Raw genomic sequence first — 61,446 nt, 5'->3', positions numbered from 1 at the left:
TTACGCAGACTCAACAGCCTTGGTTTCTCAAATGACTGCCTCGCCTGGTTCACCAACTACTTCTCAGACAGAGTTCAGTGTGTCAAATCGGGGCCTGTTGTCCGGACCTCTGGCAGTTTCTATGGGGGTGACACAGGGTTCAATTCTCAGGCCAACTCTTTTCTCTGTATACATCAATGATGTCGCTCTTTGCTGCTGGTGATTCTCTGATCCACCTCTATGCAGACGACACCATTCTGTATACTTCTGGCCCTTCTTGGACACCGTGTTAACTAACTTCAGACGAGCTTTAATGCATACAACTCTCGTTCCGTGGCCTCCAAATGCTCTTAAATGCAAGTAAAACTAAATGCATGCTCTTCAACCGATCGCTGCCACACCCTGCCCGCCCCAGCATCACTGCTCTGGGACGGTTCTAACTTAGAATATGTGGACAACTACAAATACCTTGTCTGGTTAGACTGTAAACTCTCCTTCCAGACTCTCATTAAGCATCTCCAATCCAAATTTAAATCTAGAATCGGCTTCCAATTTCGCAACAAAGCATCCTTCACTCATGCTGCCAAACATACCCTCGTAAAACTGACTATCCTACCGATCCTTGACTTCGGCGATGTCATTTACAAAATAGCCTCCAACACTCTACTCAGCAAATTGGATGCAGTCTATCATAGTGCCATCCGTTTTTTGACCAAAGCCCCATATACTACCCACCACTGCGCCCCGTATGCTCTTTTCACTTCCTATTCGTCGCCAAACCCACTGGCTCCATGTCATCTATGAGTCTTTGCTAGGTAAAGCCCCGCCTTATCTCAGCTCACTGGTCACCATAGCAGCACCCACCTGTAGCACGTGCTCCAGCAGGTATATTTCACTGGTCACCCCCAAAGCCAATTGCTCCTTCGGCCGCCTTTCCTTCCAGTTCTCTGCTGCCAATGACTGGAACAAACTGCAAAAATCACTGAAGCTGGAGACTCATATCTCCCTCACTAGCTTTAAGCATCAGCTGTCAGAGGAGCTCACAGATCACTGCACCTGTACATAGCCCATCTTCCAATAGCCTATCCAACTACCTCATCCCCATACTGTTATTTATTTTGCTCCTTTGCACCCCAGTATCTCTACTGGCACACTCATTTTCTGCACATCCATCACTCCAGTGTTTAATTTCTATATTGTAATTATTTCGCCACTATGGCCTATTTATTGCCTTACCTCCCTCATCCTACCTCATTTGCACACACTGTATATAGACTTTTTCTGTTGTATTATTGACTGTATGTTTGTTTATTTCATGTGTAACTCTGTGTTGTTGTTTGTGTCGCACTGCTTTGCTTTATCTTGGCCAGGTTGCAGTTGTAAATGAGAACTTGTTCTCAACTAGCCTACCTGGTTAAATAAAGGTTAAATAAGAAATAAATAAATAAATAAATAAAAGGGCCCTTAAATCAGCTGGCCCTGATTATCCCTGAAGTAAACAGGGACATCTTGTGGACAGAGGTGTGATTTATTAAGTTGTGCGTGCGCCTGCTTGCTAAATGATTTCCCCTGTAAATGTTTGCTTAGTATGGTTATTTTGTTTGAGCTCTCCATTAAAATTAATTTGAAAATGTTGTACCCACCTCATCCACATTTTAGAATCAAAGTCTTYTTGGAATAGGATCAGTCTTGTTGGAATAGGCTTGATGTTGAATGTCTTTGGCATAGTGGTCCAAACAGGATAACAACTTCGAAAACAYTTAAATTAATGTTTGGTTCTTCTTATCCAGCTAATTAGGCACAATAATAATCTGCACCACGCCTGACCAAAATAAATTACGAATCAATAATTACAAAATTATCAAAAGGATATAAATGTTATTTCTAACAAAGGTAGGGCAATCAATTAATCGATGGTCATGTGTAACTGCCTTCATTGTCAGGAGATAGGGTACTTAGGCCTAAATCAATCAAAATAACTAAAAATTGTCAGCTGCCCAARTAATTCCTTGTCTCGCGATATTCTGGAATTGCTCTCCAGCAGCAGATGCTGCCAGTGAGTGGAAGGAGAGAGGGGGWGAGAAACCTAACAAAACCGCAACCTTCTACCGTGGAAACTGCAGTTTTATTCGAAAACCCCACGATTGTTACATTATTTATATACACACAACGTGACTGGTTTGAAAAACATCGTAATTTAACCCAAGGTATCTGTGCCAAGTGTATTAGAGACCCATATCTAATTAAACTAGCAATGGCGTTGAAAAGAATTCAAAAGGTGAGTTTTTGTTTGCTTATTTCTTCCTGCCAGCCTGCGTTGCAACTAGTCCGCTAAATTGTTAGCTATGTTTACAATAAGTATGGTTCTCCAAAATCGTTTGCCACATTTCATGTAACAAGCACTTGTTTGTGCTCCCCTTGAAAATACTTGGCAGATAGACAGACAAAGACGAGAAACCAATGGTGGCCTTTTGCAATTGACGCATTTCATGCTGCCTATGCTAAGCTGTTAGCTTAACAGTACATTATTTCTTTGCTAGCTAGTTAGCTGTCCTCACTTAATGTTAGCAGCTAACTAAGGTAGGTACAGGCCCGTTACATAACGGCATTTGGTRGGGGTGCAAGTAATATGACCACATTGTGAGTGTAAGATAAATAAGCAAGTTAGTCATGTATTTGTGTCTGGCGACCCGGGTGAGAAAGTACAATTTAAGGCTAACGTTAGCTTGCTAATGGTACCTATCTTTTGCCATCTTGAATGAATGAGTGTGCTGGAAGGTAATGCGCACGCGTGACATATGACAGCTGTTTGCATGTTGCCAAATACTTAACCCCAATGTTGCCATATATGGAATAGCAAATGGGGCGCTGTGGCAAGCAATGTATTTATAACAGAATGGACAGRYTTTTCATAAAATGTTAGCGAACTAGATTATTGAGAAAGTGTACTTATTTATTTCCAACAATAAGTGATGTCATACCATTTTACCTCAAATGGTACACGGCTAGTGGACCATAACAGTTAAAATATGTCATTTTGGTGAACAGTTGAAACAATAGTGGTCTGTTTGTATTTTGTCTGTATTGTCAATGTATTAAAAGTTGAGTAGGGATACTTGGCATGGTGTAACAACTTCACAGTATGGCACAATTAAGTCAGGGCCTGTGTAGTAAAACCAACCTGGACTCGGTGATAGATATAAAATGAAGTCCGAKACTCCAATTAGTATATGTTACCGTTTGTATTGTATGTATTCATTTGTGGATGTCCATCCATTTTGTACAAATTTGCAAAACGTATGATATGTTAAGAATTCCAATTTGTTGTGGCTAGTGTTAGCTAGGGGTTAGGTTAAAGGGGAAGGATTACATAACATGTTAAGTAGTTGCAAAGTAGCCAAAAGGTAGTATTTAGTTGCTAATTAGTTATAATGCTAATGTTTTCCGTGATGAGATTTGAACACGCAACCTTTCGGTTGCTAGATGCTAGCGTTATATGCTCACCCAACCAATCTTATGTAGCCATACCAAACGTAACTTCGGAAAGTATTCAGACCCCTTGACTTTTTCCACATTTTGTTACATTACAGCCTTATTCTTAAAAAAAATAAAATGTTTTAATCCTCAGCAATCTAGACACAATACCCCATAATGACAAAGGGCCCAATTTTTTGCGTATTTATTAAAAATATAAAACGGAAATGCCTTATTTACGTAAGTATTAAGACCCTTCGCCATGAAACTCGAAATTGAGCTTAAGTGCATCCTGTTTCTATTGATCATCCTTGATGTTTCTACAACTTGATTGGAGTCCACCTGTGGTAAATTCAATTAATTGGACAAGATTTAGAAAGACACACACATCTGTCTATATAAGGTCCCACAGTTGACAGTGCATGTCAGTGCAAAAACCAAGCCATGAGGTCGAAGGAATTGTCCGTAGAGCTCAGACAGGATTGTGTTGAGGGACCGATGTGGGGAAGGYTACATTTACATTACATTACATTTAAGTCATTTAGCAGACGCTCTTATCCAGAGCGACTTACAAATTGGTGCATTCACCTTATGATATCCAGTGGAACAACCACTTTACAATAGTGCATCTAACTCTTTTAGGGGGGGGGGGTTAGAAGGATTACTTTATCCTATCCTAGGTATTCCTTAAAGAGGTGGGGTTTCAGGTGTCTCCAGAAGGTGGTGATTGACTCCGCTGACCTGGCGTCGTGAGGGAGTTTGTTCCACCATTGGGGTGCCAGAGCAGCGAACAGTTTTGACTGGGCTGAGCGGGAACTGTACTTCCTCAGAGGTAGGGAGGCGAGCAGGCCAGAGGTGGATGGGTACCAAAAAATGTCTGCATAGTGGCCTCCATCATTCTTAAATGGAAGAAGTTTGGAACCACCAAGACTCTTCCTAGAGCTGGCCGCCCAGCCAAACTGAGCAATTGGGGAGAAGGGCCTTGGTCGGGGAGGTGACCAAGAACCTGATGGTCACTCTGGAGCGCTGTCAGACTTCCTCTGTGGAGATGGGAGGACCTTCCAGAAYGACAACCGTCTCTGCAGCACTCCACCAATCAGGCCTTTATGTTAGTGGCCAGACAGAAGCCACTCCTCYGTAAAAGGCACATGAAATCCCARTTGAAGTTTTCCTAAAGGCACCTAAAGACTCTCAGACCATGAGAAACAAYATTCTCTGGTCTGATGAAACCAAGATTAAACTCTTTATCCTGAATACCAAGCGTCACGTCTAGAGGAAACCTGGCACCATCATTAGGGTGAAACATAGTGGTGGCAGCATCATGCCGTGAGGATGTTTTTCAGCGGAAGGGATTGGTAGACTAGTCAGGATCGAGGCAAAGATGAACGGAGTACASAGAACCTGCTCAGGACCTCAGACTGGGGTGAAGGTTCACCTTCCAACAGAACAACTACCCTAAGCACTCAGCCAAGACAACGTCAAGTCACTGAATGTCCTTGAMTGGCCCAGCTTGAACCCGATCGAACATCTCTGGAGAGACCAGAAAGTAGTTGTGCAGCAAGGCTCCCCATCCAACCTGACAGAGCTTGAGAGGATCTGCAGAGAAGAATGGGAGAAACTCCCCAAATACAGGTGTACCATGCTTGTAGCGTCATTCTCAAGGCTTTAATCGCTGCCAAAGGTGCTTCAACAAAGTGCTGAGTGAAGGGTCTGAGTACTGTAAATGTGATATTTCAGTTGTATTTTTTTGCACAKTTGTAAAAACCTGTTTTTGCTTTGTCGTTATGGGCTATGTGTAGATTGATGGGAGGGGTGGACACATACATTTTTAGAATAAGGCTGTAACGTGGAAAAAGTCAAGGGGTATGAATACTTTCAGAATGCGCTGTATCATACTAATTAGTGTCCCGGGATTACATTTACTATGTTACGTCTAGTCTATGAGACCAGTCTGYGTAAAGCTGGTCATGTAAGCCTAAATGTCAAAGTTGAGAAGAGGCTTTGGTAGTTAATTTGGCAGTGACACCCTTCACCCCAACTCTGTGCTCAACCAGACAACTGTCATCAAACTGTGATGTAAGCCTATTTATTTTTCCCTATCTGAATGTCAGTTTTGTCACATTGTTGCTCAGTGTCTGAATCACTAGAAATAGACGAACTGGGAGGGACTACCTGAACTTGTGCAATAAGAAATTTTAAATTTGTTGTAAAGCAACTGTGTGAATATGACCCAGATGTGACTACCTATGCAAAGATATATATAAATATATATATATTTAAAGCAATCTGTTTATAAAATATATAGCAATGACAGTTATATCCTCTTACGCTACTGCTACTCTGTTCATCTATGCATAGTCATTTTAACCATATCTACATGTACATACTACCTCAATCAGCCTGACTAAGCGGTGTCTGTATGTAGCCTCACTACTTTTAAAGCCTCGCTACTATATATAGCCTCGCTACTGTTTTTCACTGTCTTTTTACTGTTGTCTTTATTTCTTTACTTACCTATTGTTCACCTAATACCTTTTTTGCACTATTGGTTAGAGCCTGTAAGTAAGCATTTCACTGTAAGGTTGTTGTATTCTGCGCACGTGACAAATAAACTTTGATATCCATGACAGAATTTTCTACTTCCTGGCCACATCGGTTAGTAGTGGATACAAAGGTGAATTTTAGACACTGCCTGTATTTATTTATTGATTATTATTCTAATATKTCTTTAGGAACTGACAGATTTGCAGAGGGATCCACCTGCACAGTGCTCAGCGGGACCAGTTGGAGATGATTGTAAGTAGGGATGGGGAATAAATCCTTTATATTAATGTCATATTTGCCACGTCTGAATTTTTTTTACTACAGTTAGTTCCAGTCTGTCAGACATTCAGTATTGCGATTTGCACAGATACACAATACTTACATTTTAGGAAACTTTTGATGGGCAGCAACGCGATGGGTGAGGCTGTGACATTGCATTGTTRGGTATTAATTGTAACCCATTTGTAATTTTATTTAGTGTTTCACTGGCAGGCAACAATAATGGGTCCGGTATGTGATTTAACTTCCCTTTCTCTTATTAGCACATAGCTTAGCATCAATAAGCTTTAAGGGTATTCTTATCCTCTTTCTAAACATGTTTTTATTTTATTTTAGAATGACAGTCCTTATCAGGGAGGAGTGTTCTTCTTGACTATTCACTTCCCTACAGATTACCCCTTCAAACCACCAAAGGTGAGTAAAAAATCACATAAGATCAGTTGACATTAGGAAACACAATTCATAGTGCTAGAAGTAAGTGCTGGTTTATAAAATACTTAATTCAATTGCAGGTTGCGTTCACGACAAAGATCTACCACCCTAATATCAACAGCAATGGAAGTATTTGTCTGGATATATTGAGATCGCAATGGTCGCCTGCACTCACTGTATCAAAAGGTAAGCCCCTGTGAATATTGGTATAAGATCTGACATGGGGTTGGAATTTAATATTTCCTGGCGTTACATGCAGTATAACTATATAGTTGTATATTTAATGGACAATACATTTAAAAATAATGCAGAGGACAATTTGTTTTCATATGACAGCCAGACAGAATATTATCCCTCTGTCTTATTTTAAAACTGTAAGCATACAAATTTAGGTGGTTTGTTGAAAAGCAGTAATTTTATATTTTTAAGAGTTGGCCTAACATTTTAAAGAAACAATTGTTTGACCTAGTCAATGTCTCTCCTGGTAATAATGTAGAAGACAATTAGGGATCAAATTCAGCAATTCATTGTTTTATTTTCTACTTCAAATAGTTGTCAGAATAATAAATATTTCATTTTTGACTTGAAAAGGGCAGTCATCATCATGTGCCACTTTATGGCTCTCAGATAGAGGTGGTCAACAGTAACGGTTGTCATAGCAATATGSATGTGAGCTGTTGGTAGGTGTATTAAAGGCGTATCATTCCCCTTAAAGAACATGCATGGTTAATTGTTTTACTTTTTGGATAATAAAATATATTGGATATTTTTTGYTGTTGACTGTTGTCATGCGTGTCTGCAGCTGGAGGAGGTTTAGATGCAGCTATCCAAAGTTGATTATTTTTGTTTTCCATTCTTTATTAGTTCTCTTGTCAATCTGCTCTCTGCTTTGCGATCCGAACCCAGATGACCCGCTTGTACCAGAGATTGCACACACCTACAAAGCTGACAGGGAAAAGTGAGTGTGCCAAACAGTATTTGATTCCCTTGCTTTGAAACTCCAGCATACTGGTATTCTTGAATAGGGCCTAGTCCACAAACAATTAAATATCTTTAATTCCAACGTTTTGGTCAATAGACATTCATTTCTTCCCGACATTTCAGTCAACTCTGAAGGTCTTTTCACCATAACATTGGTATTAGTAGATGGGTTTCCATCCAACTTGTGACAGATTATCATATGAATATTTTAAAATCTGCATAAAAACAATATGTGCATTTTCCCACCAGGGATGTTTCCATCAAARTGACCTGTTGTGGATAGATAAAAATAACTTTTGTGGTTAAATTACCAGAATAATGTTTTGAATAAAAAACACAAGTTAAATGGGTTTCTATCGCATTTTCAACTCTACTGATGTTTTTGTCAGAAAATGTTGCGTTACATTGCGAGTGTGCCCACACTGGTCTTGGCACGTGCGCTCTAGCCAACAATTCGCAGATACAGTGTGGGTAGGATAGCCTTCATGATGAGATTATGGACAAAAGAGCAAGATTTGTATTTCTTTTGTTGTCAAACAGCAGCCAAGCATTGATCATCATGTCACCAGAATAAGACCCTCTATTTATTGGAAAGAAGCATCATCATTCATCACCGTGCTCTTTCACCACCCTGTGAAGTTCATCATAACTTATTTCATCTGTAGCGTCATAAACTGCATGCTTTTCCGAGTTGTAGTGGGAGGACCACACATATTGTGGCTCCAAGTTTACTTCAATATGATGGTTATTATTATATCAATATTTGCACATAAAGGCATTTCCATCGTCTTTTCTCGCATAATTAATTTTACAGACACTACGATCTCTCCTTGTCTTGTGTTTTGTTGACATTTGGAAAGTGTTTTATTTTTTTGGTCTGTTCCATCAAACATTTTTWTATCCGTACTTAACTTGCCAAAAAAGGTTGTATGGAAACCTGGTTAATGCTGCATTAAATTATTTGTGGAATATTCAAGAATACCAGTGTGCTAGTTTTTTCTGGTATCGTGCAAACCTTCCATTTTGTTTTACAGGTACAACAGACTAGCAAGAGAATGGACACAGAAGTATGCAATGTGAAAATGCCTGTTAAATTAAAACACTAAAAGAAGAAAATAAACATGTTTAATATTTACCCAAGGCAAACGAACAAGAGGGGAAACATAACTAGACACTCGGGTTGGAGAAGGAAGCGATAAAATAAGGGACAGTGCAACCTGGCTGCTAAGTGCTGAGCTGCTGCCATGTGCTGTTTTTCATGACTTGTATGGATCTGCTGAGGAACTCCTGAAAGCACTCCCTTATGGAATACTGGAACCTCATGGTCCAGACCACCACACCCAGACTTTAACTATTACTACTTCTATTGTGACTATTATTCTCAGTGTTACTATTCATACTCTTATTATTATGATCACTGTTATTATCATAATGATTGTGTTATTCTACTGAATGCTGAAACATTGGGTTTGAATTTGGAGGGGACTAGTTGGCGGCTTGGTTCTCCCTCCTTTCAAAGGTACTTTCTTTGTCCCTCTGGATGTCTTGTGTTCATGTATTCAGTGGCCTTGCTGTATTATTGTAATAACCTCTTCTCAGATGTTAGCTGWGAAATTGAGGTGGAGTGCTCAGCACAAAGGTGCATGTCTATATCCAGCAGCGGGGTTCTATTGCCCACAAAGTCTTGAAAGACAGTCTCTGGTTGGTCTCAAACCCAGACGTGATGTAAGACAAGTAATTTTGCTTCCRCCTGAGCCAATTTTGTTTTCACTCAATGCATTTGGAAATGTCCCAAATGCAGTGACAGATGGTCTTTGAAGAGCCTGGAGAGAGGTGCTATCAAGGTGAGCTGGACTGTATCTGTGCTCATGGGAAAGCGACCAGGGAAAAAGTTCTGAAACTGCCACTACTTTTCTCACTTGTCATCTATGTCCCCTTTTCTTGTCCTAGATCCATCCAGGGCTAGCATCTTGCCATTTAGCATCCAACTGTAAAGACACTMAAACTCTGGTAAAGCTAATCTCTGAGATTAACTCCTCCCAGCCATACAATGCCACTTTCTAAATACAGTAGCTCAGGTATATATCCAACTCACCTGTCTGTGAAAGGGCACTGTAGTGACCTGTGGTGTGAGAAATGATCAGACCTGTTTTGCACAGTGAGTTACTGCTTTAATCCAGAAGTTGTGTTTTGAAACATCTGACATGGGTCATTCATTAGCTTTCCCCTTCTCAATTTATCACATTGTTTTACTGTACAACACTATGATGTGAATGTTTTCAAACAGGTTTTGTTAATGCTTGGAGAAACACTGCACATGCTAATGCTTTGGATATGCCATTGGTTAAAACTGGAGTATTTTAATTATTTTTTTCTCTCCATTAGATGGGAGCTTAAAGACTTCCTTTAATGACAAACTGTGGCAGATTTATGAATAAACATTTAGTTTCGTTTTTTGTTTGACTAAATTCAGATGTATTTGTCATCATGGTTTATTGTGAAGTTTCACAAATGTTTCCTGTGCCTTTTACATCTTACATTGTAACATAAGCTGTAACATGAGCTCTAACCTGGATCTTGGCAGCTGCATATTTGTTTTAGCAGATGTCTTGAGATTTTGTTCTCATCATTGGAACTTTACTTTCGCTTTATTTTTCCAGTTGATCTGCAACAGTGTACATGTGTAATGCATTAGTAACCTAGTATTCTGCAAGCTTGATTGTAGTTATGCCATTAGTGATTAATCTGCCATTAGTAATATCAAATTTAACGTCAACATAATCCTGTGCAGGTGCTGGATTATTTAGACTGCATCTGTCTTGAGCCATAGATAATTTTTAACCAAAGTATAACTGTCTGATGTTGCCGTGGAAAGTGAATAAAAAGTATCGGGGGTAGGGAGTATAAGACATTTGGCCGTTGATATGTTAATAAATCGATTTCAAGAGAAGAGTTAAGATTCAGAAGACACTTCAGGAACTTCCATATATGGGCATTGTCTTCTGTATTGGAATGCAGACTTCGAGCAGGAACTCCATATATGGGCACAGAGCTCATATTGAAATGTGGCCCTGAACAGGAATGCCACACATCGGCACCAACTTTAATATTGCAATGCACCCCTGAAGCAGGAACACCGTATGGGCCCAGACACACATTGGAATGAGGCCATTACCAAATCTACATGTATGGACGTAGAGCTGTGACCATCCCAATTTGCATCCAATCTTCATTAGCCACAAGCCTGCATCACCTGAATCCCCTTGCTTAATCAACCACCCTCATAGTATTTAAATGGCATCCATTGTCAAGCCTTTGTACATTGGCCTAACAAACAGGCCATACTGCAAGTTTGTGATGAGCCATTGGCCCGCCACACTGTTGAGTCCCCCTCCTGGCTTRCTGCACAATGGTGGGCCAGCTCAACAKTMGTCCATGATGGGGTGCTGGCCCTGCCATCAGGCTCAGCACAACTAGGGGTTGACCCTGTCAGGAATCCAGGTACCAACAGTGATCACGACCAGGGGCTGGCCTCCCCGTCAACAATCCACAATCCGAGAAGCCAAACTTGTGAAATGCTTGATATTGTCGCAGTGACTGTCTTTCCATAGATTTAATGAAGGATCAGTTAGGTTGACTGGGCTGGAAAAACATGTTCTAGACTARAGACTGGTTTCACTTACTATGGAGCTCAATGCATACGTTCTCATTATGACATTTAGAATAGGTCATAAGGCTATGATTTTGGTACAAAATGCCTTTTCAAAATTGTTCTACAATTMAGCTGCAATGGATTGAATATCCACTCTGAATACACCAGAATCATCTGMCAGTAAGACCAATTCTTAAAAAGACAGGCAGTGAGTAATGCCACTGGACAAAACTTGGTTGCTGATTTCGCTCCTTATATTTGTTTGGTTATTTATTTGTAATCTGTCTTCCAGTTGTCATTTTTGAGTGCAATCAGCATCGATCCATCAAATGTTCCTTTCAGAATAACATCTTYGTTTGATCCAAAGAGATACTAACTAGAACGATATCAATGGAGGTCATGATAGGSWGCTTGGCATGCTTTGCAAAATGGAGAACCRTTTCACAGCCATTTGCCAGATATCAGGGATTTCTTTACAATTAATTTGCCTGATACCTTTGATTAAAATCTTAGCCTTTACCATAATTTTGTGTATAGATCATGTAAATTGCTATCAGGGCTTGTTTTCCCCAAAGGGACATTTATTTCATTTGATCAGTAGATACTTGCCATGTAAATTTAAATAAATATACTTTTTTTTTAAGTGTACAGACTTGCTAACTTGAAATTCAGGACCAGCCTTTTAAAATAGATGCATTTCAAATGTGATATCTGTATGTGATTTAAGACTTTCCAACACCATAACTCTTTTCTTGACTATAAAAATATTTAATCAAATCGAAGACCATTCTTGATACACAAACTGTTGACTGTGGAAAAACCCAGCAGCGTTGCAGTTCCTGACACAAACTGGTGGCCCTGGTATCTACTACCATACCCTGTTCAGAGGCACTTAAATATTTGGTTGTGCCCATTCCCCCTGTGAATGGCACACACAATCCATGTCTCAATTATCTCAAGGCTTAGAAATCCTTCTTTAACTTGTCTCCTCCCCTTCATCTACACTAGGTATTCCCAAACTGGGGTACGCCAAATAAAAATGTGATTCACATAAAAATAAAAATAAACGTAAAAAAAAAACATCCTTCACATTTTCAAACAGTCCATTTATATTTTTCCAATGGGGCTATACATTTTCCCTTTTTTTCTCACCTTTAGTAGCCTRGTTTCACTGCCAAAAATACAATTAAACCATCTAGTGTTCACCGAAGTAACAACACAATGTCAAATACAGGTAGCCTAGTCAAATAATTGGGGCGGCAGGTAGCCTAATAGTTAGAGCGTTGGACTAGTAAATTAAAGGTTGCAAGATCGAATCCCCGAGCTGACAAGGTAAAAATCTGTCATTCTGCCCCAGAACAAGGTGCAGAACCATCATTGAAAATAATAATTTGTTCTTAACTGACCTGCCTAGTTAAATAAATGTAAACATGTTTACATCCAATCACATTAACTGTTACTCTCTCACGGMAATTCCACTAACYGTCCGTATGTAGCCAAACGTAGCTGCTGCTCATGTTGGTATCTGTACTGATGGTGCAAAAGCCATGACAGGGAGACAGTGGAGTGGTAACGCGTGTGCAAGCAGTTGCTCCCGACGCCACTTGGGTACACTGCAGCATCCACCCGAGAGGCTCTTGCTGCCAAGCCTGACAGCTTGAAAGATGTTTTGGACACTACAGTAAATATGGTTAACTTTGTTAAAGCAAGGCCCCTGAACTCTCATGTATTTTCTGCACTATGCAATGATATGGGCAGCGACCATGTAACGCTTTTACAACATACAGAAGTGAGCTGGTTATCAAGGGGCAAAGTATTGACACGTTTTCTTTACTGACCATAATRTTCACTTGTCTGACCGGTGCACAACTGAGCAAGAGGAAAAGTACATTAGTGTCTAGTTTGAGAAACAGMCACCTCTTCACTGTTGYCGTTGAGACTGGTGTTTTGCGGGTACTATTTAATGAATGCTGCCAGTTGAGGATGTGTGAGGTGCTGACTCCYGGAGGCTGGCCTTCTAGGCAGAGTTCTTTTTCCCATCTTAATCTTTTCTTTTTATTGGCCAGTCTGAGATATGGCTTTTTCTTAACAACTCTGTCTAGAAGCCCAGCATCCCGGAGTTGCCTCTTCACTGTTAACGTTGAGACTGGTGTTTTGCGGGTTCTATTTAGTGAAGCTGCCAGTTGAGGACTTGTGAGGCATCCGTTTCTCAAACTTGACACTCTAATGTACTTGTCTTCTTGCTCAGTTGTGCACCGGGGCCTTCCACTCTTTCTTTACTGGTTAGAGACAGTTTGCGCTGTTCTGTGAAGGGAGTAGTATACAGCATTGTACAAGATCTTCAGATTCTTGGCAATTTCTCACATGGAATAGCCTTAATTTCTCAGAACAAGAATAGACTGACGAGTTTCAGAAGAAAGGTCTTTGTATCTGGACATTTTGAGCCTGTAATCGAACCCACAAATGCTGATGCTCCAGATACTCAACTAATCTAAAGAAGGCCAGTTTTATTGCTTCTTTAATCAGGACAACAGTTTTCAGCTGTGCTAACATAATTGCAAAAGGGTTTTCTAATGATCTATTAGCCTTTTTAAAATGATCAACTTGGATTAGCTAACACAACGTGTCATTGGAACACAGGAGTGATGGTTGCTGATAATGGGCCTCTGTATGCCTATGTAGATATTCCATTAAATCAGCAGATTCCAGCTACAATAGTCATTTACAACATTAACATTGTCTACACTGTATTTGACAAATTCTGTTATTTTAATGGACAACATGTGCTTTCTTTGAAAAACAAGGACATTTCTATGTGACCCCAAACTTTTGAACGGTAGTGTATGTATGTACAGTTGAAGTCGGAAGTTCACATACACCTTAGCAAAATACATTTAAACTCAGTTTTTCACAATTCCTGGCATTTAATCCTAGTAAAAATATCCTTGTCTTGGTCAGTTAAGATCACCACTTTATTTTAAGAATGTGAAATGTCAGAATAATAGAGTGATTTATTTCAACTTGTTCATCATGTTCCCACTGGTCAGAAGTTTACATAGATACACTCAATTAGTATTTGGTAGCATTGCTTTAAATTGTTTAACTTGGGTCAAACGTTTTCGGTTAGCCTTCCACAAGCTTCCCGCAATAAGTTGTGTGAATTTTGGCCCATTCCTCCTGACAGAGCTGGTGTAACTGAGTCAGGTTTTTAGCCTCCTTGTGTAACGGATGTGAAATGGCTAGCTAGTTAGCGGTACGCGCTAATAGCGTTTCAATCGGTTACGTCACTTGCTCTGAGACTTGAAGTAGGGTTTCCCCTCTGCAAGGGCCTCGGCTTTTGTGGAGCGATGGATAACGATGCTTCGTGGGCGACCGTTGTTGATGTGTGCAGAAGGTCCCTGGTTTGCGCCCGTGTCGGGGCGAGGGGACGGTTTAAAGTTATACTGTACACTTGCTCGCACATGCTTTTTTCAGTTCTGCCCACTATAGGGTTGAGTCAGGGCTTTGTGATGGCCACTCCAATACCTTGACTTTGTTGTCCTAAGCCATTTTGCTACAAACCTTGGAAGTATGCTTGGGGTCATTGTCCATTTGAAGACCCATTTGTGACCAAGCTTTAACTTCCTGACTGATGTCTTGAGATGTTGCTTTCAATATATCCACATAATTTTCATTCCTCATGATTCCATCTATTTTGTGAAGTGCACCAGTCCCTCCTCCAGCAACGCACCCCCACAACATGATGCTGCCACCCCCGTGCTTCATGGTTGGGAGGGTGTTCTTTGGCTTGCGAGCGTCCCCCTTTTTCTCAAACATAACCATGGTCATTATGGTCAAAAAGTTATATTTTTGTGTCATCAGACCAGAGGACATTTTTTTTGTCCCCATGTGCAGTTGCAAACCATTGTCTGGCTTTTTTTATGGCGGTTTTGGAGCAGTGGCTTCTTCCTTACTGAGCGGCCTTTCAGGTTATGTCGATATAGACTCGTTTTACTGTGGATATGTATACTTTTGTACCTGTTTCCTCCATCTTCACAAGGTCCTTTGCTGTTGTTCTGGGATTGAATTTGCACTTTTCGCACCAAAGTACATTAATTTCTAGGTGACAGAAACGCGTCTCCTTCCTGAGCGGTATGACGGCTGCGTGTCCCATGGTGTTTATACTTGCGTACTATGTTTGTACAGATGAACGTGGTACCTTCAGGCATTTGGAAATTGCTCCCAAGGATGAACCAGAACTTGTGGAGGTCTAAAAAAAAAAATCTGAGGTCTTGGCTGATTTCTTTTGATTTTCCCATGGTGTCAAGGAAGAGACACTGAGTTTGAAGGTAGGCCTTGAAATACATCCACAGGTACACCTCAAATTGACTCAAATGATGTCAATTAGCCTCAGAAGCTTCTAAAGCCATGACATCATTTTCTGGATTTTTCCAAGCTGTTTAAAGGTACAGTCAATTTAGTGTATGATAACTTTTGACCCGCTGGAATTGTGATACAGTGAAATAATCTGTCTGTAAACAATTGTTGGAAAAATTACTTGTGTCATGCACAAAAGTAATGTCCTAACCGACTTGCCAAAACTATAGTTTGTTAAGACATTTGGGGAGTGGTTGAAAATCAAATTTTAATGACTCCAACCTAAGTGTATGTAAACTTCAGATTTCAACTATATATATATATATAGACTGCTCAAAAAAATAAAGGGAACACTAAAATAACACATCCTAGATCTGAATGAATGAAATATTCTTATTAAATACCTTTTTCTTTACATAGTTGAATGTGCTGACAACAAAATCACACAAATTATCAATGGAAATCAAATTATTCAACCCATGGAGGTCTGGATTTGGAGTCACACTCAAAATTAAAGTGGAAAACCACACTACAGGCTGATCCAACTTTGATGTAATGTCCTTAAAACAAGTCAAAATGAGGCTCAGTAGTGTGTGTGGCCTCCACGTGCCTGTATGACCTCCCTACAACGCCTGGGCATGCTCCTGATGAGGTGGCGGATGGTCTCCTGAGGCATCTCCTCCCAGACCTGGACTAAAGCATCGCCAACTCCTGGACAGTCTGTGGTGGAACGTGGCGTTGGTGGATGGAGCGAGACATGATGTCCCAGATGTGCTCAATTGGATTCAGGTCTGGGGAACGGGCGGGCCAGTCCATAGCATCAATGCCTTCCTCTTGCAGGAACTGCTGACACACTCCAGCCACATGAGGTCTAGCATTGTCTTGCATTAGGAGGAACCCAGGCCAACCGCACCAGCATATGGTCTCACAAGGGGTCTGAGGATCTCATCTCGGTAACTAATGGCAGTCAGGCTACCTCTGGGGAGCACATGGAGGGCTGTGCGGCCCCCAAAGAAATGCCACCCCACACCATGACTGACCCACGCCAAACCGGTCATGCTGGAGGATGTTGCAGGCAGCAGAAGGTTCTCCACGGCGTCTCCAGCCTCTGTCACGGCTGTCACGTGCTCAGTGTGAACCTGCTTTCATCTGTGAAGAGCACAGGGCGCCAGTGGCGAATTTGCCAATCTTGGTGTTCTCTGGCAAATGCCAAACGTCCTGCACGGTGTTGGGCTGTAAGCACAACCCCCACCTGTGGACGTCGGGCCCTCATACCACCTCATGGAGTCTGTTTCTGACCGTTTGAGCGACACATGCACATTTGTGGCCTGCTGGAGGTCATTTTGCAGGGCTCTGGCAGTGCTCCTCCTGCTCAAAGGCGGAGTTAGCGGTCCTGCTGCTGGGTTGTTGCCCTCCTACGCCTCCTCCACGTCTCCTGATGTACTGGCCTGTCTCCTGGTAGCGCCTCCATGCTCTGGACACTACGCTGACAGACACAGCAAACCTTCTTGCCACAGCTCGCATTGATGTGCCATACTGCATGAGCTGCACTACCTGAGCCACTTGTGTGGGTTGTAGACTCCGTCTCATGCTACCACTAGAGTGAAAGCACCGCCAGCATTCAAAAGTGACCAAAACATCAGCCAGGAAGCATAGGAACTGAGAAGTGGTCTGTGGTCACCACCTGTAGAACCACTCCTTTATTGGGGGTGTCTTGCAATTGCCATAATTTCCACCTGTTGTCTATTCCATTTGCACAACAGCATGTGAAATTTATTGTCAATCAGTGTTGCTTCCTAAGTGGACAGTTTGATTTCACAGAAGTGTGATTGACTTGGAGTTACATTTGCTGTTGTTTAAGTGTTCCCTTTATTTTTTTGAGCAGTGTATATACTCCCTTGTCTCTGTAGTTTTCCATGTCTGGTCTAACAGGCTGGGTAACCAGGGGTAGATCAACTTTGTTACTAATATCAGAGATTAGGGATGTTTCTACTTTAGGTCTATAAAACCTTTTTTGGAACATAAACAATAATACATTTACATTACATTTAAGTCATTTAGCAGACGCTCTTATCCAGAGCGACTTACAAATTGGAAAGTTCATACATATTCATCCTGGTCCCCCCGTGGGAATTGAACCCACAACCCTGGCGTTGCAAGCGCCATGCTCTACCAACTGAGCCACACGTTCAAGATTATACGCTTATCTAGAACGCTTGGCCCCACTACATCCTGCTAACTGTAGCTGCCCCAGAGAACTCAACYTGTCAAGTTTATTTTACAAGCAGAAAAGTAAACAAAGTGTACTTTAAGACAAAAAGTGGGGTTGCATGTAGCCTAGTCAGTGTATGGAAAAMAAAAACAGTATATACATTACTTGCATACATGGTACAGAAATAGTACTGTAAAGATGACCAGTTTCACGTCAATGTTCCATCAGAGGGCGCCTAGTCAGAGTGGAAGAGGTGGAATGTTCTGTCAGAGATATCTCTGGTTCTGTTCATGATGTTATGAGACGAGTTTCCTGTGTGCCGAGCTCTCATTCAGTAGTGATTCGATTCTATTCTACTTCCTCCATAAAGTAGCTAGGACGGGCGTTTCACAGCTAGCACAAGTGTTTGCGCGAAAGAAAGATGGCAGTGAACTTAAGTAAAAACGGAATTTCCCTGACAAATGCTTACAAAGAGGTTGTAGATGAGAAATCCAACACCAACTGGTAAGGACGGTAGCTAGCTTTAATTGCCTCGCCATAACATGTTGCATCCGCTATGTTTAAGTAGCTAGCTAACATGTATTTCCTCTCGTACTTAGCTATCATATCAGTTAGCTAGCTCGCTAGTTGTGAAATGAAAATGAATTGTGTTACAACGAAGCAGTATGATGATTATTGCCATGTTTCTTCGAGGTAAATCTGATGACCTTGTTGTCTGGCAATTTCCTTAGCTTGTTAACTAGCTATCTAACGTTAGCTAACTAGTTAATGATGGTGCTATATAACATGACTGTTAGCCTATTTGAGTTACCTGTTTGCGMTTTTTTATTTTATTGGATTCATTCACATTGCAATGCCTAAACTTGTATGCAGCTAACTAATTTGGCTAATGTTAGTCAGAATTTGTACTAGAGAAWATACGTTTCTGGAGCATCAAGTTAATTTTCTGTGTCACTGTTCAAATAAAACCTGTTGGTGTCSGTGTTTAAACATGACCCTAATTAACCTGCTTTAGTTGACAAGACTGGGTTTATCAAACCCAGAGGGTTTTAGTCGTAGCACACATCCTGTTGCTGAATTAAAAGTTCTTTAGGTCAACCATGGCATGGGGACCAGACTTGGCTAACTAAAAGAGGAAGCTCTCATACGTGTTTTTAGACATTTCTCACCATATAATTACACCGAACAAAAATAAACGCAACATGCAACAATTTCAAAGATTTTACGGAGTTACAGTTCAAAAAGAAAATCGGTCAATTGAAATTAACTCATTCGGCCCTAAGCTATGAATTTCACATGACTGGGAATATAGGTATGCATCTGTTAGTCACAGATACCTTTAAAAAAAAATGTAGGGGCATGGATCAGAACCAGGTGTGACCACCATTTGCCTCATGCAGCGTGACACATCCTTTGCATAGAGTTGATAAGGCTGTTGATTGTGGAATGTTGTTCCACTCCTCTTCAATGGCTGTGCGAAGTTGCTGATATTGGCGGGAACTGGAACATGCTGTTGTACACGTCGATACAGAGCATGCCAAACATGCTCAATGGTTGACATGTCTAGTGAGTATGCAGACTATGAAAGAATGGGGACATTTTCAGCTTCCAGGAATTGTGTACAGGGCTGTGCATTATCATGCTGAAACATGAGCGGATGACTGGCACGACAATGMGCTTCAGGATCTCATCATGGTATCTCTATGCATTTAAGTTTCCATCGATTTTAAAATGCAATTGTGTTCATTGTCCATAGCTTATGCCTGCCCATACTATAACGCCACCATGGGGCACTCTGTTCACAACGTTGACATCAGCAAACCGCTTGCCCACATGTCGCCATACATGCTGTCTGCCATCTGCCCGGTACAGTTGACACCGGGATTCATCTGTAAAGAGCACACTTCTCCAGCGTGTCAGTGGCCATCGAAGGTGAGCATTTGCCCACTGAAGTCGGTTATGTCACCAAACTTCAGTCAGGTCAAGACCCTGGTGAGGACGACGAGCACGCAGATGAGCTTCCCTGAGACGGTTTGACAGTTTGGGCAGAAATAATTTGGTTGTGCAAACCCACAGTTTCATCAGCTGTCCGGATGGTTGGTCTCAGATGATCCCGCAGGTGAAGAAGCTGGATGTGGAGGTCCTGAGCTGGCGTGGTTACACGTGAGGCCGGTTGGATGTATGCCAAATTCTCTAAAACGACATTGGAGGTGAATTATGGTAGAGAAATGAACATTCAATTCTCTGGCAACAGCTCTGGTGGACATTCCTGCAGTCAGCATGCCAATTGCARGCTCCCTCAGCTTGAGGCATCTGGTATTGTGATACAACTGCACATTTTTTTTTTGTGATATTTTATTGTCCCCAGCACAAAGTGCACTTGTAAGGATCATGCTATTTAATCAGTTTCTTGAAATGCTACAACTGTTAGGTGGATGGATTATCCTGGCAAAGGAGAAATGCTCACTAACAGGGATGTWAACAAATGTGTGCACAATTTTTAAAGCAATAAGCTTTTTGTGAGTATGGAACATTTCTGGGATATTTCACCTCATAAAACATGGGACCAACGCTTTACATATTTTTGTTCCGTATACATAGTAATGCACTATTACAAAAGCTCTACATTTTGCACACTTTAAGTTGCACTATGCTGAAATCGCCATTTCCTGTTTGTTCAAATTCTAATAGTTTGCCTAATTTCAGTATATGTGACAATACAAGCAAGTATAGTGTACCATCTAAACCCGAAAAGATAGTATTTTCAGCTCTTTGAAGCTGATGTACAAAACCGAAAGTAAAAGATGCAAAAATGAAACTTAAGAACGGGAAGCATAGAAATAGCTCACATAGACTCCCGAGTGGCGCAGTGGTCTAAGGCACTGCATTGCGGTGCTTGAGGCTTCTTTAAAGACCCGGGTTTGATCCCGGGCTGTGTCGCGACCGGGAGACCAATGAGGCGGTGCACAATTGGCCCAGCGTCTTCCGGGTTAGGGGAGGGTTTGGCTGGCTGGGATGTACTTGTCCCATTGCGCTCTAGCAACTCCTGTGGRGGGCATGGCACATGCGCGCTGATTTTGGTTGCCAGTTGTATGTTGTTTCCTCTTGACACATTGGTGCGGCTGGCTTCCGGGTTAAGCGATCAGTGTCAAGAAGCAGTGCGGCTTGGCAGGGTTGTGTTTCGGAGGATGCATGGCTCTCGACCTTCGCCTCCGTACGGGAGTTGCCGCGATGGAACAAGGCTGTAACTACCAATTTGGCTATCATGAAATGGAACAGATCTACCGCTTCTTTGACTTGCTTTCGATGAGGATGATAGATCTATATCTCACTTTTCAATGTGAATTTGGTGGGTCACCCAAAAAGTTACATATTGCAGCTTTAATGGTTCCGATCCGAAGTTATGCAGTTCAATCAAGTGTCATGTTTTGAGTAAGGCACATCACTTAGCCAGGTTGCTTCAGGATGCTATTCTGCAATAGCTTGCTAAGTGTGGTTGTGAATACTGATGCTGACAGTCTGTTTAAACTGCTTATTAGGCTASCAATCTACAATTTTGCAATGGTTGTGTGATCCTGTAACCTGGTGTTCTTCTCTGCAGGGCCTTGTTCACCTACGAGGGGAACACTAATGATATACGATTGGCAGAGAAGGGAGGTGAGTGTGGTAGACAGAATCCAAGAAAGGCTCCAACATGTAAATATATTCTGTTTGGTTTTGAGTCTGCAATGTTGTCTGAGATCATCACCCTCACTTATGGTGTGCAACTGAATTGCTCTCAAAGCACTGTAAGGCAATTTAAAAGATGCAAGTAAAGGTAAATGTTAATCTTTTGCAGTAGTGGCACATTTTTATTGTTTGGGTAAGTCTCCCAGACAGGTTTCTTTCAGAAGATAACTATTTGCATATGTGAAAAGAAAGATAACCAAGCATGTGTAATGTAGTAGAGGAAAATATTTACATTTTAGTCATTTAGCAGACGCTCTTATCCAGAGCGACTTAGGMTAGAGTTAGTGCYTTCATTTTAAGGTAGCAAGGTGAGACGACCACATGTCAGTCATAGTAAGTTGGCAAAAAATGTCCTCAAAGTAGCTATCATTAAGTAGAAAGTGTACCCAAACGCGCTTTAGCCAAGATTGAAAAATAAGAGAATCAGGTGCTTGACTGAGGGACATGAAAATCCCKAAAAGAATCCTTGCCCCKGGACACTTCAACAGGTGACTATCCAGGAATAAAAAGAAAATGAGCACTCTGTTTCTGCATAGATCTGATAATTAATTGACGTGGTATACAAAAAGGCTTACGCTGGTSTATTCGCCTTTTCGGGGGGCAGGGCGATTAATCAAGATACTTACAACTAGGGTTGGAAACTTTGCAGTAAAATTCCAGAATGTTTCCAAAAATTTTCCAATGGAAATTAGGCCCTGGAATTTGGGGGATTTTGCTAAAAATTCATCAAAAAAAGTTTGCTTATACCAGTGAACTTTTTTTTGTGAGATACACAAGGCAATTCTAGGTCTTGTGGCATATTTTGGTTAAACTATCCCCAATTCAATGGAATTGCAACCTTCTGCATGCACAGTGRATTCTTCCATCACATGTACAGCTGATTCTCAAGATCTTGCACACTGAGATGCTATTGAGCCCACACTACTACACTGTCTGAGCTAAGGACTACATGCTTTCTGGTAAGTTTTGATTACAATACTGGGTGGGGTGAATATATTTTATATGACATMAATGATTTTTTGTTAACTAGTAAATAGTAGCCTACAGCAAAGTGTGTTTAAATAATTTCTAACTTGTTAACAATTTCTGATGGTTKGTTTTTGCTACCATGTAGGTTTTAGATTGCTTGAGCCTGCTAACTGAGGAGTGTTAATTRACCTGTTTCCATACATGTTTCATTTTAAAACATTTATCATGCAAAGGAGTTGTTTAATCTAACTGCTTAACTATTTATCTGCATATGGAATTGTATTTGGGGTTTTCTCACTCATTTTTTTCCTAATCTTTACAGGGAAATGCTACGGCACCATCTGATGTGTGGAGACATTTCACTGCAGCTAATGTAGAAGGAAAAGCTGTGTACATTTGCAAATACTGTGCCAACTCATATGTGAAGAATGCAACAAAYATGCTGAATCATCTGGCCAAGTGCATAAAGTTCCCTCAGTTTTCACAACAAGCGACCTCTGACAAAAGTCCCTCTACTTCTATTCGAGGTGAAAYGGATGAATCAGACACTTTATCGATAGCAACAGCTCATGGTTCTCCTAGAATCAGAAGMTTTTTTTTCACTCAATGGAGGAACATAGTCAGAAATGSTGATGAATGTCTTGCTCGAGCTGTGTATGCAACTGGTTCACCTTTGATGCTCACAGGCATGGTGTATTGGAAGAGATTTCTGAATGTTCTTTGCCCAGCATGCACCCCTCCAACCAGACATYCGTTATCTACTCATTTTCTGGATGCAGAGTTCAACAGAGTTCAAGTGAAGGTCAAGCAAATCATAGAGAAAGCAGACTGTATTGCAATAATCTCTGGTGGGTGGTCGAATGTTCGTGGACAAGGAATAATTAACTACATCTCCACACCTAACCAGTATTCTACAAGCGCACAGACACAAGGGACAACAGACACACCGGTCTCTACATTGCAGATGAGCTGAAGGCAGTCATCAATAACCTTGGACCACAGAAGGTATTTCCACTGGTGACAGACAATGCTGCGAACATGAAGGCTGCTTGGTCTAAAGTGGAGGAGTCCTACCGTCACATCACACCSATTGGCTGTGCTGCTCATGCATTGAATCTGCTCCTCAAGGCCATCATGGCACTGAAAACAATGGATACAGTACAAGAGAGCCAAGGAAATGGTTAGGTATGTGAAGGGTCATCAAGTTATAGAAGCAATCTACCTCACCAAGCAAAGTGAGAAGAATAAGAGCACCACATTGAAGCTGCCCAGCGACACCCATTAGGGTGGTGTTGTCATCATGTTTGACAGTCCTGGGGGGGAAGGCGTCTCTCCAAGAAATGGTCATATCATAGRCTGCCGATATGGACAATCCCATCAAGAGGATCCTCCTGGATGATGTATTTTGGGAGAGAGTGGTATGCAGCCTGAAACTCCTGAAACCTAAAGCAGTAGCCATTGCACGGATTGAGGGAGACAATGCCATCCTGTCTGATGTTCAGACTCTGCTTGCAGATGTAAGAGAAGAAATCCGTACTGCCCTGCCCACTTCACTGTTGCTCCAAGCAGAGGAAACTGTAGTTCTGAAATACATCAAAAAGCGTGAAGACTTCTGCCTGAAGCCCATACACGCCGCAGCGTACAWGTTGGACCCCAAGTATGCAGAAAAGAGCATCCTGTCGTGTGCAGAGATTAACAAGGCCTATGGTGTCATTTCATTTCACCTATGGTGTCACTTCATTTCATGAAGCTGCCAGTTGAGGACTTGAGGTGTCTGTTTCTCAAACTAGACACTAATGTACTTGTTCTCTTGCTCAGTTGTGCACCGGGGCCTCCCACTCCTCTTTCCATTCTGGTTGGAGCCAGTTAGCGCTGTTCTGTGACGGGAATAGTACACAGCGTTGTACGAGATCTTCAGTTTCTTGGTAATTTCTTGCATGGAATAGCCTTCATTTCTCAGAACAAGAATAGACTGATGAGTTTCAGGAGAAAGGTCTTTGTTTCTGGCCATTTTGAGCCTGTAATCGAACCCATAAATGCTGATGCTCCAGATACTCAACTAGTCTAAAGAAGGCCCGTTTTATTGCTTCTTTAATAAAAACAGTTTTCAGCTTTGCTAACATAATTGCAAAAGTGTTTTCTAATGATCAATTAGCCTATTAAAATGATCAACTTGGATTAGCTAATACAACGTGCCATTGGAACACAGGAGTGATGGTCGCTGATAATGGGCCTCTGTACGCCTATGTCGATATTCCATTAAAAACCTGCAGTTTCCAGGTACAATAGTCATTTACAACACTAACAATGTCTACATCGTATTTCTGATTAATTTTGTTATTTTAATGGACAACATGTGCTTTTCTTTAAACTTGAATTTCTAAGTGACCCCAAACTTTTGAACGGTAGTGTATGTTGAAAATGTTTTTGGGAGATGCGACGGATCATTCAATATTCCCTTTCTTTTGTTGTTCAGTGAAATCATCCCATGTGAAGAGTCAACTCATTTAATTAAAAGTTAAATTTGTTTAAAAAAAAATCTATTGGAAGGATTTAATAATTTGCAATTATGTCTACTTATGATCAGGTCAAATGTTTATGTTTCTGTCGCCATATGATATGGTAAATGTATCCAATGCAAAAAAACATCTACATTTAATTCCCACGGAAAGTTTCCACCTCTGAATATTCCCCAAAATCTGCAACCCTACTTACAACACACARACACTGTCAAAAATAGAGCATGTTGAAAAAGGGAGTCATTTGCCATATATTGTGTACATAATGTAGGCTATACACAGTAATGTACATGACAGACTTTGCATAGAACATAAATTCTACAATGTTCCCGATACTGGTGTGTTCAGATGGTGGACTGGAGGAACTYGTGGAGGAACTTAGCAGCGGTAAAATAATGTACGCTTTCTGCCGTGTCGAGGACCCAAACTCTGGCCTGTGCAAATACGTCCTGATCAACTGGGTGAGTGCTGCACTACACTCCCTTTTCTTCCAAAGGTGGCACTCCTCTGTATTTTGTAAATCAGGTTGTCAYGTTGAATGAATCTTATGAGTATTTGTGTTTCAGACTGGAGAAGGTGTGAAAGACGCCAGGAAAGGACTATGTGCCAATCATGTCAGCTCCATAGCTAATTTTCTCAAGGTAATATAATTTGGCATGGTTTAGACCCCTCCAACTCTGGACCTCSAAGCCAGTTCCACTGCATTTTTAAAAATTGTTCCCTTCAAATTAGGGACTGATTTAGACCTGGGACACCAGGTGTGTGCAATTCATTATCAGGTAGAACCGAACCAGCAGGCTCCGGACCTCGTAGGCTAATAGTTGAGTACCCCTGGTCTAGGCATTTTCTCCATACAGACTGCTTATGTTTAGTTAATGATCAAATCAACTACTTTTGGTCATGTAGTGTAATTGCGTAGTATGTGGACACCTGCTCATTGAACGTCTRATTCCAAAATCATGGACATGAATGGAGTTGGTCTCCCCTTTCATGCTATAGCCTCCACCCTTCTCGGAAGGCTTTCCACTAGATGTTGGAACATTGCMGAGGGAACTTGCTTCCATTCATCCACGAGCATTAGTGATGCCGGTTACTGATGTTGGACGATTGGGCCTAGCTCACAGTCGGCGTTCCAATTCATCCCAAAGGTGTTCAATCGGGTTGAGGTCAGGGCTCTGTGCAGGCCAGTCAAGTTCTTCCACACTYACCTCGACAAATCATTTCTGTATGGACCTCGCTTTGTGCATGGATTGTCATGCTGAAACAGGAAAGGGCCTTCCCCAAACTGTTGCCACAAAGTTGGAAGCACAGAATCATCTAGAATGTCATTGTCATGCTCGGCCAGGAGGAAACCCATTTCATGAAGCTCCCAACGAACAGTTATTTTGCTGACGTTGCTCCCAGAGGCAGTTTGGAACTCGGTAGTGAGTGTTTCCACCGAGGACAGATTATTTTTACGAGCTTCAGCACTTGGCTGTCACTTTTTGTCAGATTGTGTGGCCTACCACTTTGTGGATGAACCGTTGTTGCGCCAAGACGTTTCCACTTCACAATAACAGCACTTACAGTTGAGTGGGGCAGCTCTAGCAGGGCAGAAATTTGACGAATTTGACTAGTTGGAAAGGTGGCATCCTATGATGGTGCCACGTAGAAAGTCTGAGCTCTRCAGTAAGACCATTCTACTGCCAATGTTTGACTATGAAGTTTTCATGGCTATGTCCTCGATTTTATACACCTGTCAGCAACGGGTGTGGCTTAAAAAGTCGAATCCACTAATTTGAAGGGGCGTCAACATARATTTGTGCATATACACTTGCAACACTAACCTCAACAGAACATGAAATTAAGAACAATTGCAGGAAAGACTGACACCCCTGTTAGTGCCAGTAATAGCTTTTGAGTGTTAGAGTTAAGCAGAAGTTGGATGCTACTTATGGTGAATTATTGGTTGTGGTTTCTGAATCAGCTCTTGAAGTGATCTGTTATCAGTTGTTATCATGAAAGTCACCTTGCTAACTGCATGTCAACAAATCCTATGGGTGGTGGCTGTCATATCAAATATCCCTCCTGTTGACAGCCCTTTCATGGCCTTATCTGGCTGAAATGTGTGACGTGTGTTGTTTGTAGCTAAAATGTCTGCTGTAATTCCAGGGAGCCCATGTCACAATAAACGCCCGTGCAGAGGAGGATGTGGAACCTGAGGCTATTATGCAAAAGGTGGCCAATGCATCAGGGGCCAACTACAGCTTCCACAAAGAGTCCAACAAGTTCCGAGACGCTGGTCCCCAGGGACCTGTGGTACGTACCAAATATATCATCTTATCCTTTTAGAAATTAAAATCAGAACATTTTAGTTATGCATTGAGTTTGTTTCATCAGATGTTAAGTGTCTGTAGACATGTTTTGTACWGGCAGGTTGCACTGTTAGGCAAGTTGCTTTGTGGTCAGATAAATTCTCATATCTAATTTGTTTCGGTTAATCACTTGTCTGCCTGTGGACATTTTTGGTAAGATTCYTTGCACAAGGCTGCGGATGAGAGATTCTCAGTGTGGGTTTGTTTCCAACATGTTGGATGTTGTGACTTGCAGAGCTGGTTGTTTACAATGACTCWTGTGCAGTAGAATCCAGGGGCTTAGTTGAGCTCATGATTGTTGGCCAGGGCTGGAGCCAGAGAGGCCAGGCCAGGACAGGCTGTTTAAAGCCTGTTAACTCGGCATAATAAACCGACATGCTGTGTCAGTACTGGATCTAGGTGGGGGGTTGGTGTCTATGAGTGCCAATTTGTTTTTTGTTGTGTTTAACTAACGCTTGTATTTTGTTGTGACAGGGCTCTGTGTATCAGAAGACCAACGCCATGTCTGAAATCAAACGGACCAATAAAGACAACTTCTGGGCGCAGGCAGAGGTGAGTCAGCCCCAACACCTTACTGCCACTACAGGGACTCCATGGTGTCCCCCTCCCAGAGTGCAAAGAACCTTGGCGTGGCTCCAGCAGGTTAATGCTCTACAACATCCGTAGAGTATGACCCTACCTCACACAGGAATGGCGCAGGTCCTAATCCAGGCACTTGTCCTATCCCATGTAGAATACTGCACYTAACTCYCTGTTGGCTGGGCTCCCCGCTTGTGCCATCAACCTTCCTAAGTTCTCCATGTCGCCACGCTCCTCCGCACACGCCACTGGCGTCCAGTCGAAGCTTACATCATCTTCCAGACCCTGGTACTTACCTACAGAGCAGCAATGTGAAGCCCCTCCTTACCTTCAAGCTATGCTCAAACACTATATCCCAAACCAAGCARGCCACCTCTGGTCTCTTGGCCCTCCCACCCCTACAGGAGGGCAGCTCCCACTCAGCCAGTCAAAACTATTCTGTCCTGGCATRCCAATGGTGGAACAAGCTTCCCCCTAAAGTCAGGACAGCGGAGTCCCTGCCCATCTTCTGAAAACGTTTGAAAACCTACCTCTGAAGAGTATCTTAAATAACTCTCACATGCTTTTCTTATTAGCACTGACTTTGCTCATGAGGGAAAATGTACTTGATACGATTGTGATGTTGTCTCACCTGGTTATCTTAAGATMAATGAACTAATTGTGAGTCGCTCTGGATAAGAGCATCTGCTGAATGACAAATACTGGTTAGATTTGCTTGTGTTGCTCAGCTTGTTCTGATTAAATAGTCCTTTATGACAGTGCATACCCTAACCTGGTCTCGTGTTCTGTGTGTCTCAGAAAGATGAGGAGAAGCGGCAGCGGGAGGAGCGCAGCAAGGCAGACGAAGAGCGCCAGAAGCTGGAGAAAGATCGGAAGGATCGAGAGGTCAAGGAGGCAACTCTCAGAGAGAATAGAGACAAGGAGAGGGCCTCTATGATTGACCAGCAGAAGTGAGTAAAATGGTGGTTAGTAAACTTAGCTGGAGGTGGTTATCTTATCGAGTTGACCTTATTAAGACAGCCAGGTTTCCATTAAGTCTGCTTTTCCCATTTGTTTAACAGGAAGTTCCAGCAGCAGCAGGAAGCTGAGAGCAGAGACAATGAAAAACAACAATGGGTGAGTTGTCTGCTGACTCACAGCATGACAGGCCGGCTGACTGAGGTGAATTCAAATCAAATCCGCTATGTTTAACTGGTGTTTCATTCTCATGTAGGGGGCAGCAGATCCGTTTATGCAACATGCATCCTGCCAGAACTMGGTTCAAATACATGTGTATTTGTTATTTAAATAGGCCTACATATTTTCAAATAATGTAGCCTGACTCAGTTACTTCTATTGGAAGTATTTTCAAATAYTTTCCTATAAATAGRCTACTATTTAAATGTATTTTCAAATACTATTTAAATACCTGGGTTAAATGCATGGGAGTGTATTTGAGTCAGTATATTTTAAAATACATGTCAATACTTTCCAAGTTTATTTCCAAATGCATTCCAATATTCAACTATTAGGTTTTTTTCCCCAAAAAATTATCTGAGCACTTTCTTTGAAATGTATATAAAAGTAATTGAGATATTTGAACCCAGGTTTGCACCCCACCTAAATTATCTGTTTTAAATGTGAAGGCACACATTTAGGATGTAAATATAACACAAGAACAAACTATACAGAACCGGTAGGTGTAGCCTCGTGGGTAGTGTTGAATTATGTGTGGTGCATCATCAGGAGGAGCAGGAGAAGGACTTCCAGGCAGCTCAGAAGAAAGGGATGAAGCGTGGTGAATCTGTGGAGAAAGCCAATGTGAGTTAACTGTGGCCCCCTGTAGGTTTAATAATTGTTTAAAGGTTCCCTATACCCTGTGACTCAGAACCCTCTGTTTCCTGCTTCCCTTTCCATTGACACAACCAAATCTGTTTCTTGCTTGAATCTAAACTCGCCATAGCTTCACTTACCTTCATTTTCTTGTTTGTACATTCTTTCTGCTCTACTACCATCTACTGTGGTCATGACTTCTCATCTTTGAACATCATTCAGAACACCTTTATGCATACAGTAGATGGTATTGTGTTCTTTATTAAAGAGAACATCTGGAACGTTGCTATGGCTATACAATACCCAGTGTGTCTGTCTGACCACATGGTGTGTTTCAGGAGGCGGCCTCCCTGATCTCCCAGCGCTCTATGAACCCCAGAGAGATGTTCAAGCAGAGAGAGAAGGGCATGGCCCCCAGCGCTGCAGACACCGACACCCCTGCTGCTGCCCACACCCCTGCCAGCCCCCAGCCAGGTAAGCCACCAATGTATATAAACAGCAAACAGTTGTATTGAATAGTGTAGTTCTTAAAATTGTTTTTTCCATGAGTGTTTCCTAGCTGGGCTTTCTAGCTCTGTCAGGTGGGGGATGTGGTCGTGCAGTGAGATCAGGGGATTGTCTGGGCCATGTTGAAACATGCAGGAGGAGAATCTTGTCGCATTACTCTGCCTTCATCAACTTTAACTCATTGTCTCGTATCACATCTTGTCTCTAGTCCACATCTGCTTTGTGTTGTCTCTGCTCTGCTTGGTAACCTTCCCGGCCAACCTGTCTGTCTGCTCTGGTGTGTGTTTCTCAGGGCGTTTGAACAGCCCTTTTCTCTCTAAGCAACCATGCGAGCCTGAGCCGTCCCGCTTGCCCCTGCGCCAAGCCTCCCCTCTGCCAGCAGGCTCCGCCTCTCCTGTCCCTGCTGCAGGTCTGAGCTCACTCATACTGCTGACACAAACTGACCCTTTCCCAACACACACACACACACATACTTCACACGTAGGTGACTGAGTGACATACAATTGCTATGTTTGTGTTTTGGTCAAATATCTACCTGATGCTACTCGCTTTAAATCCATCAATCTAAATGATTAACCTGATGCTACTCCCTTTCATCTCTTGTTAATTCAATTTAACATCACCCTCATGGCTCATAGGCCATGTCCATCATTAGATCACTGTACATCATCAATCTCATCCAGTGTCTTGTTGTTTTCCATGAGACTTGACAGATGGTTTTGTAATTATTCAGTGTCTGAATATTTGAGTGCATGCTTTAGTATGTTTGTACACTGTGTGTATCTGTGCTCGTATATCATTTGTGTACGTTGTCATAATAAGAACCCAATGTGGATGAGCCCGTTGTGGATGAATCCACTCCCAGTGTGGGTGAGCCATGCCAGTCTGAGTGCTTGGATGAGCAGGATGCAACCCCTGAGGATCAGTGGCAAGATGAAGGTGGGCCCTGCTCCCCACACACCTCAGTCTAAACACACAACAGTCCGATTCATCTCATCTATGTTTCATCATGACCCTTTCTCTGGACACATTTCATAATTACTTTGTACTCTGGATCCCTGGTGCTGCTGCTGCCACCTGTTGGTAGAGAGGTATTCCTTTTCGGATAAAGACKATGTACTTTTTCTGTTTCAGTAAAGGCAACGGCAGCTCCCACTGAGCACAACCATGCCACAGAGCCAGCCCAAAACAACCTCTATGAGGAGCCCCCAGAGGTAAATATTTGTCAGCACATGAGCAGTGAGATTCATTATTTGTAAACAGCAGTAGTATACTTTTTAATCAGAAAATCCCATATCACAATCATTATTGAAATGCCATTCAAGTCAAGAGAACTTTGGTAAATATTTGTGCTTGGACTTAAATGTGAAGATCATTCTCAGAGGTATAGCACCCCTTGTTGTTTGCTCAGGTGGAAGAGAACACGAATGAGGTGGCTGCAAAGAAGACCGACCGAGGCGTCTGTGCCAGAGCTCTATACGACTACCAAGCTGGTAAGCATTGTTAGTCACAGCCTACTGACAATTTACAGTAGACACTCGGCCCACTGAACTGGMTCTCTGTGTGAACAACGTGTAACCGTGATGTTTTTCCCATATGGAGAATGTGGGTGAAACTGCTAGATGGAAAKTGGCAGTCAGTGAGCAGTGGTTACCCTAGAATTTTTTTCAGCAACTGTGGCAAATTTGTGGGGGAGGCATGGTTTTAGAGGCACTCTTCTTGGCCGCATAGACAATGTTTCTGTTTTAAAGCTAATTTCCTGAAATTCTACACATTTTGCCATGGSGCTGAGAGAAACTGCAGTTTCAAAGCTAATTTCCTGCAATTCTACACTTTGCAATGTCTTATGCCTTGTTTTTATGCTATCTGGGTGATTCAAACATAACAAAATCAATGGGAACCACATGCCATGACATTTTGGGAATTTCTGATTCTCTCGTTTTTATTTTGGTGAMTGTTAGTTCTCAAATATTATCTTATAAAAGAATATGTAGGTCCATTATCCTTTCTACATACTTTCTGTTTTTTTTAAGTGGGGTTCACGAAATCAGGGAAACAAACATTGGCGACGGAATAGACACCTTACAATAATACAGCAACAGATTTCCGAATGGACATGGTGATCTGAGGTATTACTCTTTTCATTTCACAGCTGATGAGACAGAGATTTCCTTCGATCCTGATGACATCCTCAATGGCATCGAGATGATTGACGAGGGCTGGTGGCGGGGCTATGGCCCAGATGGTCATTTTGGAATGTTCCCAGCCAATTACGTGGAGCTGGTCTAAGTCCATACCTTGCCCGCTCACTAGATCAGCATATAGGAGGCAGAAGAGAACACCCCCCCCCCAGAAGAATTTGGCAGTAGGAAAACTGCTAGCTCCAGAACACAGCATGTCAGAAGTAACTCAACAGTGAACTTTTCAGAGTCAATTGCTGAACTGTATCCTTCACATMATGGACCAATGTATGAACAGTGACCAGGGGGTGCTCAAATCTATCCCTGTTGAAGAGAGAAATTCCATTATTTCATTTATGTTGTGAGAACTTAGGTGGCATTGTTTAGGTTTTGATGAAAACCCATATACTGGCCAATCCCAAACTGAATCTCTTACCTTCTGTGATGCAGTAAATTGTCAGCCTTTTTTTAATGTTTCAATTCAAGATTCCATTGTGAACATTAATAGCACTTGTACATCACTTATCTTAAAGTGAAGCCAGTTTTGTTCCAGGTGTACTTTTTTTTTGTTATTTGTATCATTCACTCATGTCATGTTCAGGATAATAACATTTCATAGCTCACATAACGGTACCAAATATCATTTTTTTGCCTTTTCCTTAGACTGACGTTTTATGTGAGTTTGCTTAAATAATCCTGCMTGAATTTCAAACCATAGTTTGGTATTGCAGTTGAATATTTGAAAACCAAAATGTCCTATATTTGCTGTGCTCTCCTGTGTGGCTGAATTCAAGAAAAGATGGGGGTGAAAATGACACATTCATCATATCCTTGTGCAAAAGTATTATTATTTTTTAAATATGTAATGATTATGCTACAGAGCTTGTCCACATACCCTCCCTCCCTGCCCTCTTTAGTCCCTAGAGAATTTTAATGACTGACTGTTTCAGGGACCAGTTACACGAAACAAGGCAAGAGTAATCTTTCCTCTCGTGTTGTTGAATCGTCTTGTCATTATCTGTGTCTTGGGTACAATTTGTCTCTGCTTAACCTGTCTTTCACAGTCCAGCTTCCATCAAAATGCAGGTCTGTGAATGGCTTAATTTAGCAGGCTTAAGAGAGCCATGATCAGATGCTGTTATCATGTGAGACTGCCAAATGAGGGTAAAGGAGTGGGGTGATGATGCTGTCCTCTGGAAAGTGCTTTCTCTAATTCTAATCTGTGTGGAAACTTCATAACTGTTATGCAACTTCCCTGCTTTTTAACTTATAATGAAATCATTGCAATAAAAAGTTTGTGGGACATTGTCACTTTAAATAAAGATTAAGAAATTTAAAAAGGGTCACTGTAATTTCAAGGTGCATGATGTATCCGTTGGCCTTGTTTTTCAAGAGTATATTGTAATGCAAATACTTTCGTCATAATTAAAGAGTTCAAGTAAAATGTGTACAAGTCTTACGGCATCTTTTGTAAATGTTGGTTGTGGCGGCAGTAAGTTGATTTAAACATGGGAGGGCAGTAGAAGCTAGCTGAGAATTGAATGGTGTGCAAGGAGTGAACGCATTGGGGACATTCAAGGAGCAGGTACTGTTTGATACTGTTGCTACAGTTAGGAGTATCACTTTTAGTCTCATACATAATAAACCTTAGTTGTGATATATATATATATTCATTCTATGAGCAGTTTCCTGGAATGAGATCATAAAGGTAACGGCCGGGGATTTTTGTTATTACTTCAGTTTCAGTTTCACAAGAACGGCAAGTTTTAAGTTAACGTTTTTTCCCATCGTTTAAGATAAGATCTCACTTTTTTTCCCTCAACTGAAAAGACATGCCTAAAAGCCTCCCAAAGTGCACTTTCTAAAATGATTAGTTCATCATATTACTGAAAATGGCTGAAACTTACAAGACACCTAAAGTCACACAAAAAATGAAGAACTGAAAGTATAGGCCTATATTTGTTTTCTAACGGTGGAATACAAAGTGTAACTAGAAAGGCCATTTGATGATGGGTTCCAAAACCTAGAGACTGTTCTGTGAATCAAACCTTGAGACTGTTCTGTGATCAAACCTGAGACTGTTCTGTGAGTCAAACCCAGAGACTGTTCTGTGAGTCAAACCCAGAGACTGTTCTGTGAATCAAACCTTGAGACTGTTCTGTGAGTCAAACCCAGAGACTGTTCTGTGAGTCAAACCAGAGACTGTTCTGTGAATCAAACCTTGAGACTGTTCTGTGAGTCAACCCAGAGACTGTTCTGTGAGTCAAACCTAGAGCACGTTCTGTGAGTCAAACCCAGAGACTGTTCTGTGAGTCAAACCCAGAGACTGTTCTGTGAGTCAAACCCAGAGACTGTTCTGTGACGTCACCCAGAGACTGTCTGTGAGTCAAACCAGAGACTGTTTTGTCACCATTTCTGTGAGTCAAACCCAGAGACTGTTCTGTGAGTCAAACCCAGAGACTGTTCTGTGAGTCAAACCCAGAGACTGTTCTGTGAGTCAAACCCAGAGACCGTTCTGTGAGTCAAACCCAGAGACCGTTCTGTGAGTCAAACCCAGAGACCGTTCTGATAGGAATGGCAAAAAAAAAATCTGAACTGTTTCTGTTAAGTCTGCTGACCCTCTTCACTGAAAGGCTGAGATAAATGTCATGGGATCTTTTACATCGAATTTCTCACTGTAAACGCTCAGTTTAACTTGGTATTAACGTGAATATGTCATGTGGCATGCATTATGTCTCTAAGATTTACATGTACAGTGCATTCAGAAAGTATTCAGACCCCTTGACTTTTTCCACATTGTTACGTTACAGAATTATTCTAAAATGGATTAAACAATTTTTTTCCCTCATCAATCTACACACAATACCCTATAATGACAAAGCGAAGAACWTTTTTTTTTATTACATTTTTACAAATGTATGACTATGTAAATAAGGTATTTGGACAGTGACACAATTTGCATCATTTTAGCTCTGTACCCCACCACAATGGATTTGAAAGGAAACAATTAAGTTGTGCTTTAAGTGTAGACTTTCATCTTTAATTGAAGAGTTTTGCCAAAATTYTTGTATGAACCGTGTAGGAATTACAACCATTTTTATACATAGCCTGCCAATTTTAGGGGCTCAAAYGTAATTGMACAAACTAACAATCATAAATTAAATTGTGAGTTTTAYTATTTGGTTGCAAATCCTTTGCAGTCAAAGACTGCCAGAAGTCTGGAACCCATAGACATCACTAGATGCTGGGTTTCTTCCCCGGTGATGCTCTGRCAGGCCTTTACTGCAACTGTCTTCAGTACCTGCTTGTTCTTTCAGTTTTGCCATCAGCAAGTGAAATGTATGCTCAATTGGATTCAGGTCAGGTGAATGACTTGGCCATTGCAGAACATTCCACTTCTTTGCCTAAAAAAAAGGATTGGCCATCTGCACTGTGAAGTGCCGTCCAATGAGTTTTGAAGCATTTGGCTGAATCTGAGCAGATAATATAACCCTAAACACTTCAGAATTCACCCTGCTGCTTTTGTCAATAGTCCCCATCAATAAATACAAGGGAACCAGTTCCATTGGCAGCCATACATGCCCACGCCATAACACTACCTCCACCATGCTTCACAGATGGGTGGTATACTTCAGATCATAAGCAGTTCCCTTCTCAATACTCTTCCTTCCCATCATTCTGATACAAGTTGATCTTTGAATCACCTGTCCATGGATGTTTTTCCAGAACTGTACAGGCTTTTTAGATGTTTTTTGGCAAACTAATCTGGTATTACTCTTTTGAGGCTTATCTGGTTTACATCTAGTGGTAAACCCTCTGTATTTACTCTGTGTGAAGTCTCTTGATTGTTGACCTTGCCACCGATATGCCTACCTCCTGGAGGGTGTTCTTGATTGTCCAACTGTTGTTAAGGGGTTTTATTCACCAGGGAAATTTATTCTTCATCCACCACAGTTGTTTTCCGTGGTCTTCGGGCCTTTGGTGGCCTGAGCTACCAGTGTGTCTTTCTTTTTAAGAATGTACCAAATACAGTGGGGCAATATTAGTCAAAAAGCCACCCAATTGTGCAAGTTCTCCACTTAAAAAAGATGAGAGGCCTGTAATTTTCATCATAGGTACACTTCAACTATGACAGACAAAATGAGAAAGAAAAAAAATCCAGAAAATCACATTGTAGGATTTTTTATGAATTTATTTGCAATATTGATGGGAAAATAAGTATTTGGTCACCTACAAACAAGCAAAGATTTCTGGCTCTCACAGACCTAACTTCTTCTTTAAGAGCTCCTCTTGTCCTCCACTCGTTACCTGTATTAATGGCACCTGTTTGAACTTGTTATCAGATATAAAAGACACCTGTCCACAACCTCAAACAGTCACACTCCAAAACTCCACTATGGCCAAGACCAAAGAGCTGTCAAAGGACACCAGAAACAAAATTGTAGACCTGCACCAGGCTGGGAGAACTGAATCTGCAATAGGTAAGCAGCTTGGTTTTGAGAAAATCAACTGGGAGCAATTTTTAGGAAATGGAAGACATACAAGACCACTGATAATCTCCCTCGATCTGGGGCTCCACGCAAGATCTCACCCCGTGGTCAAAATGATCACAAGACGGTGAGCAAAAATCCCAGAACCACACGGGGACCTATGATGAGTGCAGAGAGCTGGGACCAAAGTAACAAAGCCTACCATCAGTAACACACTACGCCGCAGGGACTCAAATCCTTGCAGTGCCAGACGTGTCCCCTGCTTAAGCCAGTACATGTCCAGGCCTGTCTGAAGTGTTGCGTAGAGAGCATTTGGATGATCCAGAAGAAGATTGGGAGAATGTCATATGGTCAGATGAAACCAAAAATAATTTTTTGGGTAAAAATCAACTCGTCGTGTTTGGAGGACAAAGAATGCTGAGTTGCTCCAAAGAAACCATACTACTGTGAAGCATGGGGTGGAAAATCATGCTTTGGGGCTGTTTTTCTGCAAAGGGACCAGGACGACTGATCCGTGTAAAGGGAAGAATGAATGGGGCCATGTATCGTGAGATTTTGAGTGAAAACCTCCTTCCATCAGCAAGGGCATTGAAGATGAAACGTGGCTGGGTCTTTCAGCATGACAATGATCCCAAAACACACCGCCCGGGCAACGAAGGAGTGGCTTCGAAGAAGCATTTCAAGTCCTGGAGTGGCCTAGCCAGTCTCCAGATCTCAAACCCATAGAATTGGCTGTTGGAGAGTTGAAGTCCGTGTTGCCAGCAACAGCCCCAAAACATCACTGCTCCGAGGAGATCTGCATGGAGGAATGGCCAAAATACCAGGCAACAGTGTGTGAAACCTTGTTTGAAGACTTACAGAAAACGTTTGACCTCTGTCATTGCCACACAAAGGGTATATAACAAAGTATTGAGAACTTTTGTTATTGACCAAATACTTATTTTCCACCATAATTTGCAAATAAATTCATTAAAAATCCTACAATGTAATTTTCTGGATTTTCTTTTCTCATTTTGCTGTCATAGTTGAAGTGTACCTATGATGAAAATTACAGGCCTCTCATCTTTTTTAAGTGGGAGAACTTGCACAATGGTGGTGACTAAATACTTTTTTGCCCCACTGTAGTTGATTTGGCCACACCTAATGTTTTTGCTGTTTCTCTGATGGGTTTGTTTAGATTCAGCCTAAGTGATGGCTTGCATCACTGGCATGACAGTTTTTTGGACTTCATATATTGAGGGTTAACAGCAACAGATTCCAAATGACACACTTGAAATCAACTCTAGACCTTTATCTGCTTACTTTTAAATTAACTAATGAGGGAATAACACACACCTGGCCATGAAACAGCTAAGCAACCAAATGTCAATTTACTTTTGGTCCCTTAAAAAGGAGGGGACCACATTAAAAACGTGTTGTAATTCCTACGCTGTTCCGATTTGGATGTAAGTACCCTCAAATTAAAGCTGAAAGTCTGCACTTTCAGCTCATATTCATTCAACTCCAATATGCTTTTGGTATATGATGTTGTAGACAAGCTAAAAATAATAATAACTTGGTCAATGTCCAAAATATTTATGGACCTGACAGGAGTATTAGACTCTCTGCTATAAGACTCGAGAAAGAGCTCAAGTGCATTCTATTTCCATTGATCATCCTTGATCTTTCTACAAACTTAATTGCAGTCCACCTATGGTAAATTAAATTGATTGGACATGATTGGAAAGGCACACACCTGTTATATAAGTCCCTCAGTGACAGTGCATGTCAGAGCAAAAACCAATCCATGATGTCAAAGAATTGTTCGAGGCTCCGAGACAGTATTGTGTTCAGGACACAGATCTGGAAGGAGGGTACCAAAAAATGTCTGCAGCATGAATGTCCCCAAGAACACAATGGCCGCCATCATTCTTAAATGGAAGAAGTTTTAGAACCACCAAGACTCTTCCTAGAGCTGGCTGCCTGGCCAAACTGAGCAATCGGGGGAGAAGGGCCTTGGTCAGGGAGGTGACCAAGAACCACTCTGACAGAGCTCCAGTGTTTCCTCTTTGGAGATGGGAGAACCTTCCAGAAAGCAACACATCTCTGCGCACTTTCATCAATCAGGCCTTTATTGTGTAGAGTGGCCAGATGGAAGCCACTCCTCAGTAAAGGCACATGACAGCCCGCTTGGAGTTTGCCAAAAGGCACCTAAAGGACTCTCAGCCATGAAAGAATCAAAATTCTCTGGTCTGATGTAACCAAGATGGAACTCTTTGGCCTGAAATGCCAAGCGTCACGTCTGGAGGAAACCTTGCACCATTCCCTACGGTGAAGCGATGGTGATGGCAGCATCATACTTGTGGGGAGACTATCAGGATCGTGGGAAAGGATGAAACAGAGCAAAGTACAGAGAGATCCTTGATGAAAACCTGCTCCAGAGCGCTCATGAACCAGACTGGGGCGAAGTTTCACCATTCCAACAGGACAACGACCTTAGCACACACCAAGACAACGCAAGGAGTGGCTTCGGATTAGTCACTGAATGTCCTGAGGTGGCCCAGCCAGAGCCTGAATTGACCATTGAGAATGGGAGAAACTCCCCAAATACAGGTGTGCCAAGCTATGTAGTGTCATACCCAAGAAAGACTCGAGGCTGTTATCGCTGCCAAAGGTGCTTCAACAAAGTACTGACTAAAGGGTCTGAATTCTTATGTAAATGTGATATTTCAACAACAAAAAACTTATATACATTTGCAAAAAATTCTAAACCTGTTTTTTCTTTGTCATTATGGGGTATTATGTGTAGATGGATGAGGGAAAAATGATTTAATCAATTTTAGAATTAGGCTGTGACGTAACAAAATGTGGAAAAAGTCAAGGGGTATGAATACTTTCCCGAATGCATTGTATCTATTTGAATGCTATCATGTATGTACAGTTGAAGTCAGAAATTTACATACACCTTAGCCAAATACATTTAAACTTAGTTTTTCACAATTCCTGACATTTAATCCTAGTAGAAATTCCCTGTCTTAGATCAGTTAGGATCACAACTTTATTTTAAGAATGTGAAATGTCAGAATAATAGTAGAGAAGGTTTTATTTCAGCTTTTATTTCTTTCATCACATTCCCAGTGGGTCAGAAGTTTACATACACTCAATTAGTATTTGGTAGCATTGCCTTTTAAATTGTTTAACTTGGGTCAAACGTTTCGGTTAGCCTTCCACAAGCTTCCCGCAATAAGTTGTGTGAATCTTGGCCCATTCCTCCTGACAGAGCTGGTGTGACTGAGTCAGGTTTGTAGGCTTCCTTGCTCGCACACGCTTTTTCAGTTCTGCCCACAGATTTTCTATAGGATTGAAGTCAGGGCTTTGTGATGGCCACTCCAATACCTTGACGTTGTTGTCCTTAAGCCATTTTGCCACAACTTTGGAAGTCATTGTCCATTTGGAAGACCCATTTGCGACCAAGCTTTAACTTCCTGACTGATGTCTTGAGATGTTACTGTTACAATTTATCCACATAATTTTCCCCCTCATGATGCCATCTATTTGGTGAAGTGCACCAGTCCCTCCTGCAGCAAAGCACCCCCACAACATGATGCTGCCACCCCCGTGCTTCACGGTTGGGATGGTGTTCTTCGACTTGCAAGCATCCCCCTTTTTCTGCAAACATAACCATGGTCATTATGGCCAAACAGTTCTATTTTTGTTTCATCAGACCAGAGGACATTTCTCCAAAAAGTACGATCTTGTCCCCATGTGCAGTTGCAAACCGTAGTCTGGATTTTTTATGGCGGTTTTGGAGCAGTGGCTTCTTCCTTGCWGAGCTGCCTTTCAGGTTATGTTGATATAGGACTCGTTTTACAGTGGCTACAGATACTTTTGTACCTGTTTCCTCCAGCATCTTCACAAAGTCATTTCCTGTTGTTCTGGGATTGATTTGTACTTTTCGCGCCAAAGCACATTCATTTCTAGGAGACAGAACGTGTCTCCTTCCTGAGCGTTATGACYGCTGTGTGGTCTCATGGTGTTAATACTTGCGTACTATTGTTTGTACAGATGAACGTAGTACCTTCAGGCATTTGGAAATTGCTCRCAAGGATGAACCAGACTTGCGGAGGTCTTTTTTCTGAGGTCTTGGCTGATTTCTTTTGATTTCCCCATGATGTGAAGCAAAGAGGCACTGAGTTTGAAGGTAGGCCTTGAAATACATCCACAGGTACACCTCCAATTGACTCAAAGTAAGTAAATTAACTTATCAGAAGCTTCTAAAGCCATGACATCATTTTCTGGAATTTTCCATGCTGTTTYAAGGCACAGTCAAATCAGTGTATGTAAACTTCTGACCCACTAGAATTGTGATACAGTGAATTATAAATGAAGTAATCTGTCTGTAAACAATTGTTGGAAAAATGACTTGTGTCATGCACAAAATAGATGTCCTAACCGACTTGCCAAAACTATAGTTTGTTAACAAGAAATTTGTGGATTGMTTGAAAAACGAGTTTTAATGACTCTAACCTAAGTGTATTCAAATTTCTGACTTCAACTGTATATACACTGTGTACAATACATTAGGAACACCTTCTTAATATTGAGTTGCACCCCCTTTTGCCCTCAGAACAACCTCAATTTGTTGGGGCATGACACTACAYGGTGTCGAAAGCATTCCACAAGGATGCTGGCTCATGTTGACTCCAAGGATACCCACAATTGTCTAGTTGGCTGGATGTCCTTTGGGTGGTGGACCATTCTTGATACCATACCCTGTTCAAAGACACTTAAATACACTGTCTTGCCATTCACCTTTCTGAATGGCACACATACAAAAACCATGTGTCAATTGTCAAGGCTTAAAAATCCTTCTTTAACCTGTCTGCTCCCCTTAATCTACACTGATTTGAAGTGGATTTAAGTGACAAGTGACATCAGTAAGGGATCAAAGCGTTCACCTGGATTCACCTGGTCAGTCTATGTCATGAAAAGAGCAGGTGTTCCGAGTGATTTGTACACAATGTATTTTGTGTATAAAAAATGTCCATGTTTTCWTCAGCTTAATAAAAGTAAATTGTGAGTCAAATTGAATATTTAATAAACTGACATCAATAACACAATTGCACGAACCAGTAACAACAGTAATACAGTTATTACATATTACTTAACCATTTGATGTGACAAAAGCTAAGTTCTGTGAGAGTGCTCAGCACCTGCCCAAGTCATTAGTATATAAAATGGAAGAATTAATGTAGCGGGTTGAATCAAGGTCATTCTTTTTCACCCATCCTTATTTCAAACAGCAGTGAAACAAGTGTTTTGTCTCAAAAAACTCCCTGTGAGATCCGGCCAGCCAACTGATAGGTTTGTTATTTTGACATTTAAAGGTTAAACATATATCCAAATGTCATACTCTATCTGCAACAAGTGGAAGACTACGGCCTATGCATTTCACTGAGATTAAAAATGTCTCTAGAGCAAAGCTGGATAAATAGTATACTGCACCAATATTGACAGCTGTATTTGATTTGCTAGGTTTTTGTTGAATACCTCCTAAGGTTATGCATAGATAAATTATGATTCAGCAAACCATTCCCATAGGTGAAATGCACATTTCAGTGTGGTAGAGACAGTTTTGTTGAAAAGATCAGAATGTCAGATTTWGTTTAGGCTTATATGTAGGCCTAATCTTAGCTCATTTCAATGACTATCTAGACAAAATGTTTTTTTTATTGCTATTAGGTCAACATGTGCACTTATATAATGATCAAATATATAATCTGTTTTGGTTTTTCCATCTGTGTAGACTAGTCTAGTAAAACAATCAATTTGAGAAAGGCTACATGATAGTAAACAATTATTAAAACTGCTTCAATGTGCCTTGAGCCTACTATTGGGTGTTCAGAATGCTGCTATCAAAAACTCAAACTCCCAGACTCACTTGCTGTCCCCTTGAGACATGACGAACCAATGATGATCCACTGAAGACGCCTTATTTCGAGGTGTGCTGAATTAGAGGCGCTTCTTGAATAAGGTTGTGCTGAAACAAAGTAAACGATCTTCGGGATTCAACGTATTGTTTTGTAATGAGTAAGTTTTTTTTTTAAATGTTAAGTACCATCAGCTTTCATTGTTTTAGTTGGAGAAGAATCTAAATGTTTTGGTAAATACACGTAGTTATAATGATGATGTAGGCTGGAAATTGTGGCACTGTTTAATAACATTTGCAATCAGACAACAGCCTATTGTTTTTTGTAACGCCGATCACACATTCAAATTTTTATAATACGAAATAAAATGTGATGGGAGGTTGTGAAATTGTGCTTAAGGTAGGCTACATTACCTGGGGCAGGTAGGCTTTTGTAAGGATGCAAGTTAACTGACAAAGTTTTTTTTAATAGAGACATAAATTACATGCATGCATGTACGTTCATACATGACAAGGGACGTTTATGCAAATGTTATAATTTGTATACTAAATTAACTTTTTCGTTTAAAAAAAGCACTAAGCAGAAACATTTGAAATGCCTCATTCAAGCAATATAGAAATATTAAGAGCATTCCTAATTACTGGTTTGGAGCTTATAACACTGGAATACAACCCAGATATGGTCAATTGCAATTTATGAAGACTTAAGCAGGTTACTTTAAACTGTAGATGAATTTGTATGACATAGAGAAATACTTGTGATTCATTGCAAGTACCTTAATTACATATCTTTTTCTTTAAAAAAGTCCTTCATACATTGACCAAAGTACATATTTGAACAGATGAAATAGAGAAGTTCTATAGAAAGCATGATTCATGCTGTAAACCACAGCTCAGGAAATGGCTGATCTCGAAAGAGAAGCATATATTGGGTGAGGAAGAGATAAGAATGTGGTTGTTCACAGTTCATGGACAATGACAAATACGTTTGACAGTTGTCAGGATGGAACATGGACCGATTCGCTTTCAACCTTTTTATGTCTTCTACATTTGGATCAGGAATAAGGGTTTTTCTTCAGCAGCTAACAAAGACATGTTGTACCTAAAAATGATGGAGGGGTTTGGTGTATGATCATTTGTTTTCATTTATTCACCAACACATGCAAATGAAAAACTGAAAATCTAATTAAACTGTCTGCCTTTTACATTACATTTCTCATTTTCATTCACGTTGTAATGCTTTCATATCAGGAAGGGTACCACATAACTGCGGTTAGACTCATAAGCAGGAAGTGGTTTTGTAACCATGTGGTTTTATATTAGAAATGCATTTTCTTTTGTCGGTACTGAAGTGTGTGTTAGTTTACAAAATATTCAGTGATAGATCACAAGTGTACTCTTTCTTGCTGCTGGCACAGGACTGGAAATGCAACCATAGGGGAACTAAAGAATCAGCCTTTCACATAGGTATCGTTTTATTGTGTCTTGTTCTGGATCACCTGGTCTGCCTGATGATGAATATGGGACATACACCATTCTTTGCTTACAGTTAACACATGCCCTGTATYTAGTGGAGGGTGTGTGCTCTCYCATAGTTGTGACTGTTTTTTCCCCCTGTGTTCTGTGYCAGTATTAGATCCTGAAGGGGAGRGAGACACCAGTAAGAGACAAGTCAAGGAGGAGGGCAGAGGTGTGGAGGGGACACTGAACCAGGTGAGACGGGACACTGTCATTTATCACTCATAAGGACTCCAGGCAGCTTGAGACACTTTCAGTACGCTCACATCCTTCATTTCTTATTTGTGTTTAATTTCCCCACTGCTTTCAGTTCTCTATTTCTTCAAACATCAAATAAGCATAGCAAATATTAGGCTTATGTAAAGGGATGAATTTTCTCCGAAAATGTTTATGTTTTCTTCTTCTTTACAGAAGTTGTAAAATAACAAAACCCCAAGTCACCTGAAGTCACATGCATGTCTTCTCTGATATGTCTGATATGTGGCCATACAATTTGAAAACACAAATATATCTAAAGGGAATGATTTCTACAAATATCTTTTTGAATGGAATGTGAAGTACAGAGGCTACCGAAAGTCGAGTGTTTGTTATTGATGGGTGTATTTTATGTTTATGGTTTGCGTATGTTCATTGTGGCATAAATTCACAATTTTGTTTTGTCATCATCATAGGAAATAATATTGCTAAGTGTCATGTTGCAATATCACAAATCTGAACGTTTCAGCTTATTCACAAATGAGTAATAGGAGGAAGGTGATTATTTTATGTGGGAGTTAAGTGGGTGGTGTCTTATGGAGTGTGAAAGAATATACGTACACATTTCCCTGTAATTGCACTATCTATCTACACATACAGAAACTGCAGGAGTTCCACTCAGACACAGTTCTGGTAATTGAAGATTTGAAAATAAAAGTTAGAGCAGAGAAGCATCAAATTTCCAAGACACTGATCTGAGATGAAAGACTGTGGTTTCTGTGGTGACAAGTGGCCTGTTGATAGCATCAACCTGGCATCAATCAACGTGAGTCTTGTTGACACATTGACATCAACATCTCCTACGCCCTTTTCCTAAATGTGAATGTGGGGGAAATGTAGAGGCTGTTTACTGACAGTCTTTCACAGCGATATTCATGCTTATTTTAGTGTGTGGTTTACTGTGATGTATATTGTATGCTGGGCTTTATGACTCGGACTGCAGTTGTTTCCTGTATGAAACCAATGTCACATGGAGCTGACTGACATCTCTCTGTTTTGTGGTCCAGCCATGAATAGAATGCATTTATTCAATATAGTATACATATAAATTAACAACTGGCTTGCTTATCTTATAATACTTACTATAAACCTGTTCAATAGTCATGTGCAACTAATGCATTACGTTTTTAGAAAAATACTATTGAATATTTTCTGGAAATGTATTGCCCTATATGACTAATCCATATTCCAGTCATAAATGCTTTGTCTTTGTTCTTATGAAATTTGCAGTGTAACTCATTGACTAACAGATTAGATGTGAAGATGGCTGTGTATGTCATTAACAATTATTCTACAACTCTGTAAAGTACTTAACCATTTAACAAAATATATTTTGTTGAAAATAACCTAAAAAGCAACGTAACTCATCTATCCATAGCAAGAGAAAGAGTTGCAGCTGGCCAGTCAAGGCAGGAAGAAGAAAGTGAGAGAGCGTTGCATGGTGTTGGTGGAGGCTCATGGATGAAAGATGGGCTGTTGTAGCTGGGAACTGTGTCTATGGGACAGCTGTAAAGAGCTGTGAGTCAGTCAGTGCTATCCCAAATAGGGGCCTACATCTTCACTATGACTCACCACTGGGTCCCGCTTCTCGGAACCAGTAACCACAGATAGGAACCTGATTCAATATGAAACTCTGGTTGACTTTTGCCTACAGTGCAGCATACACCACCGAAACAAAATAGTCTCTGTATTTGGTGATTCAGACTGGGATATTGTATTTAACATATGTTTTCATTTTCTACTCTCATTTGATGTAAATGCAATAAAAAATATCAAACCTCAACACTATCTGTCCAGAACCCTGTGCAAATTGAACCTGTATGCTGTTGCACAAAACCGATATTTTCCCATTCAGAATTTGGACTGTTGCCAAAAATGATKTTTTTACAATATTTATAGTACAAATTATGATACGGTATCAGCAGTTTTGGGAATTTCAGCTTCCTATACTTTTGTAATGTTAGTAAGTGTCAGTTTGATCAGTTTAAAGTGTCATAGACACTTCTCATCCTGACGAGTGCAGTGAATTTGAGGACATTTATTGGTGAGCGCTGGGGTTAATTTCTGCTTGCCTCTACTGTTTCATTTCTCATTTGGTATCCACCGCATGTTGTGACTTTTCTACTCGTTAGTGTTTGCTTACACAAAGCTTAAACAGAGTTCATAATAATCAATTCCTGAAATATGCCTCTGAAAACAACTCTATGCTTCACCAATAGCACTACTGATAATTGCGAACAGAATTTTTTTACCTCACTTTTTTTGCATGGAACAGATTCTAATCATGTGAACTACTTCCTACGCTACTCAGTCTTTGTCATTTCTAAATTACATTCATCCCATTCACTTTCATGTCAGTGGAAAATAAATGTATAACAAAGGGCTTGTYAGTAAAGGCTTTGTGGGGGAAAGAGGACTTTCATACGGTGTAAAAAAACGATTCATACCTTCATATTTGTTATTACCAGGTCCAGACCATATGTCTGTTGGTTTCCCTTTTGTACAGGATGTATGGTTACTTATTGAAAGGGGTGGTAAAAGGCAACTCAATTCTAGTTGTCCAAGAAAGGACAAGTAGTCTGAGAACAGACTGAGACTTTGTTGCAATCAACAACAAAAAAATGATTTCCTATCGTAAGATTGGTTTATTTGCTCATTGCAGTTCTGTTTTGAAGACTTACATGTAAAGTAATAGTATGCATTCCTGGAATTGGATTTACATTTCTATAATTTCTCTKCCTCTTTTGTCGATCTGGTGGTCTCTAKCGTAGAATTCTGCAGRGATGGAGATTTCTGACTCGGCCAGTGASTGTGAGGAGAGGCCCAGTTCTAGCCCAATGGAGACAGAGGAGAGGTCCTTCATAGCAGGTTTGCACTGTTTCATGAAGGACCGTGGCACACCCATCGAGAGGATACCACACCTGGGCTTTAAGCAGAGTGAGTCCATGTTRAAAGCATATAGCCATAGCTTTATCACCCAATCTCTATCTGCATACATTATTATATAGATTCATTTCCTCTGCTCTTCAGAGCACCTCAATCTCGAGCGTAGTTTGAAGTAAATGCATGTGTTAAGACCATCTCATCATACTATAGCTTCATAGCGAACAATATTAATTATATCATTGTTCAATGTCCCCATGGAGTTCAAATGCATATGGTTTCTACTTGCAGTTAACCTGTGGAAAATCTACAAAGCTGTTGAGAAGCTTAGCGGTTACGACTCTGTGAGTACACCCATATATAGTACAGAATCATTCAATACCAGACATAGGTTGTTGCTGTTTTTTTACACTTGACTTGATTGTTGATCATACATACAGAGATGGCAGTGACAGCTAKTCTCATTGTATATATTTGTTATGTTGTCAAAGAGACCACGCAGCTTAGCATCTTGTGTGGCACATTAGCTTTAGTTGACAGGATGTTAACATGATTGTTCCTACCACATTAAGAGCCGAGTCCACACTAGACTGCCAACATGAACCTGGCCATGTAGCCTACCGTTCTACTGCTTTGTTCTCTTTGGCTGAATGAAGTTTCCACTCTGTGGCATGTGTACACGCCCAATGTGCTGAGAGAGGAAGGGTTTCTCTGAAATGCCACTTGAGTCAGATTTCACAGGAGCTTGGCCAATAGGACCTTGTTCTCTATTTTAGTAATGGGCCATTCATTTAAGCTCCCTCCATATATTCTTAATTAGTTCCAAAAGACAGATTAAACATTGTCTTATACTGTACGTCAAATATAGGAATAGTGATTCTGGATTYGTGTCTTAAAGGTGCATGTTTGCTCACTATGGTGTATGATGCAACAGGTGACATCGCGGCGGCTGTGGAAGAATGTGTATGATGAGCTGGGCGGCAGCCCAGGCAGCACCAGCGCTGCTACCTGCACCCGCAGACACTATGAGAGGTGAGGACAGATACTGCTTTGCTCCCGCTAACCTGTCAGTCAAATCACTCCATCTCTACCTGTTTTCATGGTGTCATCTGTTTGTGTTAAATACAGGCTTGTTTTACCCTTTGAGAGACAGTTGAGGGGGGAGGAGGACAAACCTCTGCCTCCAAGRAAACCGCGRAAACAGTATAAGAGGAGTCCAGACGGCAAGGGGAGCAAGTCTGAGGGCAAGAGGAAGAGGCCCCATCTGGAAAAGGAGACAGACTCTGAGGTACCTCACCTTTTACCTGTTAATGGCCATTGTCATAACAAAGTCACTTCCTGTTCTCTATTACTCCTGTCTATGTACCCCACCTGTATGAGTGGAAATGACCTCTATATGTTGTCTTGTTACAGGGCCAGGTACATTCTACTCCATTGTCTCCATGGACTACTCCATCTGAAAGCCTCCACCCAGACCATCCTCCACCAATCAGTGAGACTACCGTGTGTGACGACCTCTCTTCCTCAGCATGCACGCTATCCCGCCCAGCCCAGGGCCCTACCTCATGCCCCTGGAGAGGAAGTCAGCTCCAGTCTGCTGCTGCAGATATCATCTCTCCTCTGGAGAAGAAGAAGCGTATGGCCCAGGCCAGCCTGAGCGAGTCCCAGGACTCCCAGAGCGCCAGACAGGGGGACTGTAAGGGCAGGCCCTCTGTGATCCACTGCTCCCAGTCCCCAGGGCTGCTCCTTCCCAGCCGGACACGCACTACCTCTGAGGGCTCTCCTCTCCCTCCGTCCTCCTCCTCCTCCCGTAGCCCGTCCCCCTACTCCATCTCTTCTGAGGACTGTCCAGCACTAACTGAAGACAGGCCCCCAGTACCAAAACCAGAAGTACCCCTTCATTTTTCCAGCAACCCTATATCTGCCCACAGTGGGGTCCACAAGCCTCAGACCTGCAGCCCTGATGTCAAGGAATATGTTGGCTTCCCTGGAGGACAAAGAGATTTCCCTCAGGTCAGCCCCCTACCAGTTGAAACTGTCTCTATCAAAGATCGAAGTAAAAACTCTGTATGGAGCCCTGTCTGCAATGGGAGTAACAGACATCCAGCTCATCAAATACCCCCACCAACGTCTTGCACATATACTGTTAGGTCTTGCTTGGTTCCATCCACCTCCAGTTTCACCAAGGTTTATCCCAAGTCTATGGAGTCTTTGCGGCCTATACCCTTTCAGCCAGGTTACACATTCCATCAGAACCCAAATAGGCCCATGTTGCATGATGACCGTCTGATCTATAAGAAGAAACTACAGATGGTCCCTCGACATTATCAGACAGAGAAAAAGGAGAAGTCCAGYACAATGTTGCCCAAGCCACTTCCAACTCAACAGCCTGTGTTCCACCCTAATGCCAGCATCCCAGTGTCCTACCTCATCCCAGCCTATGACAGGACAAGGGGAGACTCTGGGCAGAAGCCACCTGTACACCCTCTCTTTATACCTACCCACGTCAGACTGTCCCAGTCCCAGACCAGCCCTATGTACCGCCATGTCCCAACGGGACACACCCATACTTCCTCTTATGAGCCTGCTCTCTACTCCTATCCCTTTCACATTCCTATATGTAATCCCCATACTGGATACAGCATCACTGGTGTGCATTATCCTCACACCAGGCTTTGATAGCCCAGCCTCACTCTCAGACTCAAGGCCTAATGACAATGTGACAAGTCAAACAGAGATAATGACAGTACCTGCTTCGTTCTAGACATTTTCAAAACTTGCCTCGAACACCGCTGCATTCTATGTGAGTGATCAACAGAGAAACATTGTTGTGATTGTTATGCTGAGATGTGCTCCCCTCCTTGGCAACTGACAGAATTGCACTGATAAAAAGGACTATACTTTCTGTATTTGTAACAATAACTTTGAGGTTTACTGCTATGCACATGTGCTTTTATGGTATGATCCAACCATTTTACATTGATATAATATATGAAACACAGATTTATTTTTCTATTTCTGAATAAAATCTAAAATAATTCCTGTCTCATCCTAGCCTGCATTCTTTGGTAAGTAACCATGGTCTTTTTTTTCTACAATATTTGAATTACTTTTGAGCCAAATCAAACTTCTAATTAACATGCTCCATGATAAATGTTTGAGAAATGGGACATAGCACTTGAGCCATGGAAAGTAAACTACTGTTCATTAAATTAAATATTTCATAAATGTCCCTAGCACAGGGCAATGCCTGAGCTGAAATAAACATAGTTTTGCAAATAATACTTGTATTGTATTTACTGTAGGCGTGAACCAAACACTGCGCGTTTGTTGCGCACATTTGAATGTCTCCGACGCCTTCATGCATTGCATTCAGTTGGCGCGAACTTTAACCGGAAGTGTGTGTTTCTCGTTTGTTGTTTCTGTGTTGTGCTGTCGAAATKGAGCTTTACAGTGTTGTTATTTGTAGTTGTAATGTAGAATGTTAACATTCTGCGTAGTTCAGCAGAGTACCAACGTTTTCTGGTCAGCCGTTGAATAATTATTGTAGACTAAGCAAGTCCGCTGAAGAGCAATCATGTCGGATGCGATGTCTGATGATCATGATGCCAGCGACATGAGCGGAGGAGATGACGGCCAAGAAGATGTGATGACTCCATCGGAACTGATTGGGAAACTGGAAGAGGTAGATAACTAACTAACTAGCTAGCTAGCAATGTTCACTATACTGTAGCCAGACACACATGTTTTGCAATGCACAGATCCTGTCAATACAAAAAKAGACCTTGTCACTGCTGCTACTCTAACATAAAGTATGTGTGTGTGTGTGTGCTCCTCTGTCCCCAGGCTTGGCTGAATGAGAAGTTCTCTCCTGAACTTCTAGAGAACAAGTCAGAGAGGGTGGAGTGTGTGATGGAGCAGCTGACTCACATGGTAAATGGTAGTGGGGTGCCTTGCATAACTGAGGGGTGCAGCAGRTGTGTCTCTGTGAGCATGAAGGTTCCAGTAATAATAACAGGACTAATACCTTGTGTGATTCTGTTGACAGGAGGACAATCTGCAGCGGGTTAGGAAGGGTGATATGAAAGCCAGTGTCCACCGCATGGAGATTGACAGGATTCGCTATGTCCTCAGCAGCTACCTCCGCTCTCGCCTCCAAAAGGTAACAACATCCCAGCATGGTGTTTGATGATGTTCTTATGAGAGGGACTATAAATCAACGCTCAGATTGACACCGTTCTCTCTGGTCCTTTGTTACCTATGTAGATTGAGAAGTTTTTCCCTCATGTCCTGGAGAAAGAGAAATCTCGAGCAGAGGGAGATACTTCGTTCCTGTCTCCAGAGGAGTTTGCCTTTGCCAAAGAGTGAGTGTTTTGGTGACGTTGCCGTTTGCGGTTATAATGACTGTAGCTGGACGAAAGTGTGTGCGTTGTTCGAATGTCTTATTTACTTCCATTATTATTTCTCGTATGTGCTGTGTTCCATCTCTTCCATTCAGATATCTGGCCAACACAGAGACCTATCTGAAGGCTGTAGCTCTGAAACACATGCCCCCAAATCTACAGACAGTGGATATGCTAAAAGCAGGTGAGGCCTGGCAAGGTATTATTTACTGTAAACAATATTCTGATGGGCTGCTTGTATAAAATATCAGTGGCATAATGTTTAATGTGCAGGATGGAAGCATTGATTAACTCCCATGTGTAATGATGTGTACCCAGTGCCAGAGCCCTGTCTGGACTCCTTTGTGTTCCTGCGTGTGAGGMCGAGACAGGAAAACATCTTGGTGGAACCTGAGACAGACGACCAGAGGTACAGTATCACATATGATCATRGGACTGATTGATGGGTGCTACAGCTTCACGAGAGCAGCTCRATTTTTATTTGGAAAGGCTTACTACTATCTCATTTTGATGATGAAGTATCAAGATTCAAGAATAAAGTCATGATTTGGATGTTATTCATGCGGTATTCTGTATATCCAGTAGGTGGCAGCATATGTCTGTATACAGTGCCTTGCAAAAGTATTCACCCCTTGGCATTTRTCCTATTTTGTTGCATTACAACCTGTAATTTAAATAGATTTTATTTGGATTTCATGTACTGGACATACACAAAGTAGTCAARTGGTGAAGTGAAAWYYAWWAKWWWWKTWYWTWKAWAWATATAWWWTWTWWYSTGKAMMSYTYRAWGRYMWMSWWMRKWKTSRKTTRYCTKRSTWMSCRKTYWAMKKSKTKWYMWYSAWCRYYTMKKKRRKAMWACRRWCAMKARTKYRWWYATTYSWRASAMMMSYKKRWMYTMMAKMTMWRACATGATCTGTCACATGATCTCAGTATATATACACCTGTTCTGAAAGGCCCCAGAGTCTGCAACACCACTAAGCAAGGGGCACCACCAAGGAAGCGGCACCATGAAGACCACAGAGCTCTCCAAACAGGTCAGGGACAAGGTTGTGGAGAAGTACAGATCAGGGTTGGGTTATGAAAAATATCTGAAACTTTGAACATCCCACGGAGCACCATTTAAATCAATTTTGTTTTAAATGTAAAGAATATGGTACCACAACAAACCTACCAAGAGAGGGCCGCCCACCAAAACTCAAAGAACAGGCAAGGAGGGCATTAATCAGAGAGTCAACAAAGATAACCCTGAAGGAGCTGCAAAGCTCCACAGCGGAGATTGGAGTATCTGTCCATAGGACCACTTTAAGCCGTACACTCCACAGAGCTGGGCTTTACGGAAGAGTGTCCAGAAAAAAAGCCATTGCTAAAGAAAAAAATAAGCCAACACYTTTGGTGTTCGCCAAAAGGCATGTGGGAGACTCCCTAAACATATGGAAGAAGGTACTCTGGTCAGATGAGACTAAAWTTGAGCTTTTTGGCCATCAAAGAAAATGCTATGTCTGGTGRAAACCCAACACCTKTCATCACCCCAAGAACACCATCCACACAGTGAAGCATGGTGATGGCAGCATCATGCTGTGGGGATGTTTTTCATCGGCAGGGTCTGGGAAACTGGTCAGAATTAAAGGAATGATGGATGGTGCTAAATACAGGGAAATTCTTGAGGGAAACCTGTTTCAGTCTTCCAGAGATTTGAGATAGGGACGGAGGTTCACCTTCTAGCAGGACAATGACCCTAAGCATACTGCTAAACCAACACTAGAGTGGTTTAAGGGGAAACGTTTAAATGTCTCGGAATGGCCTAGTCAAAGCCCAGACCTCAATCCAATTGAGAATCTGTGTTATGTCTTAAAGATTGCTGTACACCAGTGGAACCCATCTAACTTGAAGGAGCTGGTGCAGTTTTGCCTTGAAGAATGGGCAAAAATCCCAGTAGCTAGCTTATAAAGACATACCCCAAGAGACTTGCAGCTGTAATTGCTACAAAAGGTGGCTCTACAAAGTATTGACTTTATGCATGCTCAAGTTTTCTGGGGTTTTTTGGTCATATTTCTTGTTTGTTTCACAATAACAAATACTTTGCATCTTCAAAGTGGTGGACATGTTGTGTAAATAAAATTATACAAACCCCCCAAAAATCGATTTTAATTCCAGGTTGTAAGGCAATAAAATAGGTAAAATGCAAAGGGGGTGAATCCTTTCGCAAGCCACTGTATATGTGTTTTCAATTTACTGTTACTGTCTGCAAGAATATACCAGTGTACTCCACAGACATTGTTTTGTTATTTATTGATATTCCTGGTCTTTTGCTATTTGAKATTTTTTGTCCATTATTTTCTTTCAGAGAGTATGTTGTGGATCTTGACGAGGGTTCTCAGCATCTGATGCGGTATCGCACTATAGCACCRCTGGTTTCAAGTGGAGCAGTACAGCTAATTTAACTGTCAAGGTACTCYACTAATAGGCCACACTGATTTCCCTCATATCTAATCTATGACACACACACACACACATCCAMACTGTGTTTTTAAAATATGTTGGAGTGTGCATGATTCCAATCCAAATCTTACATAATAGACTGCTTTGTACTGTCATCATTTTAATTTTTAGCCTTTGCTTTTTGCCCTGAACATGGTCTCTTGGCAGTTAACCAAGTTGGATTCTCTCTTAGAACGTTTGCTTGAACAACGCATTACCAACACAACAATGAGGCAATTTGCCTCTGAACTGCAACACAACAGGCAGTATATTATGTTAGCATGTTTGCAGATCTGTCTCTGTAATAACATAGACATAATCTATTTGGTCTGTTTTAGGTGCCTCTGTCCTTGGTTCAGATGCAGCTGTTAGTCTCCAGTTGTGATGGATGATGACCAGAGGAACACTGACTCCCTTCATTGAACATTGCCTATATTGATTGAAGTACATTGAGGAGGGCTATATGGGCGTTATTTGTGGACTACCAACTCTTCAGGAGCCGGGCATGAACTGGAATGTCTGCAAATATGTTACTGATTTACGTACCTGAGGACACTCATATCTCTCYCATGAAGCCTGCTTATAGTTGTAATGGTGATCGTTGGATATATAGGAGGCTATAAGTGAGAGAGACTTGAGGATGACAGGAATACAATCATGTTATCTACATGAACATTATTAGGTTGAGTGGTACAAARAAATATAGTGAGTGTGTTTGCTGCTTGTACAATAAATGTGATTTGAATGGTGTAGAGAATGCCATTTGCAATTATATGTGAGAATACTCTTGCTTTCCAACCACGGTYCAAGCATGCCATTGCCATACATGAATTTGTATTTGGCGTGCTGTTGCTGCCTTGGTCATATGAWGTGGTCTATTTCAAATCTGGGTGTTAGAATTGCTTAGACCAATAGAAATAAAGATGTAGATTTATGTTTTTAGACAGACTGATATTAATACTTTTGACTCCATGGTATGATGTCAAGTCCCCTGTTTTGGGGACCTGTGTGTTTCTGGAGCCGGTTCCGATCGCTTAAATCGATATGTGGACACAAAATGGCTTGCATTGAGCAGTAGCCCTGATTCTCACACATACAGGAGTATGTCTCTTCTGCCTTTGTGAAGCATGATAAGAAATCTGACACCACTTGAAGCTGGGATATCCCTCCTACCATTTAATTTGGCCTTCCGACTGTCAACTCCTGGCTGAACCCCACGTCACAGCTGCTAACAATGCATATTCCTGGAATCCTTACATCGTAACGCAGCAGGAGACTCGATTCGTCACTGTAGCACATTCAGAGGTCGATTTATAGCCAGCAATCTAAAGTTATTCATAGATTTCTGTTTGTCATAGATGGACAAGATTTATATGAGATGAAAGGTGAGTTCCTAACGAGTTCTGGAAGCCAAGCTAGAGCTCTGAGATGTTCACAGTGTTGGGGGCAGACGTTTAGATCAAGAGAGACCTTTAGAAAATATGTACACTTTCTCTTTTACAGTTATACTATATTTAGAAAAAATACAAGGCATTACAAGTCTTATGCATACAGTTTTGTGGAATATGAAATGTATCATATTTGTACTGTGTATTTGAGCTTGTGCCCTCAACTGACTACACCTAACTATTTTTACCAGAAAGGTGAGATTTTAACCTTTCTTGGAGTATGCAYCGTTATTGTTTATGGTCCTCTCATGATAAATAATTACTTTTGGGGATTACATAGAATACATTTTCAATTACGTTTAGTACACATTTAAGAGGTCTTTAGGAATAGGACCTTGTCTCAAATTGCCCCCTAGTAAATAATGGTTGATCAGCCATAAGCTGTGCACCAACGGTCCACAAAGACACAAGCTGTTTGTAGATGAGAAGAACACGCCTGCATCATTACATGCATTAATCTTACACACATCCAATGACGCCCAGTATCCCTCTCTTTCTATGCATCAGTAAAAACATCTGAGTTGTGTGATCATTTATGAAAGGTCATGCACATACAAACTATGTACTGTACAGTACCTTCAGGAAGTATTCATACCTCTTCACTTATTCCACATTTTGCTGCGTTACAGCCTGAATTTAAAATGGATTAACAATACCACATAATGACAACGTGAAAACATGTTTTTTGAAKATGTTAGCAAATTTTTTGAAAATTAAATGCAGAAATGTCTCATTTACATAAGTATTCACACCCCTGAGTCAATACTTTGTAGAAGCACCTTTGGCAGGGATTACAGCTGTGAGTCTTTCTGGGTAAATCTATAAGAGCTTTCCACACCTGGATTGTGCAACATTTGCCCATTATTCTCTGTCAAATTGMTTGTTGATTGTTGCTAGACAACCATTTTTAGGTCTCCATAGATTTTCAAGTACATTTACACTGAGTGTCCAAAACATTCTATGACACAGACTGACTAGGTGAATCCAGGTGAAAGCTATGATCCCTTATTTATGTCACCTGTTAAATCCACTTCAATTAGGGGAGGAGACAAGTTAAAGAAGGATTTTTAAGCCTCGAGACAATTGAGACATGGATTGTGTATGTGTGCCATTCAGATGGTGAATGTATAAGACMAAAGATTTAAGTACCTTTGAACGGGGTATGGTAGTAGGTGCTAGGCACACCGGTTTGAGTGTGTCAAGAACTGCAACGCTGCTGGGTTTTTCACACTCAAAAGTTTCCTGTGTGTATCAAGAGGGGTCCACCACCCAGAGGACATCCAGCCAACTWGACCCAACTGTGGGAAGCATTTTAGTCAGCAAGGCCAGCATCCCTGTGGAACGCTCTCGACACCTTGTAGAGTCCATGCCCCAACGAATTGAGGCTGTTCTGAGAGAAAAAGGGCGTGCAACTCAATATTAGGAAGGTATTCTTAATGGTTTGTACACTCAGTGTAAGTCAAAACTGTAACTCAGCCACTCAGGAACATTCACTGTCTTCTTGGTAAGCAACTTCAGTGTAGATTTGGCCCTGTCTTTTTAGGTTTTTGTGCTGCTGAAATAAAGGTGAATTCATCTCCCAGTGTCTGGTAGAAACCAGACAGAACTAGACTTTCCTCTAGCATTTTGCCTGTGCATYGCGCCATTCTGTTTTTTTTAAACCTGAAAAAAATTCTGTCCTTAATGATTACAAGCATATCCATAACATGATGCAGCCACCAGTATACTTGAACATATGGACAGTGGTACTCAGTAATGTTTCATATTGGATTTGCCCCAAACATAACACTTTGTATTCAGGACAAAACGTTACTTGCTTTGCCGCATTTTTTGCAGTATTACTTTAGTGCCTTGTTGCAAACAGGATGCAAGTTTTGGAAATTATTTATTCTGTATACAAGCTTCCTTCTTTTCACTCTATCAATTGGGTTAGTATTGCGGAGCAACTACAATGTTGTTGATCCATCCTCAGTTTTCTCCTATCACAGCCATCAAACTGTTTTAAGATGACTATGGGCCTCATGGTTAAATCCCTGAGCAGTTTCCTTCCATTCCAGCAACTGAGTTAGGAAGGATGTCTGTATCTTTGTAGTGACTGGTTGTATTGATACACCATCCAAAGTGTAATTAATAACTTCACCATGCTCAAAGGGATATTCAGTGTATGCTTTTTTTATTATTTATTACCCATCTACCAATAGGGGCTCTTCTAAGTGAGGGCATTGGAAAATCTCCCTTGTCTTTCTGATTCAGTCTGTGTTTGAAATTCATTGCTCGACTAAGGGACCTTACAGATAATTGTGTGTGTGAGGGTACAGAGATGAGGTAGTCATAAAATACATTTTTTAAACACTAGTCCACATGGAACTTATTATGTGACTTGATAAGTAATCTTTTACTCCTGAACTTTCACTGAACAAAAATATAAATGCAACATGTAAGGTGTTGGTTTCATGAGCTGAAATAAAAGATCCRAGAAATGTTCCATATGCACAAAAAGCAKATTTCTCTAAAATGTTGTGCACAAATTTGTTTACATCCTCGTTAGTGAGCATTTCTCCTTTGCCAAGATAATCCATCCACCTGACAGGTGTGGCATAGCAAGAAGTTGACTAAACAGCAAGATCATTACACAGGTGCACATTGATCTGGGTACAATAAAAGGCCACTCTAAAATGCGCAGTTTTGTCACAAAACACAATGCAACAGATGTCTAAAAATTTGAAGGAGTGTGCAATTGGCATGCGGACTGCAGGAATGTGCCATTCATCTGCAGCCATCACCTCATGTCTCAGCATGATAATGCACGGTTTTGATGATTTTCTGATCCACGCCCATACCTATTTTTGTAAGGTATCTGTGACCAACAGATGCATATCTGTATTCCCAGTKATGTCAAATCCATAGATTAGGGCCTAATTTATTTATTTAAATGGACTGATMTCCTAATATGAACTGAATCTCTGTCAAATCTTTGAAATTGTTGCATGTTGCATTTCTTTTTTTATTCAGATTATTTATGCTTGTCATCACAAAGGGGTTGAATATTTATTGACTCAATTTCAGCTTTTCATTTTTAATTAATTTGTTGAACTGTCCAAAAACATAATTTCACTTTGACATTATGGGGTATTGTGTGTAGGCCAGTGACAAAAAGCTAAATGTAATCAATTTTAAATTCAGGCTGTAGCACAACAAAATATGGAAAAATTCAAGGGGTGTGAATACTTTCTAAAAGGCACTGTAGTTTTACCCACTATATTTAGGACAAATATTGAATCATACGTTGCCATTAATGCTGATATTGCAGGGCTTAAATGCTTGTGATTAAATATGAACTGAAGGTGATGCAAGTTAGAATGGGTCATGTTAAATATCTCCGTTTTTAGTAGTCATGGTTCTTCCGGTTATTAGGCTACATCTGGTTGGCTCAATGTCATCAGCTCAGGGTTCTTTATGGCTCATTGAAAATATAAACAACCAAGGGTAGTAATTGCATCAGCGTCACAGTATGGGGAACTACAGCTCATCCTCTTCTAAATAACTAGGTCATTGAGTAATACTGTGTGTGTGAGATGGTTTTAGTGGGGAAATGATATGTCCCTAAAGCAATACATTCTGAAGAGATAGACATAGTGGGGTTTTTATAGGAAGGTAGTGTGTTGCATCACTTGTTTTTTCTGAAGCATTTCAAAAGTGATATATTTTCATTACATCACCAGTTGAACTATTAAACTTTAATACTATGAGCCAGGGATCATCAAATAGATTCAGCCGCSGTCCGTTTATTCATGACAGGATGGTCGGGGGWCCGGAAAACCTWATTACAAATCATTTGTAGACTGCAAATTGAATGCAAGAAGCCCAAACAGATATGTTTGACTAAAACAGAATAATTTTAAATCTTACCCACATTTGCYTACAATCACGTCTCTCTGTTATGCATGGGAATACTTGGTAACAGATTTCTTAAATTAATATCACTTGGAGCTAATTTCCTGGGGTTTTTACAGTCTTATGTCCAACAATACAAATTCCACAAAAAAATGCCTTTTTTTTTTCTTTTTCTTTTTCCCCCAGAAGACTTGGGGGGCCAAATAAAACCACCCGRAGGCCAAATTCCGTTGGGGAACCCTGCTATAAGTCCTACCAGGGTGGCGTGGCATGGAATTATGTCCTTCAAAGACTGAATGATTTGATCATAATAATGATAGGTTGGCTTCTTCTTGGCTTACTAAYTTTAACAGCTGAAACAGAAGGGCTCACATTGCCATATCAGTGAGCTCATGGTCTTTGAGACAGAGTTTAGCTATGTGCTGCAGTACATGCCACAACATCTCATCTGGAAACCTGACCTCTGCAGTTGCGGATATATATTGGCAGAAGCACTTCCTTGATGAATAGCTAAGTTGTGATATATCATGTGTGTTTTGTTTCACACTATACTGCTACATTATGGAATCTCTATCCATGAGGAATGAGTTATGATACCTGAAGGGGAAATGTTCATTGATTTTTACACATTTTATGGTTTACTGGGCCAGGGAAATAATATGTTCTCCAGCATTTCTATTTATGAGACATAAATGTGGTAATTGCATTCTTATGTAAGGCATTTTAGCACAGGATATTTCATGCGTATTGTATTTTCATTTCATGTGAATGGGAGAACCAGTAAAAGAGGACTGGAGAAAGTGGAYCCTATCCTTTAACATTCAATCATCCTTATTGTGCACTGTAGTTCACCACTGATAGCACATGCCTTGATACTTGATTTCACAGTCCATGATATATCTATCAAGGTACCATATGAYTTGTAGGTTGTCCATATGGATGGGTTGGCAGGTAGCCTAGTGGTTAGAGCAGTGGGCTAATAACCAAAAGTTGCTGGATTGAATCCCCAAGCTGACAAGGTAGAAATCTGTAATTCTACCCCTGAACAAGGCAGTAAAGCCCACTATTCACCAGTAGGCTGTCATTGTAAATAAGAATTTGTTCTTAACTGACTTGCCTAGTTAAATAAAGGTTAAAAATGGTTATTAGGCTACATCTGGTTGGCTCAATGTCATCAGCTCAGGGTTTGGTCTTTATGGCTCATTGAAAATATAAACAACCAAGGGTAGTAATTGNTTATGGCTCATTGAAAATATAAACAACCAAGGGTAGTAATTGCATCAGCGTCACAGTATGGGGAACTGCAGCTCATCCTCTTCTAAATAACTAGGTCATTGAGTAATACTGTGTGTGTGAGATGGTTTTGGTGTGGAAATGATATGTGCCTAAAGCAATACATTCTGAAGAGATAGACATAGTGGGGTTTACAGAGAAAATCATCACTTGTTTTTTCTGAAGAATTTCAAAAGTGATATATTTTCATCACATCACCAGTTAAAACCACCAACGGGCCAAATTCAGTTGGGGAACCCTGCTATAAGCCATACCAGGGTGGCGTGGCTGAAATTACGTCCTTAAAAGACTGAATGATTTGATCATAATAATGATAGG

The 61,446-nt window shown here is 41.1% G+C and overlaps 4 protein-coding genes across 6 annotated transcripts; all 4 read left to right on the top strand.

Annotated features, from left to right (window-relative positions):
- The first annotated feature begins 1,993 nt into the window (after positions 1-1,993).
- LOC111957642 (ubiquitin-conjugating enzyme E2 D4) lies at positions 1,994-8,842 on the top strand. The gene is made up of 7 exons (XM_023978530.2): positions 1,994-2,257; positions 6,186-6,249; positions 6,476-6,507; positions 6,613-6,690; positions 6,789-6,894; positions 7,573-7,666; positions 8,724-8,842. The coding sequence occupies exons 1-7, from the start codon at positions 2,027-2,029 to the stop codon at positions 8,767-8,769; spliced, it is 651 nt and encodes a 216-aa protein (XP_023834298.2). The 5' UTR covers positions 1,994-2,026; the 3' UTR covers positions 8,770-8,842.
- A 9,344-nt stretch (positions 8,843-18,186) lies between these two features.
- LOC111957682 (drebrin-like protein B) lies at positions 18,187-33,169 on the top strand. 3 transcript variants are annotated; one of them, XM_023978610.2, is made up of 15 exons: positions 18,187-18,413; positions 21,511-21,566; positions 25,475-25,587; positions 25,693-25,767; positions 27,278-27,424; positions 27,955-28,032; positions 28,858-29,009; positions 29,121-29,175; positions 29,785-29,859; positions 30,210-30,345; positions 30,671-30,787; positions 31,201-31,317; positions 31,513-31,592; positions 31,790-31,871; positions 32,531-33,169. In XM_023978610.2, the coding sequence occupies exons 1-15, from the start codon at positions 18,331-18,333 to the stop codon at positions 32,665-32,667; spliced, it is 1,503 nt and encodes a 500-aa protein (XP_023834378.1). In that variant the 5' UTR covers positions 18,187-18,330; the 3' UTR covers positions 32,668-33,169. The 3 variants fall into 3 exon arrangements, with proteins under 3 accessions (XP_023834378.1, XP_023834379.1, XP_023834380.1); XM_023978611.2 differs by lacking the exon at positions 30,671-30,787; XM_023978612.2 differs by lacking the exons at positions 18,187-18,413; positions 21,511-21,566 and adding an exon at positions 24,065-24,532.
- Positions 33,170-43,022: 9,853 nt separating this feature from the next.
- Positions 43,023-50,598, top strand: LOC111957405 (AT-rich interactive domain-containing protein 5A). Its single transcript, XM_070436978.1, has 7 exons — positions 43,023-43,117; positions 44,587-44,669; positions 47,501-47,666; positions 47,904-47,956; positions 48,547-48,644; positions 48,741-48,900; positions 49,026-50,598. The coding sequence occupies exons 1-7, from the start codon at positions 43,114-43,116 to the stop codon at positions 50,289-50,291; spliced, it is 1,830 nt and encodes a 609-aa protein (XP_070293079.1). The 5' UTR covers positions 43,023-43,113; the 3' UTR covers positions 50,292-50,598.
- Positions 50,599-50,984: 386 nt separating this feature from the next.
- Positions 50,985-55,265, top strand: LOC111958272 (DNA replication complex GINS protein SLD5-like). Its single transcript, XM_023979510.2, has 8 exons — positions 50,985-51,297; positions 51,459-51,545; positions 51,661-51,774; positions 51,879-51,976; positions 52,111-52,199; positions 52,334-52,424; positions 54,360-54,464; positions 54,832-55,265. The coding sequence occupies exons 1-7, from the start codon at positions 51,190-51,192 to the stop codon at positions 54,454-54,456; spliced, it is 684 nt and encodes a 227-aa protein (XP_023835278.1). The 5' UTR covers positions 50,985-51,189; the 3' UTR covers positions 54,457-54,464; positions 54,832-55,265.
- Positions 55,266-61,446: the final 6,181 nt, after the last annotated feature.

Source organism: Salvelinus sp. IW2-2015, linkage group LG33 (genome assembly GCF_002910315.2).
Source record: "Salvelinus sp. IW2-2015 linkage group LG33, ASM291031v2, whole genome shotgun sequence".
NCBI lineage: Eukaryota > Metazoa > Chordata > Actinopteri > Salmoniformes > Salmonidae > Salvelinus > Salvelinus sp. IW2-2015.
Note: the sequence above shows the minus strand (reverse complement) of the source record. Positions and strands in the feature narration are given on the sequence as shown.